At 33.7% G+C, this 60948-nt stretch overlaps 1 protein-coding gene across 1 annotated transcript; it reads right to left on the bottom strand.

Annotated features, from left to right (window-relative positions):
• Nucleotides 1-6959: 6959 nt before the first annotated feature.
• LOC137930385 (uncharacterized) lies at nt 6960-38018 on the bottom strand. Its single transcript, XM_068773626.1, has 4 exons — nt 37842-38018; nt 8913-11647; nt 8398-8498; nt 6960-7045 (listed from the first exon to the last, which is right to left on the bottom strand). The coding sequence occupies exons 2-4, from the start codon at nt 11609-11611 to the stop codon at nt 6960-6962; spliced, it is 2886 nt and encodes a 961-aa protein (XP_068629727.1). The 5' UTR covers nt 11612-11647; nt 37842-38018.
• Nucleotides 38019-60948: the final 22930 nt, after the last annotated feature.

Here is a 60948-nt window from a genome sequence, read left to right as displayed (position 1 = left end):
ATTTTAATAATTTATATAGATAAATAAATATTTTATTTATTGTGTACAATTTCAACGCGCACAAATTGAACTGATTAATTATGCGGTATATTAAATCAACGTGTTATATCAAAAACACAGCAACGCGTGACGAGTCAGCAAGATTATACAAGAAAAACTGAACAGGATATTGCGTGTATATTTTTAATTACATTACATTTGCGTTTAGAAATCACTATATGTATTTATTGGCAATTTATTTTATGGCACATTGATTAACTAAATATTACATATACTTCGAATCGAAGTTTAGTACACCAATACCTCACTTTGCGTCGTGGTTACGTTCCAAAAACACGACGCAAATTGAAACGCCGCTAAGTGAATTAATATTTTCTATAGCAAACCACGTAAAGATCGAAGATAGGTTCCAGGGTCACGAAAATACTAATTTCAAAAGAATATTGAACAAAGTAAACATTTAAAAAACAAAAATAATACAAAGTGAAAATAAAACTAAAACTGTATTCAAATTGCGTTGATTTTTAATTAGAAAGGGAATCCCCGAGTTTGATGGCATGGTGCATTTAGAATCAAAAGTGTTGACATCTTTTAGAAAAAATAGAAAATTGCAAAAAACAAATTAGGTGAAGGTCACAAGGTCTTATCCGCCTTGTGGACGTCCGTACTACGCTATAGTTGCTGTCGGTGGTCTATACTGCAGAACCTTAAGGATCTAGCGGTTATCTGTTTCATGTGTTATGACGTCTGTCAATTGCCAATGTATAAAGTGGTACGTCCAAAAAAAAAATGAACCAAAAAGATCTTACATATTTTTAATTTATTGTTTATAGCATTTTTATAAGAAAATATAGTGTTTTTGTGTTTTCTCTTTGTGTATAAACTTGCTTTATTAACATATAAATATCACGGCTATTACAGACTTCCTATAAATGCAATATTAAGACAAAGATTGTAATAGAATACATTCTCAACGATGAGGTAACATACAATCTTCACACGGGCGAACCGTTTCTTCGTTAAGCACGTAAATCATTGCCGTTTTATAGCCGTGCAATTTTCGCAATAGCTACAATACGCCGCAATGAAGGGTCTACAAGTCGTAATAGTTGCACAAACTATAAATTCCGTATTAGGAATACATCAACATTGTAATGAATATATCTTAGTGAGGTAGTAACGTCAAGGCAATTTAAACTTTAACTATATATGATTTAATATCACATTCGTAAAGATTCAAACATATAATACAGTAAGGCAGTAAGAGATTTAAAAGGTTGTCTGTATAGATCATTTGTTGTCAAGTAATACCTGGTAGATCATGTCCAAAAATAAATGATTTCTGTAATAAAAAATAACGTAACAATGTAACAAGTACGACAAGAGAGAAGAACAAAAAATATATAGGGTTGCCTTAAATATTATTAATAAAGAACATGAAAATATCTTGTATTTATATTAACACATACAAATATACATGATTATGTATAGTTGTAAACATTTTAATGAAATAGGACTTTATATCAATGGTTTCCAAAATAATATATAACGTAATGATAATATATTAAGTAAAAACATTTTAAAAATTCCAATTTTAACATTAACATATTAATTATTATTTACTATCTGTATCTGTGGACTTTGTACTGCCTGAAATTTGTGTGTCGCATTCCAATAGAAAGAAATATATTAATACACCATACATTGATCGTCTTAAAACCTTTATCTTTAAAGTTTGCAAGAAAATTCCAATAAAATTCATATTCGTACGCAATATAGATTGTTAAAAAAAACTTATCTGTATTAATATTTTATGAGACATGTGCCTTATTTTATTATGAACGTAAACTTGTAATTAATTATTTTATATTTTTTTAATATAGTGTCAACTTGCAAGTAAAAGACATCAACGAATCTGATATAATATTTACAAAAGAAAAGATCACAGAATTAGTTTTTAAAAGAATGTCGATCACACAGTCAAAATACAGTTTCCTTTTTATTTAATTAGAAGTGAATTATAGATAGCCTGTATTTAAATTTATAAAACCTACCTACTAACCTAAATATAGAAGACATCATGTAATACAAGTTAAAAAAATTGTTCAATACTTTGATTTGGCTGTATCCTATTTTGTGTGCCTAATAAATTAAAAAAATAAAGTAAAAAGAAACTTGAGAACATCGTGACCTAATTAGCTATTTCAGAAGGGTCATATAATTACAAAAAATAGATGGCTTGCTAGGATATCAGTAAAGATGAAAAAGGTTATATTTTTCCTATAGAAACAATGCAATAAAATCAAAAACATCGTGTACGTGTCATCGTCAAAAAAATGACAGTCGTAAAACGTCCACGCCTGGATGTAATTCTGGTCCATAGATTTACAATAGCACTGTATAGAAGAAACCTCTATTAGTATTACTGTATGTTAAACACAATACTAATTCGACAAATTCGATATTAATTCGAAAAATAAAGTGATTACTCTGAAATGTGTTTAATTTTTTTTTCTTATTGCACCAGTTAGTTTTCACTCACACATATACACAGTACATATTAAGTTTGTCGGGGGCATCTACTATACAAATACATGATAAAGTGAGAGTAATTTATATATATGTATACATAAATGTTTATAAATATATATATACATATATATATATATACACACATGCATATATATATGTGTGTGTGTAAAAAGTTTGAGTATGACCGTTTAGTTTTTGGACAGAAATTCTAGAATCAATTTATCCTACAGATTAAGAGGCGTTTTTTTTTAAATAATTAAGGCATTATGCTTTGATTACCGACTCGGTCATTAAAAATTCAAAATTCGAATTAAACATTCCTTGTTGAACATACGATAGATTACTTTTTTGTATATTTTTTATATTTTATATTTTTTTGTTTATTTTTGTACATTTTTTATTAATTTTAAGATGAATAACTAATAAACATTAAATTAACCCAGAGGCGACACATCACTTCCTAGTTGTGCTTTCTTCTAAGTTTTCTAAACGTTGTCTGATATCTTATTGTACAAGTTCAAAGAAAATCGGTGATTTTTCTATGGACATACAAGACAATTTTCATACTTGTTACAGAAGCAAAAGTTAATTTTCTCTTTCACATTTTTTTCGCATGTTGCGGAACTTTTCTCGTTTGCATATTGTAGATGCAATAATAAAATGTTAAAATATTATTAAAATAAAACAGTTCGTCAAGTTATTCGCGTGATGCCGACGCCGTACTGGTACATAAAAGTTGGTTGGTAGGAAACTCGCGCCGGCGAGATCGGCCACTCATCGTACACCGTGCATCGGCGCGAGAATGGAAGCTAAGTTGTTAAATTGTAAATAGCAAGAATTGACGATTTCTGCAGCACAAAGACCGAGAGACCAAGTGAGGTAGGCGAAAGGGTACATTCAGTGAACTGCGACCGGCAAGCGCTGTTATTCGTGGAATATCATTTAATATTCACAGTCTATTTAACGTAATCCGAACGCCGGCGACTCGTTTCGAAACGATCGGTCGTGACGAATTACGCAAAACGTCGCGCTCCGTTGTCGCGACCGGCGTAACCTGACCCACAATGACTACCTCCACCAATAACATTCGTACGATATACTTATCTTCATAGGTCATAGTGTATTGGTCGAGAAATGAACGACTTTTTGTAATACTTATATCCATGAGTTTTTAAGGTCAAGGATGTGAATTTTTACTTTTACGTTAGACGCAAGGACACGATTATGGTTCTTATAGCTATGAGCTACGTGTTAGATTCGTATGCTTTTAAATCAAAATAAAGATTTTATTACATCAACAAATATTGAATATTACCCAACTTCATGGTTATAAGAGTCATATTAAGTGCACGCTATAGCCACCTCCTGAGATATTTAAAAAACAGGACGGTGGAAACAGACGAACGTCATGCCGTCATGGGTCAAGTGGTAGTGACCACATTCAAAGACGTAAAAGGCGAAAGAAACTGTGAGAAGGCCAGGGAGACTGTCAGGGAGTTTGTCATTCTTCCCAGTGAATAGGCTAAAAGGTAAGTGCAACGAACTCGTTGTTGACGAAGCGCTGATGAACCATTTTGGTGCTGTGGTTATGGCAGCCAAACTATCGGATGTGAAAGAGATCACCATAGCAGACCGCCTAGATTATTTCTTTTAGAGGAAGGATCCTCCTGAAGTTGTTGTGCACTCACAGGAACCCTATGGACGTGGCGTATGCGAAGAAGTGGTGCACTACCTGGGTCCCCTGCTCCGTGGAGAATACTCAGGTCGATAGACAACATCTCATTTGTCAAGGTTACGGTACAGATGTAGATTCAAGAGCGCCTACCATCCACGAGGTTCAGGGGCCAAACAGCGAGGAGATCATCTTTGTTCATCGAACAACAGACACCCTCGAACTATATGACGATGTCCATCATGCAGTAGTATCGGGGGCGCTCAGAAAGTTTGTGTAAATCAATATAATACATTTAACTGTATAAATTACTGTGGAAATTAAATTGAAAGAAGAACATAGAGATATAATAACATAAACAGTACAATGGGTAACTAGAGACATTTTTTACAGATAATCAAAATAAACCAAAGTACATGTAGCAGGTAGTTGACATGTACATTGCACGCTTTAGTTAAGAATAATATATTGATTTGGAAAAATAGAATATATAGAACGCTGTCAAATTAATAAAGAATTTGGTTTTGACGCGTCAAATTTTCTAATTGCTGCAGAGGTTCCCAAGCGAAAGATAGGTTCACTAATCTACATACAATAATATATATATATAAATATATATATATATATATATATATATATATATATATATATATATATATATATATATGTACAATATAAAATAACACACTACAATAATCCCTCATTTCAAAGGAATTACGCGTATATGTTACATCCGACAATTAAAATATAATTATGATGCACCGTAGTTGTTTCAACAACGAGGTTCCTCTATAATTGCGCAATTAGACGAGAGAATACGGCTTTGTGAATTCATCTACAAGATAAATCCAAATTGGCTGTGTCAATGAAATCCTTGGATTCTTCAGGATCTATACAAAATGATTATAGTATTTTTCCCGCTGGATAATTTTGAATGGACTTTACTTATGTAATGATTCGGCTAGGTTCTCTATTTTTACCTGAGTTATACAACTCCCAAGTGACACTTTTATGGTCTCCCTTTTTGGGGATCTCCCGTTCCACCTTCCACAATTCGGGTAAATAACTTTAACAATATATTTTTTCATCTCTAATTCTTCTTTCATCCTTTATAATATCTAATATTACAATTTCTATTTACCGGAATCAGGCGTTACTTTGCGGAAGTCCATCCTAAGTAAGAAAAGGACCAATATTTAGTCACATGTAACTCAGCACTCTGTGTTTGGCACTAATCGGTGTAACATAACTCCTGAAGATGTCCCGTGGAGGGCTGAAACACGTGTTGAGTAGTTTGGCGGTGGCGGTTGTGTGATTCGCATTGTTTGCTGCATACGCATTTATCAGCGGGCTGGCGGGCGGTGCACTTTGTTGCACGACTACCACTGCATGTGCGGAAGTGGCTCAATATTGGTCCTTTAATTAATCATAGACGTCGTCGTCTTTAACATCAGGCGAAGGGTCTAATGAAAGCATATATTTTTGGTTATTATATATGCAATCAACAATTTATAAATATATTAATATTCAGGCAAAGACCTGTAGTCGATAAAAAAGGCAAAGGGCTTACTTAAAACTATGTAATTAAAGGTACCTTAAGTTGAGAATTGTGAGCTTATGACCTTACCGGAAGCCAACTTATGTTTAGCTTGGTTACACTACTCTGAGACTTTGATATCACTCACTACTGTTTGGCGGTAATTATGACCTCTTGTAATCTAAACCAACAGTCAGTTGAGGGTACGATTTCGCGGTGTCACATTATCACACTTAAAGAACAATAGAAATAATTATAAAATGTTTTAAAAACTCCTTTGTCATAAGAACGTACGATTATTTTGAATCCTTGAGTGTAAACAATGGTTTATCTACAAAATAGTTTTTACTATAAACTTTACATTTACCGCTTCATGCATCCGAAGTTAGTGTCCTAATTATAGAACATTGATGTGAAGTTTTGGGTAAACAATTGTTGTATATAATAATTTGACCTAAATAAAATAGCATTGAAAATGCTATAACAATTTTAACGTAACCTATTAATATAAACGATATAATTTCTATCACCATTTCACCGGGAGGACATAGGTTAGCACAAGCTGTAATTAATCGGCGTGGAAGGCTGTGTCCTTCTGTGAGACGGCTGAAAGGGATCGACGGAGGATAGATCATACTTGGGGACGACGCCGTCAGCGCTGGGACGTGCTTTATGACAGCTCTCTAGAGAATAGTGTTTTCTAATCAGAAGCGAGACCTTTGGAGTAACGTGTGTTTAGGATGGGGGCCTTAAACTCCCACTAGATTCAGCGACTGTGAAGTAGATAATTAATTAATGTGGTCCCGACCTATCGTAATAGCAACACGAGGGTTTCTGGGTTAGCGTGGACTACGCATACCCCGGAACGGGTTATGTAAAATAGCAGAGACGGTCCATGAGCAGGAGATGCGATCACCGGGGCGGTTTTAGCGGGTAGAAATCCCACATAGCCCCCTGAAGCAGTGTCTTGAACATCCGGAAAATTTCCCTCCCGAAACGAAAATAAAAAGCTATAATGTACAAATTAGATGAAAAGATAATTAGAAAAGCATATTCACAGCGACCAGTTTAAGTAAACGGTTTTATAAAAAAAGACGCGTTATTTGACTAATAAAAAAATAACGCTTCATCTATTGACGATGTTGCTAAGGTAACATCAATGAATCTAATGCTATGTGAGCATGTGTAGTAATTCTTAATTCTAAAGCTCTATGTGGGTCAGTGGTTGACGAATGTTATCACTAACCAGGCCACGGGAGGCCGCTCCACTAAATCGATATTTGTTATGACGGCAAAGCCTTTTGCTGTTCACCAGTATAATTAGTATTATTCCTTTATTCAATTATGCTTGTCATGGCGTCCGCAAGTGGCCTAATATAATACAACCTTAAATTAAATAGACATATCTTATGGTGGCATTTTTAAACCTAAAATACACAGTTACGAGAATTCCTGCGCTACGCTATTTTATATTCTCTGAGGTTTGTCAAAATATAGAATATACACAAACAATATGCACATATCCTAAGCGGATCTAGGCGCCGGAGTGCGTCGGCGTAGGAATCCGAGCCCACGCGACTCGGCCCCTGAACTTGCGACAGCAAAGTGCATTGTTATAAAAGCTCAATGAACTCTAGTGCGAAATTATATTGTTTATCTTTCAATAGATTTCTTGATACGTTCAATGTAAGGTCAAAATTTATTATTTGTCAATTTCGCTCAACTTCTTTTTGACTTTTTAAATACTATTTGTTTAACATAGCCTATAAAAATATTAATGTCCTGTTATATATAAAAACTAAATTCCTCTAAACATTTTTTATATATTTATTGTAAAATTTAATAGAAATTAATTTAAATGTTGAGGTGATTGTATTACATCGTACTCTTGGACCTATGTTTGAATGTGTTTTTTAAAAGAAAAACACTTTAATTATAATTTTCGGAAGCTGCTTTCTCACTGCCAGCTACCCGGAAAATAACATAGCCAGTAGGTTGAAACAGGTGTTTTTCTTAACTGGCATCGTTTATATATCAGTACAAAATATAATTTGTAAAGCAATAAGTTTCCTTTTGTTGTATTGAAGCAGAAATGCAGTGAAATTTGTAAAGCTGGTCACTGACTCGTAGGCGATTCGTCATAACTTTGAATGAAACCTGTCAGAATCGACCTCGCAATTCTCGCGTCCTAAGTTTTGCAACGATATTAACGACAGGCGCATTTTGACGTTAAATTATTTTTTGTCTAAATATATAGTTGTTGATGGCCTGTTAACAATATCGAGGGAATGTTGGTTTATGGTCCGTCATAGAGGTAAAAATTTTCATAAGGTCTTTTTCAAAATGGAACTATAGCGTCCATTCCAAAAGCTTATAAACGTCATAATGTTTTTTGGATATATATCACGTGTCTTTTCATAGTTCTAAAGTAAGCAAAAAAACTGTGTTAAGTTTATTTTTTTATTATATGTGTTAACCTTCCTATTATAAAAAAGTTTATGCATGTATAAAATTCATACACGAAATATTAATATTGTAGTTTCAAAGGAGATAACGTTTCTCACGTCATCTAGTGATTAAATACGTTTCAATAGTGCAAATGTAACCGTATAGATGGAGTTAAATGCAATCGCGTAAATCATAATAATAAACTTACCTTTGTCTTCATTTTTCTGCTTTGGGGTCCTCTGCCATTGGTGCCGCACTTTCTGGGACCAGCTGATGGGACTCTTTCTGCCGCGACTCCTCTCACGTACGCTACAAGGAATATATATAATTAAAGTCTGAAATAATACTAATACTTTAGTATAAACTGATAAATTTAATGTTTCGTAATAGACAGGTAGGTAAGTTACAATAGTATGTGGTTTTGTGGATGTAAAGTATCTTACAAGTTTTCGACTGTCCGTAGATGAATATTTTTTTCCGAAGAGAAATACTGGCGCTGTAGGCCTTGCAGCAAAATGAAGTCATTTCTGATAATGTTGTATTACTTTCAGAACTTTATTACTAATTAAAATAATATAAATATAAGGGTAGTTCGTTAGAAGATAGTGGATGAAGACAGCTTCCAACCAGTTCTTTTTGAAATCTATGGTGAAGAGTTATATCCAGCAATCAACGACCTATGGCTGAAATTATGAGGATGATAATGAAGTAAAGGGAACTTACATAACAATTTTCTGTTCATCAGTCTTTTCTTCATCGGAGACGTCGACCCAGTCGTCGCTTCGATCACTTCTGTCGCTGGCGCTGGTAGTACTGCTCGGCACTTGGAAGGCGATCTCCTGCCCGTTGTAACTCATCATAGACCGTTGTCCGTATATGCTATTGGTCTTCTGCTCGCTTGACATAGTAGATTGGCTGATATTGGACATGTTGTCAAAGGACAGCCGCTTTTGAACAGCTCCGGAGAGCTGCTTCTTTAAGTTGTTTCTCAGCTTGACCATGCTGGGACTATTAGGTATGCTCTCGTAACAGTGAGATACGGGTGTGCCGTCTGCATGTTTGATGGTGTCGTATATGTTCTCACTGTCATATCCGGTGTAGTCGGAGGATACAAAGGAATGTCGACTGTTGGGGCTACCTTCGTTTGACTTCTCGTTTGCCGGTATTTTCTCATATATCCTCTCCGAACCGATTTTCTCGTAACTGACCGTTGAAGTGCCGCTTACAGATTTCGAAATTGCATAGTTTTTACCGCTCTCTTCTTTGCTGTAAGGGACATAGTTCTCTGCTATTTGAATCCCAGAACTTGACGTCATGCAGTATGGCTTTACCGGTGACTTGCAATATTCATACCCATCGTCACTGTCACCATCACCTCTAGTTCTCTCTTCCAATTGATTGAAATAAACCTCGTAATTATGTAAACTACTCTCATCACCTTCTGGATGGGATCTTGCTTCTAAAAGTGATTGATAAATATTTTCTTCTTTAGTAGATTGAGATTCCTCTTTAGGTATTTCTGGTAGCGGACAGTTTATTTTTGAAGTCCTGTCGATAGATTTAATAGGGATAATGACTACGTTTTCATTGTCTCTCGGTTCCAGTACCTCGTAGTCGTCTTCGACTACCTCCTCTTTTTTTGGTTTAGTAGTGAACCCGACTAGTACTTCCTTATTGTAAGCCTCAACTAGATTTGTTTCAAAGTCGGAGTTAGTGTCACATTTGAGATTAACGACTACTGTGCCATTTTGAGATTCATTGCTTTCGACTCGCTCTTGACTTTGAGAATCCTTCGTAGAACTTTTAGTTTGTTCATCAGAGGAAGTTGTATCATTGATAGTTACGCTAACAAAACCATACGGTCCTTCTGAAATAGTTTTATCACAGTCAGAATAAACCTGATTACTCTTTCGTCTCCAAAGAAACGATTCATTAGGTGTAATGTTCGAATTGATATCGGCTTCTTCATCCTTTGATGGGACTAATGTTTCTTCATGTTCGTTAGTTTTGGCCGATATGGTTTCATCAAGATCTTCTTGTATTATTTCGACAGGATGTAATGTTAATTTTTCAGAATGTATGTAATTAGTTTTATACTTCTTCTTATCATAAATAGGTTCTTTCCTTTTTTCTGAAGCTGCTTTGAAACCTTCTAAAACCGTTTCGCCAGAAACCGGTCTAATCGTTTTAATTTTTGGTACGCCATCTTTGAGTACGAGATTTTTCGTTAATACTAATGATGATTTCTTTTCAGGTACTTTAGGTTTCTCTTTTTTTACCACAGTGTCGGTTAAATTATTGACTTGTTGAGTTGTTTGTTTTTTTAAAACTTTGTTGGAGTTAGATTGAGCACTTATTTCGCATTCAAATTTCTTTATAACATTTTTAACAACATTAAGTTCTGGAATTGTATTCTCTTCGGTCTTTGGAGCGCTGTTAGTTTTTATTTTGGTGGGAGTGCCATCAATTGAATCGGAACCGCTCTGTTGCTCACTAGAGTCGTGGTATAACAACCTTTTTTTTGGAGATTTTGGGATCTTATTTCCATCAGATTTTGATCTTAATACTCTAATCTTTGAAATGTTATCAGTGAGGACTAACTTGTCTATGGAATCCATACTGGAGCACCGTTTTTTTCCGTAACGTTTCTTAGAACTTCTTCTTTGTCGAACCACGATTTTGATATTAGGACTTGAACTCAAGGTTGAAGATGGAGTGGAGCTGTTACTAATGGAGTATCGGGAGGCTGTTTGTAAGTCCTCTATTGTCTTTGCAAGCTTTGATTGTTTTATCGGTCCTTTGTTAGGTTCTTTAATTAGGTCGTTAAATTTTTTGGTTAATTCTGATACCTTATTGCTAGTTATTGTCATTGTGGTTTTTGTTGCAAACGGTGGTCGCCTGTAAGCGGTGGAGACATTCTTGATTTTGAAACTGACTTTCCTTTGTTGTTGTTCGATTTTTTTCTTTACATTGCTCGATACGTCCAATGGGAGGGACAGTGCCTGTTCGTCTTTAGGTTTAGGATCACGTTTAGTTGCGGCATTTTTCCCTCCTCCTGTACTTCTAGTGTCCTCGCTTTCTGTTGTAATGGCTATTTGTGCGTAGTGTAACGTGGATTCGTTAATCACATTCCTTTGTGGTAAGTTAACGGTTGCGTTAAGGAAAGCTTGTTTTGCGTCACTCATCGACTTTGTCCTCGTGTCTTTGGGGGACAGCGAGGACTGTATCGGGATCGAATACACGCACTTGTTTCTGTCATCGTGTTTGTCCTTTACCGCCATGTTCGTTTCTGGAAGAATGAAGCTCTTTGTCTGAGCTTTGACAGTACCGTGCACTCTTTCGTCGCTATTAGATCTGTTAATCGATGTTATCAAACTCTTTGCGGTCAAAGATTCCTCGGCCATCAGATTGTTTAAAAGCATTTGCGTTGGATATTTCTGACTGGTTTTCTACGCCATCTGAAACAATTGAAATATTCATTAGTGATTGATGATTTCTAATAATAATTAATGAAATTAAAATTAAATAAAAACTATTATGTTTTACAATTAAATGAAGTGATTAAAACTGTCATTAAGTTTCAGGTAATGATATTTTTTTGTGTCATAAGAAAGTTCATTAATGTCAATAGATATAAAACGTTTTCAAATTCATTTTTAAGAGTCGAGCGCCATTGTTAGCGAGTTCCCACGAGATTGCCTCCGCGATAGGATCTGAAAATATGTGAGCCATACGGATGATTAGCTGACGCAAGAACGAAAACAAAAGACGTTTCCCACCATTCTTTAAAGACGCTTTGGTTGCTGGGATTGGCAGGTAGTCGATTTCTATATAACTATTTGATACTAGATTTGACAGAATTCGCGTTGGAAAGTCATTAGCATGTCACAGTCCAATAGTGTAGTAATAATAATAATTTTATTTATAAGAAAAGAAACAATTCATATAGCTCGAGGCGATTTCTATCAGACAACCTTTGGATGGAGATGAGAGGCATGAACGAGAGGGCAGTTTAGGGTGTACGTACATACGTTCATATATATACACAAACATTTATATGTAATATATATGAAGGAGAAAAATGGCAACATTAGGATAGAAAGATGGTAGGATTGACATTGACTTGGACTTTTAAGTATATGTATTAATTAAAGTTTTAGAAGTAAAGTCGGGTGTTTTTCCATTGACCATTCCACATATTTATATATATATATATATATATATATATATATATATATACACACACATATATATATATATATGTATATATATATATATATATATATATATATATATATATTATACATATTACAAAAATACTTATTCTATTATTGTAATATTTTATTAAACGACAATTCATAAATAGCACAATTTAAAAAGAAATGAACATTTTATTAATAGCATCACCGCCATTAGCAAAAATGTCCGTTTCTAATTGACTTTTTAGAAATGTATTTAACAGAATTATTGCTTTTCTGTGTTCCGTGATCCGATAGCTTGGCATTTATAAGTAATTAAGACAGATTTAATTTATAAAAGACTACCGGTCTCCGTGGACGTGTGCAGTGGTAGATTAGCGGTACATTACTGAGATTTATGATCGCAGGTCGCGGTGAACAATTTTATATAATTCACACTTTGTGCATTAATTATATTGGATGGTCATTGCTCCCAAACAAGCTTCTAGACCAGTGATTCCCAAAGTGGTCTGGTATATAGACCCCTAGAGGTCTATGACAACCTGCAAGGGGTCTACGTCAGCGAAAAAATATTTAGGGGTCCATGAAATGAAAATGGATGTCCACGATAGTGGATCTCAACACACACTGATATCAAGTATCGTTAATTGAAGTTAATAATGAAACCAAATGTCGTTGTAATAAGAATACGCATTTTCAAAATAATTTGAAATTAAAATAACTTATTCAACAATCGGAACATTTATAAATACCGGCACCGTCGCCAGTTCGGCTGCATTGTCCACGGATCGCCTATTCATACGCCACCAAACGCGTATGCCTCCATTGTCATACAAATTCAAAGGTAAGCGAACACCAAGATCGGAGGTTAGACACGCCGTCTCCGGAACACGTTGCGACATGATTTGTGCACTTGGTAATAAGTTATAAAATTCAACTAGTGTATACGGCATTTGATTTGGCATTTCGATTTCGACGGTAAAGGAAATTCTCGATTCGAGGAAAAAATAAGGGGAAATAGTCATAATAATAGTCAATATACTCTTACCAAACACACACACACACATATATATATATATATATATATATATATATATATGCATATTTAAGATTTCTACCCATGTATGGACTCATCACAATATCTCTGTAACCATAACGCTTAGAAACTTGAAAATTGGTAGGAATATTCCTTTCGCCGAATAAATGTCAGCTATTAAGTGTATTAAATTTAACAAACGAAATAAGTATATTACTTACAATTAATAACAATGATATCTAGTTTCATTAACTTCATTTACGTCTAGCAAAACTTGACATTATTAGGATTTTAGGGAAATCCCTCGTAGGAGAGTTGAAAGAGCGTTCAATAAAAATGCATATAGCTCGCTAGGTATAAAATCGGACAGAATTTTTTTAAGAATATTAAAACATACCATAAATTAATTTTTAAAATTCACTCATATAATAGTATAATATCGTATTCGCCTGATTTGGTTCCGTGCAACTTCTGACTATTCAGCAAAATCAAAACGCCAATGTGGGGATGTCGTCTTAACACGATTAAGGAGGTAAAAACGTCTTGAAGGCTATACCGGAAAAAGACTATTCCGATTGTTTCTAGAACTATAAAAAGCGTTGGCATAAGTGCGTTTTATCGTAAAGGAATTTTTTTGAAAGGGATGAAATTAGTTTGGAATAATATATACCGAATTTACATTTTATAAACAAATTCAATTTACTTTTTGATCACATTTGTACGTATAAATTTGTTACCGCTCTGTTTGTATTTACATTGTATTTTTTCTAAATATTATTTTGTAAATAATGATACTAGTTGCGTAATTGTTAAGCTCGTATATTATTGTCAATAGATTAATTCGAATTACGAAATTGACTGTTGTTCCAAAAAAAAAAAACTGAATATAAAATGGCGCCAACGTTATTACCATATGTGAACGTGTATTAAACACGAATGAACAGTTGATGCGTAATTATAACTGTGGTAGGGTTACTCTGCACTTCGCACATGGGCAGCTGCGATTTGGATGTAGTGACGACATTCCTGATATTAAACAAAGGGACATATTGTGTTAATTACATTTAGTCGATATCAAGGAAAGGAAGCTATATGCATTAAACATTATTAAGTAAACTGTGGTTTTAATATATATGCTGTGTGCACCAGAAATTTATCAAATGTTACAAAAAAAAATCTTTTAACTAAATAGGTAATACTAGTGTTACAAAAAAATAATTTTAGTTCAAACATGGCTGGACAAAAAGCATAATCAGACAGTTTTTTTCAATAGATTTGAAGACGAACTTAATCATAATTTTTTTTATTGTATTTTGTTTTTATTTTCAAAACTATCAATGATCTATACTAGCATTAAATATTTAATACTCCTTATAAATATTACTACCACCGTTAATTCACTCAACACGTGTTTCAACTCTCCACGGAGCATCCTCAGGAGATGTTACACCGACCAGTGCCAAGTGCCAGTGTCTTTTTCACTTGTGTTTTGCATTGATTGCCGCACGCGCATTTATCAGCGGGCTGGCGGGCGGTGCACTTCATTGCATGACTACTGCTGCATAGCGGAAGTAGCTATATATTAGTCCCTTTCTTAGTGATAATTAGCCTATCTAATACAATACAGTGTTGTCATAGATTATGTAAACCATAATTATATGAACTTTGCACTTTACACTTTGCTGTCGTTCCTTAAAGGATGTTAAAAAGACACAATTACGTTCGGCATAATTATTTGCAGACAGGATGCAATCAGTAATAAAGTAAAACACATTATTCCACAACGTTGAAAACGTGTGTAATTTAAAGTGGAATAACGACAAATATTAAGTATTTAGGAGTTAGATCTGATTGGAGATAGGAAGGTGGTGTACGAGCGAGGCGGGTCAGATCGTGCAGGCCGCGCGCTTTCACCGAGAGTAGAACTTCAATGAGAGTATAAATATTTAACAGCGCAGTTTATGCAACACTAATAAAACCAGAATGTTCCTGTAGTATTTATTCACAAACACGTTTTTTGTTTAAACAAACTTTTGATCTTCTTCTTCTTCTTTCCCTTTTCCCTTTATTTGGGGTCGGGTCTTAAACAAACTTTTGATATTGTTTACAAAATTAGTATATGTATGAACATTGTAGTATCAATGGGCGTCAACAGATGGCGCTAGTAGATTACTAACATAAACGCATAAAAGGGACACCGCCCGATGCTGTCGACATTAACAAAGAAGACTCGACAACAATGCGACGTATATATATTTAAATATATGCAATATATTATGTTTATATCATTATAGTTAGTAAAAGTCGATAGTATGTTGTTATTCTCATTTCATGTTGATGTTTCCTTTCTTTCTCTCTTATGATATCTATTTATTTTATTGTTCCATCTCTGCACTTCCCATTGTGATAGAAAATGCCTTCGGTGTTAAGTTCCCTGTTATACATACACTTTATAAGAGGTGTTTAAATAAGTAATCAAATTGAGAATAAAGGCTTTATCTACATCTCGAGCAGCTATCCTATTGTGGCCTGCATATTGCTGCTTAAACTTGAGTTGAGGCTAGTGTAATATACATATATTTATATACATATATAAAGATGAATATGTATTTATATATATTTATACAACTATACGACAACCGTAGTTTGTTGATATATATTTTGGTCGATGTCTGACAAATGATTTTTACTTACTTTACAGGATTCTAGTAGAGCGTTGAAGGTTTTTAACCTAAACATCTGAAGATCGAGCACTGCTACAGAAATCTCAGTTCAGGCGGATACATTTTTATTACAACTAAATAAGGCCTTGTTTATTACATTCATAAATTATAGCTGGCTAAAAATCTTCATAAATTATTATTATATTATATTACATAAAAGAGGAACAGGAAACGTTTTATTTATGCGAGATTTAAACACAGTCATAATACATAGGAGTTTATTAGCTATAACCCCACTTGTGACGGTCTTCACTCGTTATGTCGAGGAGTAATGGTGTGTAAACATTACCGTGTTGTCGTATTCGAGAAAAGGCGACGAAGGTTTTATAATACTGAATTATCAATACATACTCATATATAGTGAATTTCGCAACCGATTTCGTCGATGACTTTTTTTAAATATAAAGCGAATTTGGTTCGTGAAGCGTATTAATGAAATTTACTGTAAAATATTCTAGACGGTAGATGTAATGGTATATTATAAAGAACTTGCGTAGTCGCTAACGGATTTGCACTTTACATAGACAAGAGTATGTCGTGATTCGATTTGCTAGCCAGTGAAATTCCTCAAGGTAGTTAAGAGCAGTGGGGATCAATTTGCGGCCCGCTAAGTTTTTTTATATTCATTTTAATTAGTACAGCTAGGGTGTTTTGTTTACAATATTTTTCTTTTCTTATCTGCAAGTCACGACAGCGTTTTATTATTGATTACATTTTTAAAATAGGTAAATACAGCTAAAAATGATTATTTGACACGTACAAATTCAGATATGACTTCGTGCGGAATTTCACTTGATCCAACCATCGTAACATGGTAAGATTTCTGTATCTCATATCATTTTATTTGCCTTGAACAACAAGTCTATACCGTCATCTTTATTTTGCATAACCTGGCCAAATTACATCGAAATTCATGAGTTATCCGACAGGCGTTCCTGATGACGGTAAACAACTTTGACCTCTCTTTTATCGTTACTTTTCCGCGCTACACTAAATATATTCATAAGGCATGTCATTGTTCATCGTTTCAGCCCATGGACACCCACTGCCAGGCTTAGGCCCCCGAGTTAGCTATGGGGGGATATATCATATTGGCCACGCTTGACAGGCGAGTTGGCGATCGCAGCATGTAGTATTATGGTACGCAGAAGACTCTGCTACCCATCTTCTAAAAACTTGGGCACCATAATATCACACTGCGATCGCAAACACGCCTGTCAAGCGTAGCCATTATGATATATCCCCCATAGATATCTTTGGGTGAAGACTATGTCCTTTCAAAGCATAAAATTGATCACTATAATTGATTCATTACCAGCATAACAGAGCTAATCGATATACGAATAATAATAGATATATTTTGTTCATTTATTTGATATATTTTCATTAATGCAGTCCTTCGGTATTCAATGCGTAATACATTTTTAAAAGCGGCCCGCGAAATCATTTGCGTTGGTCAACTCTGGCCAATAGGAATGTTGGGGCACTGTCATTATTTCTATAGTATACAATAGTACAATACTACTCGGCCTCTGTCTATTGCCATTGTGTACGATATATTTTTCTTTAGATTTGTAAATAAACGTGTTATTTTTTTTGCTTACACGGTAGATTCAAATGTTTATGAACTTGGTTACTTAAGAATCTGCAGTCTTTATTTTGCGCCAAAATTTAGTTATATTACAACCAAATGTTTACCAGTTATTGAAATTAAACGTAAATAGATATAACAAGGTCTCCGTTATATATTTTAAACACAGGTTCGAATGTACATAAAGGGTTTTTGGACATAATTAACAAGGTCTTTTTTTAAGGCCCTGCTTTTGGGTCCTCTCGTACCCCTGTCATATCGAGAACAGGGACTCTTCTTTGTTATAAATAATTAACTAATTTTTGTTTTCTTACCATTTTCCTTTTTTGTTCTTCAATATATCTATTACCCTTCTTCCATTATTCACAGATCCAATCATTCTCTTACCATTTATTTACATTCCATTCACAACTCCGTCTTCCTCCGCCACAGCTTTTTAGGTAAATCACAGTGCAGTTTCAGTGCATTTATTTCTTTTATAATCACATTTTGTCACGTCTTGAGTTTTTACAATTGTGTTTATTTTCAAGACTCGTTACAAAAAAGTCATCTGCCAAACTAATGGGTGTACACCGCACGCTGTGCTTCAGGGTTCGTGGTCTTAACTTTAGAACCTTAAGGCTTCAGCGGCTGACCCATATGTTCAGCGCGCTAATCCGCTGGGCTATTTTGGTTACTTCCATTCATCTACGGATCGATTTCCTGATACAATCTATACACATTTAATAATCTATACCTTATTATACACCCCAGATAATCACTTAAAATAAACAATTTACACAGAGATACAAAAGGCAGTCTTATCGCTCGAGGCGATCTCTACAAGACAACCTTTGGATAGAGATGAGAGACATGAAGGTGGGAGAGCAGTTTAGGGTGTACATACATACAAATACATTCATTATTAAACACACATACATATAAACATACATATTTACAAACACACTTCTATATATATATTATTCGTATAAGTAACAAATGCTACGCAGTGCCTTATTTTAGGGGCCAAGGAAATGCTCTTTTAGCATAATTTTTATTAATCTGAATATTTATGATACATTATTAAATGTAACATATTAAACATGCTCCCTCCTTATCAAGTTTGCAAGCAGCTGTTTCCACATAGCCACCTGGCTTTAGTCGTTTATTTTAAACATATATTTTAATTATGATCTGTTGCGCTATACTTGACTATATCAACACCCTCTTTTTACACCAAACCGTTAGAATATGTATTAAAACGGCTAAAGTTGAGAGAGCTCTTGCCTTTGTTTGCTGTTAAAAGGTCTAATAACATAATAGAATGAAGATGTATAAGGTATATATAAATAGCTGGCAACATTTGGAAAATATATAACGGTATGCTCAATGTATCTATTATTTTTAATATGATAGCATGCATATAATATTGTAAAATGGTGGGAAATAATGTATAAAAAACATATTGATAATACGATTATGATAATTATTAATGTCATAGTGGGAGGAAAAAGCAATTGTTAGTAGCTCTCAAACCTGGAGTCAGTTCAACATAGTTCTTGGTGCTTACCACCTAAATCGATAGAAACCTAATACCATTAATGATGTCACATCTATGAATATACAGGGGAATTAATGGCGCCATATTTAGACGAGTAATTTTAAATTAATGTAATTGTAATTTTTTTTCAGCACATTCTATGTTTTATATTAAGTAAATATTGTATTACAAAATTCGAAATATAAGAACTGAAAGTCATAAAAAGATGGAAGAGAATTTCAACTGGCTCAAAAAAATCTCGTGTGCGTCTCACAAACCTCAGGCGGTGATCAGCACTTCTACGCACACTATATTAACTTACCCACTCTTGAACGAAGAAGTAATAATCTTGAAATAATATTCATCAGGAATTTTAAATGAATGAATGGAATCATTCATTCATTTGTATTTTTATATTACAATCGACATTGAAAACTAGTAAGGTTAATTAAAATGAAATTAACACAAATTAACATTTAATTATTAAAATGAGAGAAATTTTAATGTAAAGCTAAAAACAACGTAGTTAAGATTTGCATGTATTTTAGTATAGTTTAGTGGTCTTGATTTTTCGTATGTTATATATTTCCATTAAGGACTAAAAACGTTAATATACCTGTATAAAGAAAATAAAACCAAAAAATTGGATAAAAATAGGAATATGTTACTGGTACCAAATTATAATAAAATTAAAAATATTGCACAGAAAAATGAGATAAAAATTGTAAAATAGCATTATCCAGGAGGAATTTCGAAAAATGCGATGGCGATGTATGAAAGGTAATAAGGTGTAAAAAGGAATTCCAGAGAATGTGATAGAAAAACGCAATAGTGAAAAATATTGAAAGGAATAAACGAACAACTAGAAAATAAAAATTATTACGTGAATAAGTTATTAATAAAATATTGTCCATGAACACCCAAGGGACAACAGGCCTCAAAATCGGGGCCATAAAAAAAGCGATAGACAGCAGCGTCCTCTGCGTACCGTCGTAATACTACAACACGATCGCCAAACCACCTACCAAGCGAGGCGATTATGGTATATTTCACCATAGATATCTTTGGCGGAGACCTATGCCTTGCTATGAGCTTCTATCGGCAGAAGAGAGAGAGAAAAGAGAATATTTGTTAACCTTGTTGTAGATAGAGAGTTGTAGTAACTAATATGTAATTGAGTGTTCCAAATTGTATTGTTAATATATATACAATTTAGCTGTATTTACCCATTAGAGAAAATTGTGTAAGAAAAATTGTAAAAAATTATAAAACGCTGTCGTACCTCGCAGCTGGGAGAAGAAAGATCCGTATCAAATAGCGGCAACCCTCTCCCAACTGTCTGCGTGTAGTTTAAGCGAAAATTAAATATTGTAAAAAAAAACTAGCGATACAAATTAGAATTAATAAAAAAAAAAAGATAGAGAGTTGTTGTTTGAAAGACCTGAGTGTTTGCATCTTTGAACACGTTGTCATGCTGTTCGTCGAATATAGAATAATTTATGAAGAGAGATTTTTTGTTATTGTGAACTATATTTAGATCATTTATTCGATATATATTAACATTTTTTTTCTGTACGAAAAGTGCTATCACAATTTCTTTATTTGAATCACGTTTAATGAAAGGTCAGCTTAAATTTAAGGCATGTAAACGTACCCTTAGTTCTTGACTTACTCTATGAGATAAATTTAATATTTCTCTCCTCTTTTTGCTTCTTTTCATTTATTTTCATACTTGTTTTTACTTAGTTCACCTATTTTCACTGACATATATATTTCTACGCCCTTCAAAAAATAAAGGCCACAATATTTACTAGATAAATAGTTTATATTTAAAACACTTGAACAAATGATATATTAATGTAAATAAGAAATTTAAAAAAAAATCGAACGATATCAAGTTCACATTACTATTAAAAACATATTACCACTAATATATATATCTGTAGTACCAATAGATGTTTATGCGTTTTTATTTTTGAAAATTCCGCATGATTAGCCACGTCTGCCGGCCAGTACAATGACTCGGGTCTTCAATAAAGACGTCATTCATGGTAGCACAGAGACCCAAATACGTTAACAAAAGCGCGTTTTAAAAATCGAACGTTTCGAGGCCGTGAATTCTCCCTAACCTTGCGCACGCGCGGCCACCTCGGATAACTGTAGACTGTAACGGAATCGGCCATTGATTCTTTAATGTCACGGAAGTAGAAAACGAGAATTGACATGTAAAGAAAGATAAACAGTTTATTCATTATATATATACAGGATGATTTATTCTAGGTGTAAAAGTTTTAAAGGGGTGAATCTATAGCTTAATTACTTTCAATTAATGTATGGTATACCCTATACAAAAATCTTATGATAATATATAAAATAAAAAGATTTCTAAAATCGGATTACTACATTCTTATAAAATATTTTATTGTTTATTTTGTATTCCTGTAGACTTTGTACTTCCAAAAGTAACTGTCCTACCGCATTTTATAAGAAAATAAATAAATAAATGTAACATATTTACGTGTGATCAATTTATACAGGTTGATTGGAAATAGGTGTAGACTTTCCTGCCTTTTTGGTGACAAGTGAGCTATACATTCAAGTCCTTGAAGCTTTTACACCTATAACTAATCATCCTGTATATTTATTATAATAAAAACAATTATCATTGAAAGCATCCGATAATTCGTTTAAAAGTTTTTATATGGAATAATTTTGTTTGTGTTAGAAATACATATTCATTTATTTCATATTCAAATACAAATAAAACGTCAAAAGTATAGAACACTTTTAAATTTAATTGCTACATTCATTTTAATATTTTTTACGTAAGAAATATTGACAGGTTATTTATTACTTTTATATGAACGATAGAAACATGTGGATTCGTTTTTGATATTTTGCACAGGGAAATCAAAACATGGATATGCTTAATATTTGTCATATTTGATTCATAAATTTTAATATATTTAATATAAAAATATTAACAATTAATTATCAAACACATTTACAGAAAATATCACTTTACTTACTATACTTTATCTGCACTAGTCTATCATAGTATATGGAACAAAATTAAATATAGAAATTTCTAACTGATGGTTGAAGAAGGTCGCGGTACAACCTTCTCTGACGTCCAGGTCTCCGGTTTCAAGAGGATCTCAGATGTTCTTTCTCTCTCTCTTTCCGAAGCCTCTTTCTTCAACATCATATTTTGTCGTAATAAGAGAACCCGTCCCAACGAGAAAAATAAAATACGTAACATTACTTTCTACGAAGATAAAGATGCGATGAATATTATAATTATAAATATTTATCGACTAGGTCTTTCACTTATCTTTAAGTATCACACACACACACGTAACACTACAACTATGTGATTGTACATTGAATAAGTTTGATGAATGATTAATCTGTCGTTATTCAGAAATATCAACAGAAACTGGTCGTAATTATTGTTAAAGAGAAATTTCTTAAACCTACTGTTATATAATTTTGATGTAACTCGCATAAGGTATTTCGCAGTATTCGTAGCGACTTATATACGGTTTAATTTCATTCGAAATTCAAATTTCGAATGTGGAATGACAGCGGAATTTCGTACAAAAATGATTTAGGCCTGTAAAACGCTTTCCGAGGTGGTGGGAGGAGTGTGATGGTAGTAGTAACGAACCTACCAATCCGAGGTTCAGTCCTCTCCGGTATTCTGGTGTTGGAATGCTAAGCGGGTATTATCGGGTTGTGATAGCGCAAGCAGAGTTCTCCTTATGGGAGCTCTTGAGATTAGTCACTAAACCAAAGTAATGTTCCTTACACGGCGGCCTTCCCCGGTAAAATAGTAAATAGCGGCCTCCTCCGGGAACCTCCGAGTTTAGACATTGACTAGACGCTCTGTTTCCTGCCACCTCAAACTCTCTATTAAGTACAACTGCACTAAAATTACAACCGAGTCACTTGTAGAAATTTCGGACATAGCGAAAGCCTCCTTGATATTATAGTAATATAAACATCATGGTATATGAAAAAACATATTGTTGTTTCAAGTAGATGTAAGAGTATATCAATTTAAGTTAACACAAGTTTCTCCTCCGATGTAGAGAAAAGTAAACAAAGTTTTAAAGCAATCAATTTATATTACGTAAACGAATCTCTATCTATAATGTAATGAATTTAAAATTCAAGACACGAATGCGAAAAAAGATATATGCGAAGAAATATTTTCAATCTTTGTCGCAAATGTATACATATAAATCAACATGTTGATATTAAATATTAGAGCATTTTGAAAGCGAAAGAAAGAGTTATACAATAATAGCGGTTCTACAAGATGATTGGTAACAGATGTAAAAGTTTTTAATGGTAGAATGTAGCTGATTTGTCAGAAAAAAAGTTTTTTTTTAGTTTTTGCTCCTATTTCCAAACATGTATAAACTATGTAATTCTATGTTACATTAGTTTATTTTTTCTATTAAAATGCTACAGGGCAATAATTACGGTTACGAAATCTGCAGGGACGGGTAGTAATAATAATTAATATTAATATGTAGTTTAGTCGGCTAATTTCGGATTCGTAGAGCACTATCTCTGTCCCACACTATGTGACGTTTTGTCAGTCGTGCGGCAGAGATAACGCTTTACAAAGACGAAATTAGACGAATGTCTCCTTCCAAAGGCCGATGTGCAATATTTATCGCCGGGTACTGTAATCCGAATTTTGTAAACGATTTTTCTTACCATGTCATCACTAAGTTATTTCTTAGTTTTTAAACCATTGATTTTTGGACAAAGTTTACCTTCTATTGCGGTAAAAAATAATTTAAAATGTCTTACTATTTTTTTGCGTTATTAATTATTTCTAAAACCATTGATCGCACTAGCGCATAATTAATTGATATTTATACATACCCTTTAAAGATTTTACACCTATAACCAATCGCCATTTTTATTTTTTATTTTATTTTATAGCCACCTGTAATTCTCTGCGGCCAATTGGCAGAGAGATTTTATTTTGATTACATTTAATATCAATTCTAATTTTTACATTTTTCCATCGTTTACGCCGACTTTTACAAACAAATCTACACAAAAGAAGTACACGTGAATGCATGTACAATATTATATCCTTTACAGCATATTTAAAACTATGATGAAGTTAATCCTTTCCACTCCAAGGCTGTTATGTAGCATCGATAAAATTTAATTGAATTACAGCATCTTGCGATTCTAGAATATGTTTCATTCATTCGTGATTCAAACATTTTAGTAACAAAAACCTTTCCTGTTTTAAAATTTTCCGCAAAAAGAAGTATAACACCATGTCGAGTATCACTCGACAGTGGAGCTTGCGGAACAAAATCAGTGTCGAGTGAAACTCGACATTGGAGTGGAAAGGGTTAAACTTTGGTAATACTCGCTGTACCAGGCCGAGTCGGACTGGCAATCCAGTCCTGGTACAAGGCCGGCTTTCTTTATACCCCTAATGTCACCTACATCTGACTCGCAAACAATAGAGTCCAACATACGTGCAACACCATGTATATGCGTAAAAATTTGATTTATATTTAATTAATTTCATTTTTCATTGTTTCGATTTGGTCTAGAGAATGTAGGATTATGAAAAACTGTCAGATCTTTTTCGTCCAGATGTTTAGCATTTTAAATTGATAATGCCCGATATGGACAAATGAATTCGATGACTTGCTTTTATTGAAATATTAATAAAACACAGGGCAATGACCCTTATTTAACGGTTCATGTGTCGCCGAGGAAAAAGCTAAAGAGTGTTATTTTTCGTAAATATCCACGTTGAATATTAAGCAATCGTTTATGCGATAAGATCGACGGGTAAACTCTTTGATATATCGTCTTTCGCTCTAATAATTTCGTGCATTTACATAAATATTCATTATTATTTCGCTACGCGGCCTTCAAAGATAGAAGAGTGCGATTAAAAATCAAATAGCTTCGCATTACTGTGCGTCCCTTTCTAACTCGGTCACGAGTGCAACAAACAAAGCATTATAAACTGCCAGCGTTATATCGTTCGGATAGTGCAATAGCATGAGGCAAGCGCACTTCGATCGACAATAATAACATAGTTTTACTTATAATCTTAATACCTAAAGTATATACTTACAGATATATACGTTATTCATATTACAATTGACTTGACTTGTGCGATATTATATACTTTATATTGTTTTTGCTAACCTTACATAGCTAAAGAATATCGCTTAGCTTTTATATAAAAAGATCTGTCGTGCATTGCGACCAAAATGGGTGACGGGTTCGCCGGCGTTGAAGGAACGGGAGAGGAATATAAATATTATATGTCAATATTTATAATTTGATAATTCTATCCTGTAAGTATGACTTAATGTGATCACTTATTACGTCTTAAAAGGAATGTAAGTAGACCCCAATTTGATAGAAAGTGGAATAAAATTGAGCTCCCATATAATGGTATCCTTCGAGTTAAAACAACTAATATTACAACTTGCGCTCTGATATAGTTGTAGTGTTTAATGGCGTTACCTTGCGGAAGTCCATCCTAAGCAAGAAAAGGACCAATATCTAGCTAGTGCGGAAGTGGCTAGATATTGGTCCTTTTCTTGCATAGTTGTAGTGATAATCATTTCAGCTGGACATATCCCCAGAGATTACTAATACAATCGGTTAGAAGCGACTTTGTTAAGATGGTATAAATACGCTGGAAGTGTAGACGAACGAAAGTAAGCGAATTGATAATTTCAAGTGGCAGTTGGCAGGTTACTGCCACTTGAACTGAAACTTGGCGATAGCGTATATAAAATGTGGTCAGTGTGACCTTTAGGTTCTAGAGTGGCAAGCGCAGCATAGGAACCTTCTCACAACGCAGGATATAAGCTACCAACCTATTGGAGATCTACCGAGTACGTTATCTACAGCAGTGGCCGTTCGACAGCTGAACGGATGATGAAAATCACAAACAATCAAAAGTCAATACAGTCGTTAAATTCGACGTGTCGTTATCATTGTCTTATCGGGGCATACATAATAAACTTTACGTCATATTAATTGCAATGGAGTGGGCTAATACACGTATTGTCTTACAGAAAAGGCGCGAGAGCTGAACTGTCTGAAACAAAGGAAAGAAGTAGGTGCTATATAGTTGTTCCGGCAATGTTCATTGTAGTTTCAAATATATATAAAATGAATGTTTGTCTGTATGTCCTTTATAGAATCGTAAACTATACATTTAATCATATAACGATCTTTGGCAAAATTGTTATGCATGCGCCCACAAAGGTTTCTACGTTAATATGGCCAATTTTCGACAGATGGCGTCACTGTTATTCCAATGTATTTTAAATATTACCGTGACAGTTCGTGCTGATTTTAATTGAAACGAAAACAGCGAACGAGTGATGGAGTTTTGATGATATGGGTCATGTAAGTTTATATGTAAATTGTGAAATACATATCCTTCTCATATAATTAAATGAAAACGAAAAAAAGCTAAGTAAAGTACATATTTTCTTGTTAAATTTCACGCGGAGGAGTAGTGAGGCACAGCTAGTTAAGAATAAATTTCAAATGAAAGTGTAGTTTGCGAACTTTCGATGTACAGTATATACAAAACCATAAAAATAAGTTATATATATAATTATGCTACATAACGTGTTTATGTGTGCATATTAATCATTGCAGTATTGCTTCTCCTTACAAGGTCGACATGACCTTGCTAAAGTCGTCAGAAATCACTAGATATAGACCGCTATGTAGCGAATGTCTTATGGCTTAACCCTTTCCACTCCAATGTCGAGTGTCACTCGACACTGATTTTATTCCACAAGCTCCACTGTCGAGTGATACTCGACATGGTGTTATACTTTTTTTTGCGGAAAATTTTAAAACAGGAAAGATTTTTGTTACTAAAATGTTTGAATCACCAATAAATGAAACATATTCTAGAATCGCAAGATACTATAATTCAATTAAATTTTATCGATGCTACATAACAGCCTTGGAGTGGAAAGGGTTAAGTGATGATGACAGATTTAAACAGCGCAAGGAACCTTACAAGTCAAAGTGACAATTGCATCAATTTCAATAACTCAATAGTAATAATCTAAAATTATGTTTATAATGGTTTTTGTTAACAATAATCACCGCTGAAGGCTCTATCTAGGCATAAGTGCCTACATTAGAATATTCCATTCATTCATAACTAATGGAGAATATTTTTTTATTCAATACGAGATTCGCCCGCGACTTCGCCTGAAATCATACAAAAAATATTTAGTTTATTTACTTTTTTTCCTTTTAGATTTTTTTATAAAATAAAAGATACTTAAGTTACTACTTATTACAACAGTTACCTGCCAGTATAAGTCTCGTCAAAATAGATTCAGAAATTTCAGAGATTAGCCGGAACAGACAGACAGACAAAAATATAAAAGAATGATTTTGATACATGTGCCATATATACGTATATTTTTACGTGCATGCAAAAAACCCTCCACACTCCAATTTTACCATTTTTAATTCTTATTTTAATGATTTTAATATTTGTGAATTTAAAAATGTAATTACAAACAAATAAACGTCTACGTGCATTAAACGTAACATTAGTGCACATACACACGCGCGCCCATGTGTATATAGTCTATAAGGTTAGTGTGTGTGAGAGAGAAAGAGAGAGAGAGAGAGCGTGTGTGACTATATAAATATAATAAATATGTGTATGTGTGGGTGTCGATGCATGTGATTGGTGCATAAAAGTTGTTTTTTTTTTTACTAATGTAAAAGTCACCTATGAGATTCATAAGAAAATGATTTTATTAATTTTCTTTTCATTTAAATCGAAAAACTTAGTTTTGGTCAAAACTTTAGAGACATTTTCATCACTTCATCGGTTTTTCCTAACACTGGTGTTCTTCATGCAAAAATGGTATAGCTGAAAATATAAAAAAGTTGGTATAAACCATCACGTGTTACTATAGTCAATTAAAATCCGTGGCTAGTAGAGATGTTTTTGTAGTTTACAATTACAATGACTCTCTTACGCGCTTACTTCAAATGTGAACACGGTTTTCTAATTTACTCTAATCTATTGTAATTAATGGATGAGAAATATTAAATAAAGTTTGCTCACACAGTTACATTTATTCAACGCTAGGAACTGAAATCGATTAAAGATTGCTACACATCCTGTGAACGCGGCTCAGAATTCGGAGGTCAGGTTTCAAACATTTAGATTTGTTTTCTGATAACGGCGTAGAATATAATTCTCACTTCTAAACAGTACTTCTGTAAAAGCGCATTGAAGGTCTAAACCTTCCATTGTACAAAGTACCTTTTAAAATATTAATGAATATTACTGATTATTTATTTTCGTTATTTTTATTCCTTTACATGACAAGTGATATATAAATAAGTAAGAAGATGAAGTATTTAATGGAATAAGGCATTACCTTGCGGAAGCCCATCCTAAGTAAGAAAAGGACCAATATTAGGCACTTCCGATCGATTAGTGCCTCTGTGTTTGGCACTAATCGGTGTAACATAACTCCTGAAGATGCCCCGAAGATGCAGTTGTGTTTTTTGCTGCACTTTGCGTTTTTACACTTATTATTTTGCTTACAATTAATTTTTATTTGTCTTTACAATTTTTCTCAAGTCTTATTTCGTTTTATTATATCCTTTACAATTTTTCTACACAGTTTTAGGAATGTAGATCCATAGCTTGGAATATCGGCAAAAAGTTGTCAGTTTATCGGTGTTCTATAGCATTGTTTCCGAACGTGGGGCCCAAAGTCCCATGGGTGGGCAATTCGAAAATGAAATCACAAGTTTAGTCCATTTACTTTAATATAAAAATAATGTATGTAACATAGTGAAGGTATCAAGTTAGTTACTACATAGCGAAGCAAATAGAACCACTCGCGCATGTCTATGGCCTTATTGCACACTATCGCAGGAAACGCATATTTGCGCTAATCACATGCCTACGTTTATGTAACGCACGCGCGACCGCTCCGCGTCTGGTAATTGCTAACGTTTTTACCGACCGTGAGTAATGGCTTCATGCAATGGTAGCTCAATAGTAAGGATTGAAACTTGCGATTGTGTGTCGCGGATTCGATTCTCGGGATAGTCATACATAATTCACACTTTGTGTATTAATTATATATGATTTGCCACTGCTCACAAATAAGTTTTCAGAGGATGGGCACCTGCGTTCTCTGCGTACTATAATACCACACAGCGATCGCCAACATGATGGTATATCTTCCCATAGATATTTTTGAAGGAGGCCTATGCGTAGCAGTGAGTGTCTATTACTTGGAACGACGATTAAAATCACTTACAGAATATGACATGTAGCTATTTTTATAATACCGCTAAGGAAATACTGAAAATATCGTATTATTCAGTCTCGCACTCTTTCTATATTACTCCAATTCTCGACAATTGTTAATTAAGTCTAAAAAACTTTAACTTAATCTATAAGTAGACTTTTTTATAACGAGTGTCTACTTAGGATAGGTTAAACTGGTGTAAGTTCGCGGTGAAAGGTACGAGTTAAGAGCAGTTTAAATATTTTATTTTGACAGGTATCACGTGGTTGTCTGCCTTTAAGAAGCTCAGAATAAAGAGACCGGACTTTATTCATATCCACAATCTCCTTTCATGTAGGAGCACAGACAATCAAGAGGAACTTATAGTTGTCGGCAAGGGACGGTAAGAGTATCAAAGGAAGGTTAACTACTCGATGGATTGTCGCAATTTCTACAGCCTCCAACACCAACGAGTAAATAGAAAAGAGTAAATAAAAAGTAAATAGAAAAGCCTAGAAAAAGATGGTGGAGTAGTCAGATACTCTCGTGTTAGGCCATGACCCACAGTCATGACACTGCGATAAAGAAGACCACACAGTCCAAAAGTCATTCATTTAAGTGGTTTCCGATTATATTAATAAAATCATTTATTTCTTTATACACGAAAATTATATGTACAAAGGTATGTCGCTTTTCAAGTGTACAAATATTAAAGACATCAAACCACGCATTGTAATGCGACAGTTTGCGACAGCGTTATTGTTGAAGCGAAGATGGATTAGTAATCATTTCTGCAGAATTCTGTATGTCCCATAAATCAACGTCAATCTATACTGTGTTAATATACATAAGTATTTGTTATTGGTTGTTAATGAACAGAAAAAGATATAGGTAAAGAAAAAAGGTACAGAGAGCGGTCTTAACCCTTAAATGCATAATGATGTAAAACTGTAATATACCACTTACACGTCAAATGAGTACTACACTTAAAGTAACTGCGTAGTGTTTTATACCTGCAACGTAAGGTTTTTTTTAATAATTAGGTATAAAAATATTATGTATATATTTTATTCTATTTTTCCCTGCAATATAGTATACTTATCTGCACGATATATATATTTTAAAAATATAAATAAAATTCATGCATTTAAGGGTTAACACATAACGAGTTTTCTTTAACATATATTTTCTATTTTGGTTAAAGTTTGATGCATTTACATAAGTGTAGTGATGTCTAAAAAGTGCACTTTTACGATAACCAGCTGCGGCCGGATGCAATCGACGTTGTTAGTTACCAGGCGGCCACCAGATGAACACAGGCGATAACAAAAAAACCAACAAATCGACCGACCATAGCAGATTAACGTCACGCTTGAACAACTATAAGTGTACTGACTGATTTAATGTATTTCTAAACAAAAGAATAGCTTTAATGTTACTTGAATATTTCATTTGTAGCGTACGAGTCATATCACATTGTACCGGCTATTAAAACTATTTAGATGAGTGTGTCAAGTTCTGGATAGTGAAAGAAATCTTGTCAATAACATATAGTTTAAACCCGAAAAATATTGTGTTTGATACATGTATGATAATGTACTGTTTGGTAGCCAAACATAGTTTTGTACCGATAAAGATATATACAGATTTATATAGGTAACGAGGAGAATCGCGAGGCCTTTCTAGAGTACTACAGAAGTGTCTTAAGAGAGACCATTAAAAGGAAGAAGTAGGCAATAAAACGAATGTGTTTTTATTGAGTTTATATTTTAAATACATGAATCTATGACATACGTAAAGAAAAAATTAAATTATGTATATATAGTAATAAATTTAAGAATACAAAGCGGAATAAAATGTAAACTTTGTAGTGCTCTAGTGAGAAGGCGATGAATGAAAGGAATGAAAGAAATTATGAAGAATAAAAAATGAATTTGATGAATTGATGAACTTTATACGGTAATAGAATTATTTATATTGGTTTAAATTTATGAAATTTATTCCATGGTTATTTAAACATATTACATGGAAGTATATATTTCATCGGATTAGTAAGCCGCGAAGCTAAAAGTAAATTATTCATTGGAGTAACTGGCTTTATATTTGCCTGTCACTTGTACTGTCACTATTCAATCAAATAAAAAAAAACAGACAGCTATCATTTCATAATTCGTTAAATAAAGCGGCAAAAGATTACCAATAATCGTAAATTTCCGTTTTGGGTCACTACAAACTATACATTATCTGTATCAACAGGAAAAATAACGTCATATTTGACAATTGACAGCTAAAAACGCGCAATTTTGTGTGCGTGTCTTATTGTGTCAATTTTTATTCTGTAACAAACACTGTACTAGTACAGGATATGCAACGTTTTATGATACAATTTATGATGGGTTTTTATACCCCATCTATAAAAGGTCTGTTTGGGTTTTTGCAAGTAACAGGTGGCACAAAAGTAATGTCATTATGTGAAAGTGATTTAATTTTTATAAATGGCGCCAAATATCACTCTGTTTTATCATTTATGATGTAGATACATGGAGAATTAGTTGTCAACATGCAATGCGTTCTATATTGACATTACTGTTGCACCTCCTGCTATTTACTATAAATGCACTGTCCAAATATCTATTTATAGCTTTCGTAATTTCTCTTGTAATAATTTACGATATTACATAATGCATTTTTTAAATATATTCTAGTTAATCTCGTCTATTATGCACGCGTTCCTTAGCTTTTTAATTTTAACTTAATTAGTAACACAGTGTAAATTTAATAAAATAAACACTTACTAATTTTTTAAGGTATGTCTCCATTTAACATATAAATTTAGGAGAGCAAACTAAATGCACTGGTCTATTCAAAACATCAGCTAAATCCGAACTGTAATGAGTACGAGTATATCATGTCAGGTTAAAAGAAATAAAAAAGAAATCCAAATGATTAATCTTGGATTAAAGTGGACCAATTCGCAGAACCCCCCGGAGCGAAATCGGAATAGCCCAAATGCACGCGCTCGTCCGACACACGTGTGAGTGATTAAAAGATTTTGAAATAAATTGTATGACAGTAGATACAGATAAAAAATATATATTTAATCTGTAATATTATTGTGACAACTTATTAGTCATATTGCTTAAGGTTTCCGTAATTATAAATCTACAATTGATAGTAGATACGAGAAATTTTTGATGTTAACATATAAATCATGTAATATACTGATTGAATACACGACAGACTTTTTTTTCTTCGAGTGAAACGAAATTAACTACACAATGAAAGTGAATAAGTACAGCGACTATAATTAGAGAATTAAGCGCAATTGAGGAGGTGTCACAACTTAAGCACGAACCATAGGATATGAAACATCTCACAAGATATAATAGTAGTGTACCAAAAAACGTACAAAGCAAATAAAACGGAACTTTCTCCGGTCCGTGGTCACGGGCACGATCTTCGCTTCGTACCGCAATTCTTAATTCGTACCAGTTTCGTAACCGGTCCGCGGTTAGCTAATCGATTCTCTGACAATTATTTAAACGATTGTAATATTACGCCTATCGTCAATGTTGTCATCGTGTTACAATTAATCGATATTACATACCATTGTGTAATTAAAATCGATATGTATTTGATTATATTGTAGTAATGGTAATCGATTCTTACTCAAGTAATTTACTCTTGCAACGAAATTAACTTTTCATATGAAAATCAATCTTCAGGTGAAGCAAGGCTTGGCAGGCGGGTTGGCGATCGCAGTGTGATTTTATGGTACGCAGAGGATGGTGCTGCCCATCTTCTAGAAACTTATTTGTAAGCAGTAGCAATCCTATGTAATTAATGCATAAGTGTGAATTACATAGGATTGAATGCCGAAAACCAAACCCGCGACCATCGATCGAAAATCTCAGTCTTTTATGCTGATCTATATTAATTATTTAATTTAATAAATATCTAATAAATACTCCTTGTAGCATCTTACGTAAAACCAACATGGCCGGTCGCACCAAAAAAATAAAAAAATAAATAAAGAGTCCTAATAATTTGCCGACGACGTAAACCTCCTGTATTACGTGCCTTAGCATCGAATTAACGGTCGCTATTCTTATCGCTATCCGCACGATCTTAGGATCAAGCTCTAACTAAGCCTAGATTAGATAACAAATTACGATGTAAATGCACACACACGCGTGATTATTAACTAATCTTATATATCTTTAGCAGCGTCGCCATCAGTCGTCATCTTTTATTGTAGAATAAAGCGATCTTATATGTTATAATACTGATCAGAAAGTAAGACGAATTTGATTACGAAATGTAAATTCTTTATTTATTCTTACAAATTATTTTAATCCCATTTAAAATAATCTCCGTCTGATAAATCGCACTCTTGACAACGCTTTTTTCATTCCTCGAAACAGTCGGAATAGTCTAATTTCTTCAAGACCTTCTTCGATTTGATTTTATCTCCACAACCGTGTCAAAACGGCGTATCTGCATGTCCTTTTGGATTTGCTGAACAGTCGACAAGTCGCTCGAATCCAAATCAGGCAGATACGGTGAACAGTGATAACAGTCAAGTTTTAGACAAAAAAGTCGCGAAGAACCAATGCATTAAGACATGTTGCATTACCGTGATGCCACAAAACATCGTTCATAATGTTTTGGGTTGAACCAAATGATATTCCAATACTATTAGTGAGGTGTCTAATTGTTGATCGACTATTTACAACCACCGAATCTTTGATTTTTTGGACGCTACTTTTTTATCGCAGTAGTTGTTTTTGCATGTAGTTTGTTAGTTCAGTCTTTTGTCTAATAAGACCAGGCTATCCACAACATGCTAGCAACGAATCCTAAGGATCGGTAAGCGCAACATTTGACTTCCACCATAATAAATACTGTCTCTTTAAATTTTATATGTTGTTATATTCTATATTTTAAATGTTAACCTGTGTAATCTTTTTAGGAGACATAAAAGAAAAAGAACTTCTCATTCAGGAAACTAGCACTTCTTTGAATTTTGTGGTTCCGTGACCGCTACCAGAAAAAAAATTGTATCTTTTAAAATTTAATAGTTATTGATATAACTTAATAAAACATTATACGTAATTAATAAGAATATTATCACGCATATAAATAAACAGGACTTCCCAGACGAGTATGACGTAGGTGGATTTGAGACATCTGTTGACTGTCTTCTATAGTACGAGTAAGATGCATACAGTTGTAGCGTTCACTTGAGAACGCTACATATTACTGGCCACTGCGACCATAATACTTTTAAAACCGTTTAGTTATTCTTTAGCATTCGAAATTCAAATTTAAATTCGAACGCAGATTTAAATTCAAACGCCAACAGTGAGCTAAGAGTTATAATTCCTTTTTTAAACATTGGAAGTTTTAAAAGAACTTATTGATCGTCAACTTATGTTATTAATCTATTTTATTTTTGATTCTACTATACTTCGGTGTATAGGTGTTATAGTTGGAGAAGATGCATGAATAAACTCCACGTCAACACATATTTTAATAAAGTTTTATGTATATACACTATATCAGATATAGCCTGAATGAAATCAAAATAATCAGGCGACAACACTGCCAAGATTTCTTGTCATTTAAATATTCGTTTATTGAACTGCATGCTTTTTGGTCCATATTTCGCTTTCAATGTACTTGAGACAAAATTGTAAATATAACACGATTGTAAATATTCATTTTATATATAATATATTTATATAATATACACTATATATATCATACCTGGCTTTCTTTTCCATCGCTATTAAAGAATGAACACCCATGCACTTATTTCATGATTAAGAAAAGGACCAATATTTAGCCACTTCCGCACATGGATGATATTCTTATATACTGGACAGGTACAAGGCAAGACTTGGACATTTTTGTAAGTAATTTAAATACATTTCTTCCAAAAATTAAGTTTAAATTGGAACTTGAAAATAACAATGCAATTAACTTTCTTGATATCACGATCACTAGGAAACATTGTCAGCATGTTTTTGAGGTATATAAAAAACCGACTAATACGGATCTGGTGATTCCATCCTCTTCCTGTCACCCATGGCAAATGTGCAGAAGTGGCTAAATATTGGTCCTTTTCTTACTTAAGATGGACTTCTGCGAGGTAACGCCTGATTCCATTAAATACTTATTTCATGATGTCTTACCGCCACTCGAGCAGTGGTCCCCGGTAGCTCAGCGGTAGACGACTCAGTCTTGCTATTAGTCACGGGTTCGATTACCGGGGTACAATCATATCTAATTCTCACTTTGTGCATTAATTATATAAGATTGCCACTGCTCACAAATAAGTTGCCAGAGGATAGACGACTGCCAAGTACAGTGTATATGGTATATACCCCCATAGATATCTCTGTCGGAGGCGTTTGGTTTGCAATGGGCGTCTATAAGCTGAAATGACGACGACGACTTAATGTTACTAATAATAATTATAACTATAATTATTTTATAATTACCAGTATCAAAAATAAAATATTAAAAAAAAATACAAATGCGTAACGATGTACCCGAAGTGATAAACCATTATCATCAAGTTGAATGCAATAATATTTATAATTATACATATTTTTCAGTTTTTAATGGTATTCTCTTAGTCCGAACTAAAAAGGTAATAAAAATATTGTAGATACTGCCTTTGATATAAGGCGCACTTGGAATTATGACGTCATGCTGTAGAACGGCAGTAAATTAAGTAATGATAATATACGAGTACATTACATTATTTAATAATTCAGAGTTATTTAATTGGTTCGGACACAATTTTTTTTAAATGTCTTTACATCTCCATTTAAAAAAAAATATTACTCCTGTGCTAACTTACAGTACCCGGCGATAAATATTGCACATCGACCTTTGGAAAGAGACAATCGGTAAATTTCGGCTTCGTAGAGCGTTATCTCTGTCGCACTAAATACGACTGACAAAACGTCACATAGATGGTAAGGGACAGAGATAATGCTCTACGAAGCCGAAATTAGCCGATTGTGTTTTTCCAAAAGTCGATGTGCATTATTTATCGCCGGGTATCGATAACGTTATAAAGCAATCTGTACAGCTTATAGATGGACTGTAATCGGTTCGTTTGTTTTTATAGGTCTCTCATTACTGCCCAAATGGCATTTGCAGATTCCGCGGGTATGAGGTGGCAGGACGTAGAGTGCTAAAGAAGAAAGAGAGTCTAAAACCTCTTTTGAAGTAACGAATCTCGGGCTCTACCGGAGGAGCCTTGCTCGGGCTGACCCTATTCACTATTTTACAAGTTTTGGATACCGCCGAGCTCTTATATTGGTGAACGGTTTACGGAGTGACTAAGTTCAAGGGCCTCCACGAGTGGACCTCGGTTTGGGCTGTTCTGTTGTTAGCATTCCGACAAAAGTTCCGGTCCGGTCATCTCTAACCGTCAAAGAGGCCAAATGTCTGTTATATATCCTGTCTACTGCCATTTCAACTTGCCACTGGATTAAATCAGTTATTTTGGTTCTTCTACAGATCTCTTTCCTTATTCGATCCCATAAAAAAATCTCGTGCATAGCCTTACCCATGTATCATTAATTCATTATTAACTAGAATTCTTTTTTTTTCTAACTTTTCTTTAACTGTCTTTTGATAGATTTCCGGTACCGGGTACTTTTTACTTGTTACACGGTATGTAATACAATGGAGTTATTGTCATAACGAATGTACACATTCACACTTTTTTGTTGTGTGTGTGTGCATACGGGTGTGTGCGTGTGTAACGTGTTCCTGTGGACATCCTGCGATCTAAACTTTTGTGTCGATATACGTTTGCAAAGGATAACATTCAGGAGTTAAAAACAATGATAACTTTATAAAGCTTTTTTTTATTATTCTGTATTAATAGTATAAACAATTCCCTATGAATTAATAATGAAAGCGTTAATTTACTAATTGATTTGTAACACGAAAGAGAGACAAAAACAAATTATGTACTGAACATATATTTTCAATTCATCAACGTACATACATGTTCATTTGAATTCAATTAGTCGAAACGTTCGAGCAAATATTAATGTTTATTTTGATGCATTTGCACACTAAATTATTTGTCTTTGTCAGCGTGTTAGTTAAAACACATTACTTCATATAATAGATGTCAGTGAACTTGTTCAAGTCTGAATGGTCAATGGAACTTAGATATCTTCCGCATTATCTGCACGATAAATATGTATATATATTAGTAATAAAAAAACAAACCTTTAAACGGAGCGAGCGTGTAAAATCCAATGAATAACACAATTCACATCACAACGAGATAAAACTAATTCGCGACAAACAACAGTCACTATTCCGTTAATGTAGTCATGTTATTATTAGCTACCATGTGTCTCAGCGGGGGAATACGAGAGCGCACCGACCGCACGTCCGCCCTCGTCGACGGTTGCACTGCGACTGACCGCCGTGACCCAGTGGCGGCTGGCTCGGACGGTACCACTAGGCCTACCTGCGTTAATTCTTTACCAGCCCGCCTTCATCCGATTAAGTTGGGTCGTTAGCTTGGAAACAATGAGCAACAACAAATGCGACCAACCTGCTCGTGTAATAGCTTTAGTGAAGGTCATCGGAATCGTTTATTGTGAAGTCGAGGAATTTCAGAAATAATAATATGACTTTTGCACTTTCCAACTTATTTTAGCTTTACCGACATTTTTATTTTTGAATAATGTATATTATATATTCAGAGGTATTATATGACGGTGTAAATATCACACAATTTTTTTTTAATAACTATGAAACAAAAACAGGTCGAAAAGGTTTATTAATAAATTACTTTTCTCAATAAGTACTTGTTTAGAGTTCAAGTAGCAATGTATTTTAAATTTCTTTAATATTATACACTTGTCTTCTATACCATTCATTCCTATCGAGGACAATATCGCCTCTTAAAGGACATAGATTCTTTTATTACCTGACCGAAAGGTAAACTAGGATATTTAGATACCTGCCTATTGTCATAAATAAACTATTTGTCAAGTTAAGAATAAATCTTTCATATCATCTTAACTTTTAGCAGTCTGAATGAAATGTTTTTAATATATGTTTATATACCACTTATTTTCAATTCCATTGCATTCTAAAATTACGTTAAATTACCACGAGAAGCACTATTAAAAATAAAGAGAACGAATTTATAATTTGTGATTATTAGAAGGTAATAGACAGACAAATAAAATTGGTATTTTTGTAGTCTGTGGAAGTACATGAAAGGTTTTTATTACACTGTCACTTCGAGTAGCTATTTCAATTTAAGTCTATGATGTACATTTTTGTGAAGTGGCAATAAGAGGCATATTGATCGAGAAAACGACGGTCGTTGGGGCCTAAAGTTAGGCACTCTGATGGACTAACTTAAGTGAAGGTCAGAAAAAGTAAGAAAAGGTCCAATATTTAGCCACTTCCGCATATGCAGTGGTAGTCGTGCAATGAAATGCACCGCCCTCCAGCCCGCTGATAAATGCGTATGCGGCAAACAATGCGAATCACACAACCGTCACCACCAAATTACTCAACACGTGTTTCACCCCTCCACGGGGCATCTTCAGGAGTTATGTTACACCGATTAGTGCCAAACACAGAGTTTAACTACCACTGCATGTGCGGAAGTGGCTAAATATTGGTCCTTTTCTTACTTAGGATGGACTTCCGCGAGGTAAAGCCTGATTCCATTAAATATTTAAGTCAAGGTCGCCGGAGGTCAGATATGGGCACCGCGAGACCTGTCACCTGCCTATGCCTTGCAGTGGGCGTCAGTTGTGATGGTGATGTAAATATTAATCTACGATCGTAACTGTACTTTAAACGAAGCGTCTTCAATTGGTTACAAGCATTCTATGTCCACAATGGTGTTAGTAGTATCGACTACAATACAATGTTTTGCCAACGAAATCTATCCTTAACCTCGTCGCAACAATAGCGTTTGAATAATGGACAATGATATAGGAATCCATGCCATCACCGTCATTCATAGACAACTGTAGTCTATGCATTTTCATTTCCGAATAAGCACTGACTTTCAATGTAAAATTATATTATCTACTTATGTGGGATTGTCAAACTAAAGGCTGTGGTCCCAAACACAAGGTTTTATATTATTCTTAACAGCGTAACAATCTTTTTATTCTATATTTCATGAAATTACATCGACTTGACAATTACACAATAATTGACGACAAACACAACAAGGGCTAACCGGGTTCGTCTTTTTAGTCTGTGTGGGCGTGCAAAAGAAATAATCCTACATAGAGAAAAGTTGCACAAATAAACTTTAAAGCATATATAGAATGTGTAAGAAAATATTATGTGATATATATATAAATATATATATATATATGTATATATATTTATATATAATTATGTGTGTGGGTGTGTATGTGTAATATAAATAATATAAAAGTAGTTATTTTAAATTAGAGAACCATAGAAATCGTTCACGAATTTGTTCTTTAATGCACATAGATTGACACCAAAAACGTCAAATTCTGAAGATAAAGTTTAAAGATGAAATACAATAACTCAACAATGGAACTTTTAACAGAACTATTATTGATCGTCAGCTTATTCTTTTTTTAATCTATTTTATTTTTGACTCTACTCTGCTTCGCAAGGTGTTATAGTTGTGGAGATAGTGCAAGAAGATACTCCACAACAACACATCTTTTAATGATTTTTTATGTATACACTATATCAGACATATCCTAAATGAAATCGAAATAATCAGGCGAAATCACTGCCAAAGACCCATACCATTTAAATATTCGTTTATTAAATAACAAGCTTTGTCTTATTCTTTGACAACAAAAATAATCTATTTCGTACATATACAATTCCACTAGTATATAAAGATATACAAGACAGATATACATTTAGATTTCCGTTATTGGTAACCAGCTTGGTAGACCTTGAACCTGATGCATCTTTGTGATACGATTACTTCAGTATCCACAGATGGTTTAATACAATTAATTATTGTTACAAAATATTTGTAAGTGGGAGTGGGTTCATTTACCATCACTACTAATGATCTATTTCTGGCGAAAAAATTGAATAATAAAAGGCGACAGAGTGAAGCCATTTACGCGCAACAGAAACGTGGTATAAATCGAAGTCGGTCAGTAGAACAATGCGGTATATAAAGGTTCGTTGTTTCAAATAACAATGTTCATAATGGAATTGGTTTTGATGTAATGTCAACTTTTGTATCGTCTACGCAAGCGGTTGATTACTGCAGCTATAGCCGTGGGCTGGAAGGTGATTTGGAACGAGACACATTCTAAAATATATTAGTATCATGACAAAACATGGCGTGAAACAAACGCAATATCGCTGAGTAGAAACAACTGTTGAGACAAAAAGACATCACGACAAAAATTTATTATAAGAATTGCTTCATGTTTATGTAATATGTACCTTTTATTTTTACATAGTATAAAAACAAAGGTACATATTAATATTAAACAAAAAGTACAACCATCTGAATTTGTTGTGGGCTCTTCCCGAATCTTGGCGTATTTAGAACCCTCAAAATTGTAGGTCAAATTATGCCAATAAAGGGGATCACAATTCTGATCAACGCAGGTCAAATATGGAATAATCTGCTGGCTTCCTTATTCCTTATAGAATTAACCCGGGTCTCTTCAAAGTCATGTGTTGCATCTTCAACCATATTATCGTTTTCCAACAGGAAAGTTAGTGGTCAAAGGCGAACTGGCTGGAATAATTTTTTTTTCTAATTTTATTTAATTTGGTTTCATCTATTATTTTCACAGTTAATGATTATATGTATATAAGATGAATAAATGAATGAATTGATGTGGATACCGTCAGTGCTTGTTTTTAGTTTCCACCTCTTCTTATTAAAATTGCCATCTTTTTGCGGTCTGCGACCATCACGGAAAGCTTAATCTTTGACATCGCGGCTCTGAATATCGAACGGTTGGTCATTCAAAACCATTGATGTAAGTTTTTCAGCCAAGTTATTCGTTTTCCTATTCGTTAATCTTACAATAAGTTAAGTTGTTTCCACAGCTTATTTTAAATATTAGCATAGAAAGTACGAAGCGAGATCAGAATACAAGAAGAAGGTTGTATCGAACTTCTCGCATTAATTTCAGTAATTACGCACAATGAGCAACTCGTCTGTTGCATATTTAGTGTTCTATATAAACACTGGCAGCTTTCTTTGGAAACCGGTGAGAGGTGTGAAGCTGTTTGTTAACTAAAATAAAATAGTCAATGCTGCCAACTTTCCACTCTTACATTTTAAATTTACATTCTGTTCTTTTTTTAATTTTCATACTTTCGCTAGGGGGCCATCACACTATCATCTTTCTAACCGTAGACATCCACATCTAGACGTAAATCTCCCCTATAGATTTCCAAAAAAACCAGTTGACAGCGACATGTATTCTGCATTTTCAAATGACCACAACAAGGTTTTTTTATCGTCACCATTATTGGGGACTTTATGTACATCCCTATCCTGTTTTGAGAAAAGGCATTACATTTTTAACATTCAGTTCGTTGCCTTATTTTATAAAAGTTATCACATTTTTTTTTAATTTCCGAGACTGACCGGATATTACTACGCTCTATGTCTTGATCTAATTTTAATTTATTATTAGTATGTAAATATTTTCCTAAGTTCCCGTTAGGTGAACTGATGATGTAGTCAAGATTGTGGGGAGTCTGGAGACTAGATGCGGATAGTGCAGGACCGGACATCGTGACTTTGGGGGGGGGGGGCTATACAGTGGCCGTCCATCGGCTGAAAAGAAGAAGTATTTATGTCAACCTACCTTATAAATTACTTATCTTAGTTTTTAAATTAAAATGCCTGCCCACTATAATATCACAAAACGCTACTGACGTCGAATGTTTTTGTCGAGCCACCGTGACTGTTAGATCTGTGAACCAGATAACTTGCATGCGATCGCATACGTCGCTTCATGTTCCTGGTCACAACTTCCGTGTTAACTTCTGATTATTTTAATTTCTACAACAGTTATTCAGGGTGATAGACTAGTGGAAGGTAGTAGGTTTGATTACAGGTAAACGATACAATTATGTTAGTTATACAACATTGTCACTGCTCGTAAAATATCTTTATTCGAGCAGACCCTTAATTCCGTTTTTGAATTCTCAATTAACATAAGCAGAAAGCTGCCACCGGCTCGGAACACTGATCTCTTAAGAAGAGGCGGCGAGAAACTCACTAGTCGCTTTTTGAAATGGAAGTTAATAATTTTTCATGTGTATATTACAACAACTAAGTAAACAGTCAACAAAGTTCAATTACCAAAAAACTCTTGAATATTATAAAAATTATATAATTATATACTTTTGATTTATGGTTCAAAACTACGAAAAAGAAGGTATAATATGTTACTTATTCTCGGTTGAAGTTGTTGCTGTTAGTCCCCGGACTGGGGATGCCTGGGCTTTTACAGCTTTATCGGTACTGAGTTCACGGTGCAGAAGGGTCCGTGAACTTAAATTTAAGATATGTTGTAGAACTTTGTTATATATACGTACACTGAAACCCATGAAGGATGTGTAAACCTTTTTTAAAAGAAAATCAACATATTCTAGAATCAAATATAAAAATACAGTTTTAGAAAATTTCCTTGTATTCCACTAACAGCTTAAAAATGTCTTTAATTGACCTGAATGCTTCGGCGGTTTGAGTCATGATTCTTTTTGTGCTGCTGTTGTGTTCTATGTTACACTTCTGACAAAAATGCTAGATTTGGCCGCCCCCATAAAATTACAACAAAACCTGTTGGCAGTGGCCTGTATCCAATGTCATTACATTTTCAATTAATCTCAAAAATTAAAAAAAAAACTTCGTGTTCGGCATCATGATGTTGAAGAAACGTTAATTGTGTTCCGAAACGTAGAGGAATGTAATGTTATAATGTGAACGTGACTTAAGTTTTACAAATGGCGCCAAATGTCACTTTGCTTTGACATTTATGATGTAGATATATAGAGAATTAGTTGTCAACAAGCGATGGAGTACATGTAAAAATTAAGATACGTTCACATTATGATATTGCTTTAGCACAAATTATAATATATAAAGAAATAAAACAATATGAAAAAAAAAACAAAAAAGAGTAAAGAACAAAGATAGTAAAATAGGAAACAACAGTGATAAATAGGTGTGATATTAAATATAAATTAAATGCGATATAGACAGTAAGAAAATAAACAAATCGTTAAACATATGTATGAAAGCGAAAGAATAAAAAATCAAAGGTAATAAATGTAAAATAGTAGAACCCTGGAGGGAAGGTGAAGGAAGTGAGGCGATGTATGAAACGAATGAGAGATATTGTGAAGTAAATTAGATGAACGAATGAAAGACATTGAGAAAGACGAGAATTGAGTATGGGATCTGATTAAAATTATATGAAAAAAATATTACGTAAATAAAGACCCTGTCCACACATGACAGGTTTAAACGAGAGCCCCCAAAAACCACGCCATAAGAAAAAAATTATATGTACAATATGTCACTGTAAATGGCCTGTCTTGTGGATATAGCATTATGAATAAATGTACACATGGATCAATAGAGAATATTTTATCTGTGCACTTGTTATAAAACGTTTACTTATATTTTAAATAAAAATACTGGTAAGAAAGTAATTTAGACAGGTTTGTGTTATTAAAAGAAATAAACAGGTGTAACTGACAATGTCAATAGCAGTGAAAGGCGTCGTGTCCAAAGACGTATTCATACGTGAAAGAGTAGATCGATCGATGGCTATGTATGTGCGTCAGGTTGTGTTACAATTAAGGAAGCCGGTAAACGAACACGTGTAAGGCGTTAGGGTTTCCTTCTTTAAACGATTAACTGCCGATTACGAATGGTAACAAGTCTTCCCAACTTCAAATTCGATTTTTTAAAGCGTGAGTAGTGGTAAACCAAGGTAAGTAGTAAAGGGCTAAGACTTGCAACTGTAGGGTTCGGTTCCCAGAATCTAATCTTAAATAATTGACATTTTATAGTTGTGCGTTAATTATAACTGACGTCTACGGGCTACAAAGATGACGATTTCCACTAAGATCGTCGTGGGGTCGTCAAGCGTGGCTTTTTTTACATTCTTTCACCATCATTCCTCTACCATGTTCCTTTCACGAATTCGTGTGGGCTCTAACATGATCTGTCCATAGCAAATTTGAACAAAAAGACTTTCCATAAGGACGCCTATCATAAATTAATAATTATTCAGAAGAACGAAGAAGAAAAAAGATGACGACCACCGAGTAATTGTAGATAATTTAGTGATCACATACGGACATCAAGAGAAGAATGTCGAATGGACCCAAATTTAACTTATACAGAAATATAATTGAGTTATCTTTTTAATTAGTAGTTAGGAATCCCAAAGTCACTCAAAGGGCATTGGCATATGAATTAAAAAAGGGAAACAAAAATAAACAAAAAAAGCATCCTCAGAATTAAAAGCAGATAAAGTAAAACGAAAATATAGTCGCAGTTATTGGTCTAAACTATTTCGCTTATTGCAAGTATCAATCCGTAACGAGGCCATTTACGACGGGCCTCATAAGAATGCTAAATATCACCCAGAGAGGCAATGGAGTTTCGCTGTGAGACCTAATAAGATATGAGATCCACAGAAGACTCAAGATCACCGAAGTAGCTCGAAGAATTGCTCATTTGAAGTGGCAGTGAACAGATCACATTGCTCGTGCAACTGATGGCTGTTGGGCTGAAAGGTTCTCGAGCTGACGCTAGGTGAGTAAGCTCTTCACTGGGTAAACCGACGACAAAATTAAGGTTGCGGGCACAGAAGGATCTCGATCTTTGGGGGAAGTCTATACTTTGCAGTGGACGTCCATCGGCTGTAAAGAAAAAGAAGAATCCCAAAAACTCTGCCTTCTGCCAGCAGACAGATCTCGTGTACTGTATACCATGTACATGTAATAATTTTGTTCAAAAACTTTAAAAAAATATAACTTGTTTTTTTTTAATATTTAAAAATCATACAAAGTTTACTGTGTTCGCTATATGATTAACTTACTAGATTATCAAAGTTTCAAAATAACTTAATGAATGTATCCAATCAAGTTTAGTGTAATATGTGAAAAAAAATTTGATGTTACAAAACGTAATTTCGCAGAGCATAGATAAAACGCACGCCTAATTTGCGTCGTTATGTTGGCAGGATTGCGAAGCCGTGCCAACAATAGGCAGCGAGCGCGCGAAATTGATGACAAAAACATGGCGGGAAATTGGTTCGATATTGCACACGGCTCATGTATGTGGCACGCTGGTTTACGACATCGGGAATATGATATTTTCTTTGATATAATGCGGAATATTTTTAGAACTCCAACAATGAATTCTATACTATTGTCATATTAAAAACTTTCTTGAATAATACAACGGGCAGAAGAGTAAAACCTCCATCAGATGGTTTTGATTTTGTAGAGCGTTGTCTTTATCGCACAGTGGTCCGACAGTTTGATATGTATTTGAAACCAAATTGCGATTGCACAAAGTCAATCTTTTTCAACGTATGTGAATACTGTCTTGCGTGGAAACTTTTTTTGTGTACATTCATCTAATGTCATGTTTCGCTTCGAAGTTTTTAGGGCGTTTATAAAATGGTGAACGCGCAGTAAATTTAGTATTGGGAGTTTTAGTAACAATCCGATGCGTTTATAAAATGGTTAACACGCAGTGAAGTTAGTATTGGGAGTTTTAGTAACAATCCGATACTAGCTAGTCAAAGTTCGGGTCTCTCGGAGCCATTTGTGTCGGAAGGTCGAGTCGAGGAACCTTTCGGAGCCTAAACAATGTGTGTGTGCCTCTTAGAAATTGCGGAAACTGCAATAGGCCCTTTAGCCAGCAATATAGTTCAGTATAAAAAAAATAATTGTCAATGACTAAAAGCTTGTCTGTGTTATTGTCTCAGTTCAAATATGACCTATTCTAGCAGTAATAACAACGATGGCTTTATTATTTCCGATAGAAAAACTAAAAAAAAACTGAAATGCATTTAAGATACGTAATTAAATAAAATTTCTCTATGTTCTATAGTTTTTATTAGCTATGATTTCTCTTTATATATTCCACTGCCACCAATAAATTTAAAGTCATACTGGCTCCCGCGGTGGATTTCCGGTTTCTAACTACAAACCGTCGTTCCCTTCAAACGAGTCTAGACATCAGATCCGGTACACCAATTAACTGTATAAGGCATTATGTCCGAGCGGGTTAGGTTACTACGGGATGGGGAAAGTGCTTCCAGGGTCGACGGACTTGAAGCCGCACCTGTGTTTACTTGCATTTTCGCGGCGTCTAGTTTTCAAAGCACCCTGTCTGTCTGTAACGGCTAAACCACTACGAGCAATGAATATAAAATTTTTATATATAATTTGCAAATTCTTTAGAAAAATTTCCACGTGTAAACGCATCTCGAGTTTTAAATAAAATTCCTGAAAAATTTACTCAGTTTTCAGTGAATAATTTTTATATGCAATATTTCAAATTTTATAAAAGCTCTTTCTAACTGTATTATTATAATTCATATACTATTTCCAAAACAATTGATTTATTTTTAATCATGTAATACAGCTAGGATAAATGACAATAAATGAATATAAACATAACAACGCTATTAAAAGATAGTTATATATATTTACACTTACATATACATATACTATAAGTGTAAGTACACTCGGTACCATAAATCTGTTTACATATTTTTTTTTAAAAAATCCGTCTTTACTGTCTTAGTAATTATAATAAAATTAACAGTGAAAATTATTTATTACTTTTGACTTACAATATTATTTGATTTATATATAAAATATTTTAAACTTAAATGTCATAATTTTCAAATCAGCGCCCGCACGCTTAAAATTGGTTTGTATCTTTTACGTGAGAAACAGTATTATGAAACAATTCTATGTCGAATTCGTGCGAGAGTTCTTTGAAAAGTCTGCACGCTTGTATAAGGAAACTATTTTACCGATGTATAGTGTCTACACGAACATGTAGCGATGTGGACCTGCGCAAATTCGCAAGTTCACTGAATTTGTACTAAGTCTTATGCCATAAAAGAGTTCGGGGTTCAATCCACAGAGCCAGTAATAATTTTTAGCGGACAATAAAACCGTTTAAAAACTTTTAAGATAAACGGTTTTTTGATACCCATATTGTGGTGGTTGTGGAAAAATATGTACCTAGTCCGCCACATTGGAACGGCGTCCATTTTGAATTTTACTAATGTAGCCCTTTCACCTGTATTGAGGGGGTTAAGGAAAAATATGTAATCCGCCATTTTGTATCAGCGGCCATCTTAGATTTATAATGATATTAATTTTATTATATTGTGTTGTCATCTAAATTAAATGTGTGTACTAAATTTCAGATCAATCTGACAACGGGAAGGTGCTTAAATTTCAATTTCTAATTTTGACCCAAATAAACAAATTCCGTACGGGTCGAACTAAATAAAACCGTTTAATAAACATACCATTGACAGCAAATTTGGTATACATTCACCCTTTAATATTTTACATCTTCAACCCCGTTTACACAAAGTAAAAAATCATCTAATGACAAAACTACGTAAAAATTTAATTCTTAATGAATTATAAAAATCTTCTATCTATCTATACGATGCATTATGTAATTAGTTAAAATGAATACACCATCAATATATTTAAAAGATACGTAATTAAATTATTAAGAAAACGAAGAATGAACATACCATCTATCTATCTATAAGATACGAAAAAGGAATATATCATCTATTTATCTATAGGATGCATAATACAATTGGTTAAAAAAGAAATGAATATACCATCTATATATCTAAAAGATACAAAAATGCAATTATTTAGAAAAGGAAGAATGAACATACCATCTAACTATCTATAAGATACGAAAAAGGAATATATCATCTATATATCTATAGGATGAATAATACAAATAGTTAAAAAATAAATGAATATACCATCTATATATTTAAAAGATACATAATGCAATTATTTAGAAAAGGAAGAATAAACATACCATCTATTTATCTATAAGATACGAAAAAGGAATATATCATCTATATATCTACAGGATGCATAATACAATTATTTAAAAAAAGAAATGAATATACCATCTATATATCTAAAAGACACATAATGCAATTATTTAGAAAAGGAAGAATGAACATACCATCTATCTATAAGATACGAAAAAGTAATATATCATTTATATATATATATATATATCTATAGTATGCATAATACAATTATTTAAAAAAGAAATGAATATACCATCTATATACCTAAAAGATACATAATGCAATTATTTAGAAAAGGAAGAATGAACATACCATCTATCTATCTATAAGATACGAAAAATGAATGAATATATCATCTAAATATCTATAGGATGCATAATACAATTATTAAAAAAAGAAATTAATATACCAAGTATATATCTATGTGATGCACTATTTAATTAATTAAAAAAGAAGCGAATATATCTTATACTGAAGAGACTAAATACGTGATGTTTATTTAAAAACAGAACAGATGCTCAACTTCCCGGTAAAAGGTTTACTGAAATGTCATACGGATCAGCGGTTAATTACGGAATCTTGTTTTGTTCCAAGCGCGACGGTTTACATCGAAATTCATTTAATTGGTCCTGCTCTCGATAAACAGTTGTAGGGTGACCATGAATTTTAATTGTCTCATCTTAAACAATTAAATATATTACCATTGTAATGTTTTCACTGGTTACATAAGGCTCAATGGAGAAAGGTAATTGATTGTTAAAGACAAACTGTTCTCCGACAGCCTCCCGTTGTTCACACTCATATTTGTAAGTGTCAATGTATTACAATATTATAAGAATTTATCTAAAATAAAAATTGCTTAAATTACTTATTACATCAGGTACAAAAACGATAAACTTTGAGTTTCTGTCACAAAGCGACTCCTTTCCAAATAGATTCTAAAGGTTTTGTAAATAAAGTTAAAAACAGTTATACATTACAGTTACATCATGCACACACACACACACATACTCGCACACGCACACACACATATATTTATATATATATATATAATATTCTTTCTCGTATATGGCCAAATCATTCACCGTGCAGGCCGTTCGATTGTGGAATGATTTACCGCTGAATATAAGACGTGCTAACTCACTACCTACTTACAAGAAAATTGTTAAGAACTATTTACTAGACCTATGATTATCTATCTGCTAATTCATTTTTTTTTCTTCCTCTATTTTTTTCTGAGGCAAGTGAAGCGAAGTCAGTTACATGTTTTTATTTATTATTGTATTATATTAATAATATTAGTATTATACCTTATTTATTATTAGTATATATGTTATATATATATATATGTATGTATGTCTATATATGTTTATGTACGTTTGTTTGTAAATACGTATTTTTTGTACACGTAGACTTCCCATTATTAGTACTTTTACCTTTTCCGCGCTATGGTTGTCTGTAAGAGATTGCATTGTGTGATAAGACCGCCTATTGTATTTTTTTGTACATTATTGTAAAAGTTATTAAATGTATCTTAACGTGTACAATAAATAATATTAAATAAATAAATGAAAATAAATAATTGTTTATTGCGGGTACATGTATATTATATATCAAGAGAAGATAATCATTGCTTTTCCTAAATAATCATAGAATCTTAAACTTTATTGATGGTCACCCGTAACGATAGAATATAGTTTTCAGTCAAAATTCGCTCCTTCACGGTTCACCGTCATGGTTGTATTTAATCATCAAATACAAGAGCTTCGTTCCATAATATAATAGTATTTTAGTTAATTGTAACAGTTGCCGACTAAATCCGCTAACACGAAACTTCCGTATAACAGAACCATGGTGCAGCTGTGAACAGGCGTGGAGAATCTGGGAGAAATCGCAAGTAGCTGGTCTGTCTTTGTTTCCAAAGTGATCAGATGGACACTCAAGGTTCCGCAGGAAAATCAATGGACGTTACAAAAAGCTGGAGTTCACTATAAGCAAGTTGAGATTCACGAAAAGATATTTGCATTAGATAGTGAACAACTAAAATTATATATAGTCTTTGTTTATAAACGTAGACAGATAATATTTAAACAAGCTCAATTAACGAAATATTTACCTTTTTTTTTAAATTTACATGTTCAGATCTAATGTTTAGATATTTGTTTAGTTTTGGGAATATTATAAAAATGTAGCTCCAGAGATTGTTCCGGAACCAATTAAATTTAGTGAGTAGTGTATGACAAAGAAAAGCAACCTCTGGTTTACAGCAATGGTTTCCAATGATAAAGGTACTGCCCACTTGTGGGCGCTTAAGATAATTACAAGGGTGCTAGCAGATTTAACACAAAATAAATAAATCATTTATTGATAGATTTTTGCTATTTTATTTTCATGTTCAGTTCAAAACATTAATTAGAAAAAAGAATATACTTTCAAACATTCTTTGTTTTATAATTATATTACCTTAATCTGTAGATATATATATACATATGTTAACACACTTTTAACATATTATTATACTAAATACGAACACAAGTCACAGGTTGTAAATGTCATTTTGTATCTGTGCTTTGTAATTTTTTTTTAGTAATTTTTACTATTAAAATCATTATTAGGACGAAAGGTTTTCGAGTGCGATCACGAGCAGGTAGACGAGGTGTCGGCTCGTTAGGTAGACCGACGTATTAAAGATCGTGGGAAGTCGCTAGTTGTGGGCAACGCGAGTTCGGTTACTGTGACGATGTTTGGGGGAAGACATATACCTTGCTATGGGCAAATATCTTTACTTTACTTTATTGGAGATAAACAGTAACAAAAGGCAATAAGAAAGTACAAACTTAGAAATATAAAATTAGTTACAATTGTTACCTCATAACTATCTCACTAAGAACATTTAATGATTTAAAATCAAACAATGACAAAACAAAGAAAAACATTGCTAAACAGGGATCAAAGATCCAGCGCATTCTGCAGATCACACCGCAATAATTACGAGTCAAAGCAAGCCGTCACGTTCCTATGAGGTTTAAGTTGTATTGTGTGTATTCAATAATTTCGAACGAAATTGTCTTCTAAAAGGTACGAGAGAATTATCTGCTGAAAAGAGAAGAGATATAAGATACACAGGTATGGTTTGTTTTTGAATTATCTTATAAGATTTTCCACGGAGTCTAGGGAAACATATTAAGTAATACATTTAATTTTTGAAGCTGTGTGCTATAACAAAAAAAACCGAGTTTTCTAAATCGTATCTTTTCTCACGGCAGACGTCAAAAAGACGCAACCCTGCCTAGCGTACATTGTATTTTATGTCTAAAACAAACAGTTTTAAGTGCGCCGTAACACTTTCGCCAGCTTACGTAAATATTGTAGCGGAATTTTAAACGCGCCTTTGATGATTTTTGTCGTATTACATATGCTACGGATATGTTGCGATTCGGGAGAAATTTGAAACGGAAACTTCCTAAACATCATTGTTCAACTCTATGTATTGTTATTAGAAATGGAAAATTCGAAAACATATTTTTATGCGCTGCTCCGAACAGATCTGAAACACGTTTGATAAGATATAAGCCGATGCAATACACACCGCCGAAGACCGGAAGATCGGACGAAAGATGAATTTATCGAAAGATGAAGCGTTAGCTTAATGTGGAGAGCACTTTTGTAAATTATTTTAAGCGCGACTTAATTAGTAGGATAACTTCTTTGTGCGTGTGAGAGACGAATTATAGCTTTTACAACTCAACCGCAATCAAACTCCCAAAATAATACAAATTTTTAATGTATCAAGTAATTAATGGAAACCGACGCTACCATTTGTTAGTCAAACGTGAATTTAGGCGCATCATACTGACTCATCATTATATCTATGTATATATAAGGCTTTTATATATATATATGTATACACATATATATATGTATACATATATATACATATACATATATATATATAAATATATATATAAGAGGCGTAAATATATATAAGGCATATATAAGAGACTTGAAATTTTGGTACGAAATAGGGCGTAAAAGTAATTAATTGGCGACCACTGTCTGAAGACTCACACACACACGCACACACACACACTGATATACACACACGTATGTGTATATATTTATATATATTGGATTTGTATTAAAAAAATTAATAAAAGCTCAAACACATCAATAATATACTGGATACAATATGAGATACATATATGTGACAGGAAAACGATGTATTTCCAAATTTATATGTTTTGTTTGTTTGGTTCTCGTTAAAACTAATTAACCCAATTCTCGTGTTACAAAAATGCAACGGCTTACATTATAAGTCTTACAAAGATACATTTAAAGAAAAATTTATTCAGTATATTTATAGGAACGTGTAGATAGTTTACAAAAAGTTAAATCTACAAGTATTTTTATTATACATACTCAAAACTTTTAATCACACGTATTCCAGATAATTTACTTTATAAAATTTTGTAATGAAAAATTCCCGGTATGAGAATTATTATGTAAGATGGATAACCATATGTACTTGTGATAGTAAGAGGACTATCTAAGAATATGTATTAGCTGTAGGAGGCTCTGAAGAGTTCCTTTTGCAAGAATTCCATAAAAAAGTCAGTCGCTTTTATAAGTTCAGTTAGGTGTTATTTGCATTCTCCCACTAGTGAGAAAAGCGGGCGTTAACTATTTGACTGCGCTAGCTAAGCTAAAAAGAAATAACTGTTTCTATCGCTTGCTATCAGAATTAATGAATGCTATATAGAAATACCTAATACTTTGAAAATATTGCGCTAAGTGTGTTAAAAATATCTATATTACCTACGTTCAAATGAAGCTAAATATTAAGAAAAAGTCTGCCAAGAGTAGGGTTTACAATATATCTTCCATAGATATTTTTAAAGGAGGCCTATGCTTGCAATGGACATATAGATTGTACCTTGGAACATGTTAGATGGCTTTTTAGTTAAAAAAAATAAAACAATAAAAAAAATATTTTTTTCATACATTAATTGGGAGACATCTTTCTCATGCCACCAATGTCTGCATTTCAAATTGCCGGAAAAAAACATCATGCCAGCACTGCTGGCATTCCGAGTTGTCGGAATAATACTTCATGCTAGCAATGCTGGCATTTAGAGTGCAAAGGGCTAAAGTTATGGGGTATATTGTAAGCAATTTAATCGAAGAGCTGGTAAACGAGAACTCTGTAGTATATATAAAAAATAGCATATTTACAATACGTGTTATTCGTGATGACTGCAAATTAGCTCTTAGATGATCTTCGAATATTAAAATCACTTGAACGCTTTAATAACCGTTATAAATAGCTCCGCATTTAGCAGCGTTATTATTAATTAGAAATAGTAATTAAACTTTTACCGATACACGAAATTGTACTAGATTTTAATCTTTCGTATAACGTTCGGCGAAGTCGATGAACGGTTTCACAAACCGTTGCAGCATCGGCGCAACGTTATAACGCGATTAGCGGGCTAAATCGCAGCTATTGGAATTTAAAAATGGAACGTTGACGAATATTTAAAAGTAATACGAATGTTTTATATAATTGTATGCATATTTATAAAAACGGTTCGTAATATAATTAATGCAAACTTCATCTCAAAATCAAGGTCAAGATGTATTTCGCTTTTCGAGGTTTATGGAACAAGCGAGTGAAGATTGTAATCTGAGAGCGTCAAAATATAGGGTGGGCCAAAAATTTTTGCAAATAGCAACACTTGATTTCTCAAAATAGTTTACGTAGTCGATTACAGGAGTGCCAACGGCGAGACGGAGCACATCTCGACGATGTAATTTTTAAAAAATAAATTTTAATAAATGATAATTACGGTAAAAAATCATAAAAAAAAATAGCATTTGTACTTTTATTTCTACACATGTTTCAAAAGTGCAAAAATTTATGGCCCACCAGACAAGACACAATTCGACATTTATTGTAAATAAAGTGATTTTATTAAGATTCTTTTTTATATTTTGGAGAATAGCGAACGTATGGAACAACTTACCGGCGTGATTGTTTCCAGCTAACAATAACTTGGAAGTCTTTAAATCAAGGTTTAATATATTCTACGCAAGTAAGTACAATCGTTGATCACCTCTTCGCTTAACATCACGCGAGGTAGACGCAGAAAAAAAGCTCTAATATGTCTACTGCTTGACACAGGCCTCCCTCATACAACGATAAAAAAATGTAGAAAATAACATATGTGTAGTAAACGATGTTGAAAAATGTTCTTGTCATTTGCCAATATCTTTACTTAAATTTCAAATTAGGCTCTTACGGGTAATCTTATGTCAGAATGCTAAGCCGGTATTATCCACGAGCGACAGCTCAAGCCAAGGTTCTCTCGTGGAAGCCGATGACCCTCACATCATGGAGCATTCACTGAAGCAATCTAAGAGAGTGTATACCGCCTGAAACGAGGCTCCCCCAGGAGTTCTCGAAATGCGCTTCTTTTAAAGAGCTTATAAAGAGGTCTTAGGCCTCAAACCCGTGGAATCTGAAAATGCCATTTGGACAGCAGTGACAGACCGGGTGCAAAAAACTTACAAATTTTGTGAAAAGGTTTTTATGGAAAAAAATTAATAATATCTCTGTTATTATGATTATATGTTACATAGGATGGAGGCATTTTTAGATAATGTATAATCGTACAACAAATCCATTATAGAATTGAAGTTAAATTTGACTTTTAATGAGCATTTTCTTATTTTTATATGTCTTATACTGTTATCCAAGTGGCATTTCCGATTCATGTAAGACGCTTCATGGAATGACTAGACCTGAGGGCCCCCTTGAGAGGGCCTCAGTTTGTGGTTCTTCATTTATGAGGGCTATTTATGGGGCAGAGGGCGTCCACAGTACGTTGCCATTCCGAACGATCTTGAGCCTCGCGCTTTACTTCGCTCCATGTCATTCCAACTGCTTTCACTTCTGCAGTGATCGTCCGCCGCCTGGTTTGCTTTGGGCAGCCACGTCTTCGCTTTCCTTGAGGTTTTCATTCTAGGGCTTGCCTCGGTATGTGATCAGGGTCCCTTGGAAGTGTGTGGCCCATCCAGTTCCACTTGCAGCGTTTGATCTGCTGGTCGATCGGTATCTCACCGCAGCGTTTCCAGAGGTCTACGTTGGAGACTTTCTCAGGCCAGTATATACCGAGAATACGTCGAAGACAGTTGTTAACGAAGACTTGGAGCCGACGCGTGATATCTTTAGTAACCTTCCACGTCTCGCATCCATATAGCAGCACCGTTTTCACGTTGGACCGGAATATTTTGAGCTTAACTCTTCTAGTCAGCTTCCGTGATTGTCACACAGAACGGAGCGTTCAGTTTGTGGTTCTAGTGCATACATAGTGTACATTGCTAGTTTTCTTAAAATAACACATATGCCCTTATTTAACAACAACGCAATCTATAAATGAGTATATGTTTACCTCAGCCAGTATGAAAGTGTTATGGTGACCGGGTGTTGTGACGTCAGCGAGTGTAATCACCATACTGTGTACTTAGCTGTTTAGTTTCTACTTATTGGTATTCGAGTACTGCGAATGTTTTATTTAAATATGTTCATTAAACGTGACACGTTAGTGTTTTGCAATTGGTTAAACTAACTAATCGTCAAGCGATTTCAACACATATCTATTTTTTAATTTACTTTAATTATATATTTATTTAAATACTTTTTATACAAGATGGTTGCTTATAGGTGTATAAAAATAAAGATTATAAGCTGTCAATTGACGTGCGGTATGCCTATTGCCTATTGCGTTCTGCGTTCGGGAAGCTTCGAAACCTATTCTCGTCCAAAATACCGCAATATTTGAAGACGCGGCAGTAGATATGGCACATCGCTCGTGCAACCTATGGCCGAAAGGTTCTCGAGTGGCGACCACGAGCTGGTAGACGCGGCTTAGGTAGACTGACGACATAGTTAAAGTCACGGCAAGTCGCATCATCGTGCGATCTTCGGGAGGCCTGTGCCTTTAAGGGAGCGTCCATCGGCTGAAAATAAGATACTCTATCCATAAATCAATGCTTCTAGAAATAATAGATAACGTAAAGATAACATTGTAAGTAAAAATTGTTTAATATCTGTCCTTGTAAATTTTGTTTTGCCAGAAATCACTGGCCTGTCATATTCCTGTAGAAAATATTAATCAATGTAACTTTTAAAATAAAAGGTTAAAACAGTTTTGCTAACAAATGAGCTATACATTCACGTCTCAAAAGCTTTTACATGAATAACCAATCGACTTGTATATATAATTATAAAATAAAGATACACTAACAATTAATATAAGTCGATATGTAAAAGGTTGAGAATTACTACGTTTTTAAACGGTTTTATTTAATTCGACCCGTACGGAATTTATTTGGATCAAAATTAGAAATTGAAATTTAAGCACCTTCCCGTTGTCAGATTGATCTGAAATTTGGTACACACATTTAATTTAGATGACAATACCATATAATAAAATCAATAACATTATAAATCTAAGATGGTCGCCGATATGGCGGATTACGTATTTTTCCTTAACCCCCTCAATATGGGTATCAAATGAAAGGGCTACACTAGTAAAACACGATGATTATGTCAAAATTCAAATTTCAAGATGGACGCCGTTCCAATATGGCGGACTGGGTACATATTTTTCCACAACCACCATAACATGGGTATCAAAAAACCGTTTAACTTAAAAGTTTTATAAATGTATTTATATTTTTACATAAATACACAGTGAAACAACTTTCTTCCATTACAAGTTATATAACTGGATGACCCACGGTCATTTTTTTACGGAAATGCAATTCCATAATTACGGAGCCGACGTCGAATTTCCCCAAAAGTCGGACAACGGCCACCATATCAAGTTTTCGTAACTACTCACACTGACTACGTGTTGATTTCGATGTCGATGACGTATGACAAGATATTTCCCAGAGTGACGTCAGCAGCTGAGTCTTAAATAATTAACTAATAATCATTTGAATATCGATTTAAATATTTAATGGAATCAGGCGTTACCTTGCGGAAGTCCATCCTAAGTAAGAAAAGGACCAATATTTAGCCATTTACGCACATGCAGTGGTAGTCGTGCAACAAAGTGCACCGCCCGCCAGCCCGCTGATAAATGCGTATGCGGCAAACAATGCGAATCACACAACCGCCACCGCCAAATCACCCAACACGTGCTTCACCCCTCCACGGGGCATCCTCAGGAGTTACGTTACACCGACTAGTGCCAAACGATTTTAAATGATTTTAAATGAATGAATTTATGTTTTACATTCAACCTAAAATACACGAAGCCTTGTATCAATAAGATTTTCCGAAACGACATTTATATGAACAAATAAAAAAAAAATTCAACCGTGACCTGAAAATTCTGGATTCACGTCTCGTGACCTTGAATAAGAAAACGCACTTCTCAAATAACACACCTGAGTTCATTTCAAACTCAAGACGTCCATAACTGGACATATCTTCCATATATCTACAAAAGACTGTTCTTTTATTCTTTTATGGCCCGCGAGACCCTTTAGTACATTTAATCTTATTTTTGGGAATACCTTATTTATGTCTACATGTTTACATTTATTTTTATTTTCATTCTCTTCTCTCGTTCTTCACCTATTAATACCTTCATTTTTCTAAACATCACATAACACAATATTAAATTCCTATTTACTCTTAATTTTCATCTTCGCATCGCCTCTCATCCTTTCCCTACTTATTGCATTTTATTACAATGTTTCTTATTATAACGATATAATTTATTTATTTCTATCACAGATAGTAAATTCATCTCAGTATATATGTCTCTTTTGTTTTAAACTATATCTAATATATATATATATTTATTTTTTTGCCTCATATTGTTGTTCACAATTATCAAAAGCACTGTTTGGAAGTAGTTTGTATCTGAAGTCTTCCAAGGATCTTAACAAGATCGTCTTTCCAACTTATGAGTGAACATCCTGCCTTAGGCGTTCGTCTACGTAATATGTTATCTTCTTATCTTTGATTCGATCTCGTAAATAAATCATAGAGCATAGCTTTCTCTATGGCTCCCGGTCTTGGGTGGAAGCGATCTACATCCATCGTAAATAATATGACGGTAAATTTATATAAAACTAGCTGATCCCGCAAACGTTGTTTTGCAAAAAAAAAATATTTTTAATTTTCAATTTAAAAATAAGGGCTGATCGTAGAGGGGTGAAAATTTAGGGTTGTATGTATTTTTGTATGTTGTATCATAAAATAATAAAAACAAAAAATTTCGTCAAAAAAATAAAAAAATTTTTTTTAAGGATGAACAACCCTTATCACTTAGGGGTATGAAAAATAGATAGTAGCCGATTCTTAGACCATCAAATACGCATATAAAATTTGGTAAAAATCGGTCAAGTCGTTTCAGAGGAGTTCAAGTTCGAACACCGTGACACGAGAATTTTATATATTAGATAGATAATTAAAGTTCAAATCACTATGGTTACTAAGCATGGCAGATTAAAAAAACCGTATGTCTAAGGCAGGTTTGACAAGGTGGCAAAAAGCTGTTAAACCGGTTGTGACAAGTTAGTGCTGTGCGTGACCATTTTTGGAGGGCTCGAGACAACTTAAGACAGGAATCGGTGTTATCTAATGTTTTATAAACGCTTGCGAATTTTAATAACACATAATGAACGTGAATGCCTCGGGTAAAAGGTGATGGATGGGTTTCAAGACTCGGAACATATTAAGTTATACAATAATTATCGAGAAAACCGATTTCATTACTCATAAATATATTTACTAGTATTCATGTTGTAGTCGTGAAGCATCTGTCATATTAAAAACGATTACATAATAAATAGTGTGAATAAAAAGTAAGGTGAAATTGTCATATAAAACAGACGATGGTCACGTCTAAATAAATACATTTAAAAAACTTTTAAGTTAAACGGTTTTTTGATACCCATATTGTGGTGGTTGTGGAAAAATATGTACCTAGTCCGCCATATTGGAACGGCGTCCATCTTGAATTTTAAATTTTGACATAATCATCGTGTTTTACTACTGTAGACCTTTCATTTGATACCCATATTGAGGGGGTTAAGGAAAAATATGTAATCCGCCATTTTGTATCGGCGGCCATCTCAGATTTATAATGTTATTGATTTTATTATATTGTATTGTCATTCAGATCAATCTGACTACGGGAAGGTGCTTAAATTTCAATTTCTAATTTTGACCCAAATAAATAAACAAATAAATTCCGTACGGGTCGAACGAAATAAAACCGTTTAATAAAAATCATAGTTTTCGTATAAAACAAAAGCTTGAAAATCATCGACTGAATATCATTTGGCTCAGTACAAAACAATGAAGGATGTTTTGTGTCCCAAACGCGTCAAGTCTCGATTTGTCGAAGTCACACAACATTGGTTTTTCGCGATTTTTAGCCAAAAACTGGACTCATATCGTTCGTATCGTGCAACCAGCGTATTGGCCTGATTAAGTTCCGTGCGACTTCTAGCTATTCACAAAACTCAAAAGGCCAATACGGGGAAGCCATTTTTTTAAAAAAAGAATCGAAAAAGGCTACAACGTAGCGAAACTTTTCCGACTGTTTCGAGCACTGGCAAAATAGTAGACAAAGTGCGTTTTATAAAACGTACTTTATCTAACCGTTATTAACCACGCCACTATTTTCATATTATGATTGTCTAGAAGAAATTGCTTATGCAACTACGTATATTTTAGGGAGGAATCGGAAAGTAATGTCGTTTCTGTACACATATTTTACATAAAACCGATTGATTTTTACCGCTACGGTATTGAAAATTTGTATACTAGACGGCAAAAGGTTGTTGATAACGAAGATGAATATATATTTGTTTAGAAATAAAAACTTTTTTATAATGTCGGTGTGTGAATTGAACTTAAGAAAGAGACATTACTTTTCGGTCCCCCTAATATTTTAGCGTGTACAATAAAAAATGTTAATTAATAAATTATTATACTTATGTAAGCCAGTAAACGACTGTAAGGTGTAAAGATCCAAAGGCTCAATAATTTCGAGCGACTTCCCTCTACCGTGACTAAATGGTCGGATTGCCTAGTGGGGGGGCTATTCACTAAATGGTAAATTACGAACGACTTATTTGAATTTCGAAATTAAAATAGGATAAAAAAAGTTTTATTAACCCTTTCATTACCAGCGCCGAAGTTAGCCGGCATCCATCTT

This window comes from Battus philenor, unplaced genomic scaffold, assembly GCF_028537555.1.
Source record: "Battus philenor isolate CCGP_79_NKW_IND1 unplaced genomic scaffold, ilBatPhil1.0.hap1 SCAF_6, whole genome shotgun sequence".
Lineage (NCBI taxonomy): Eukaryota > Metazoa > Arthropoda > Insecta > Lepidoptera > Papilionidae > Battus > Battus philenor.
This window is presented reverse-complemented; position numbering and strand designations above follow the sequence as displayed.

What these genes read in the sequence shown, in the direction of transcription:
- LOC137930385 (XM_068773626.1), bottom strand. Translation starts at nt 11,611, where the DNA reads ATGCTTTTAAACAATCTGATGGCCGAGGAATCTTTGACCGCAAAGAGT. An exon ending in GATGAACAGAAAATTGTTAT is followed by an intron (nt 8,499 to 8,912) that starts GTAAGTTCCCTT and finishes TATTCCTTGTAG; the next exon opens with CGTACGTGAGAGGAGTCGCG. An exon ending in GCAGAAAAATGAAGACAAAG is followed by an intron (nt 7,046 to 8,397) that starts GTAAGTTTATTA and finishes ACTGGTGAACAG; the next exon opens with CAAAAGGCTTTGCCGTCATA.